The sequence below is a fragment of the Pseudophryne corroboree genome, chromosome 12 (assembly GCF_028390025.1).
Source record: "Pseudophryne corroboree isolate aPseCor3 chromosome 12, aPseCor3.hap2, whole genome shotgun sequence".
In the NCBI taxonomy this organism is placed as follows: Eukaryota; Metazoa; Chordata; class Amphibia; order Anura; family Myobatrachidae; genus Pseudophryne; species Pseudophryne corroboree.
The window spans coordinates 28,434,330-28,506,418 of NC_086455.1; the positions used below are offsets into that span (position 1 = coordinate 28,434,330).

General features: G+C 46.8%; 1 long non-coding RNA gene across 1 annotated transcript; it reads left to right on the plus strand.

The window, feature by feature from the left end:
• Positions 1-4,566: 4,566 nt before the first annotated feature.
• LOC134981334 (uncharacterized) lies at positions 4,567-57,900 on the plus strand. The gene is made up of 3 exons (XR_010190541.1): positions 4,567-4,676; positions 25,292-25,334; positions 57,593-57,900. It is a non-coding gene; the product is annotated as an uncharacterized LOC134981334 (long non-coding RNA).
• The last annotated feature ends 14,189 nt before the right edge of the window (positions 57,901-72,089 follow it).

Genomic DNA, 72,089 nt, shown 5'->3' on the forward strand with positions numbered 1-72,089 from the left:
TATTATTCTCAATACCTTGGGTATGAGAGGAAGAGGAGGAAACACATAAACCGACTGGAACACCCACGGTGTCACTAGGGCGTCTACAGCTACTGCCTGAGGATCTTTTGATCTGGCGCAATACCTCTGTAGCTTTTTGTTGAGACGGGATGCCATCATGTCTATCTGGGGCAGTCCCCACCGACTTGCAATCTATGCGAAGACTTCCCGATGAAGTCCCCACTCCCCTGAATGCAGGTCGTGTCTGCTGAGGAAGTCTGCTTCCCAGTTGTCCACTCCTGGAATGAACACCGCTGACAGTGCGCGCACATGATTTTCCGCCCAGCGAAGAATCTTGGTGGCTTCCGCCATTGCCACTCTGCTCCTTGTGCCGCCTTGGCGGTTTACATGAGCCACTGCGGTGATGTTGTCTGACTGGATCAGAACTCTGGTTGGTCGCGAAGTAAGTTCTCCGCCTGACGTAGGGCGTTGTATATGGCCCTCAGTTCCAGGATGTTGATGTGAAGACAAGTCTCTTGACTTGTCCAGAGTCCTTGGAAGTTTCTTCCCCTTGTGACTGCTCCCCACCCTCTGAGGCTCGCGTCCGTGGTCACCAGGATCCAATCCTGAATGCCGAACCTGCGTCCTTCCAAAAGGTGAGCATTTTGCAGCCACCACAGGAGAGATACCCTGTCTAATAGGAAAGTCCTTGTATGGAACCTGCCGAAGGGAATGGCCTCGTACGATGCCACCATTTTTCCCAGGACTTGAGTGCAATGATGCACAGACACTTGTTTTGGCTTCAATAGGTCCTTGACTAGAGTCATGAGTTCCTGAGCCTTTTCTATCGGGAGAAAAACCTTTTTCTGGTCTGTGTCCAGAACCATGCCCAAGAAGCTCAGACGAGTCGTAGGAACCAGCTGCGACTTCGGGATGTTGAGAATCCAGCCGTGTTGTCGTAACACCTTCACTGAAAGTGACGCACTGTTCAGTATCTTCTCTCGTGATCTCGCTTTTATGAGGAGATCGTCCAAGTACGGGATAATTGTGACACCCTGCTTGCGCAGTAGCACCATCATTTCCGCCATTACCTTTGTGAAAATCCTCGGGGCCGTGGAAAGCCCAAACGGCAACGTCTGAAATTGGTTATGACAATCCTGTACCGCAAATCTCAGGTACGCCTGATGAGGTGGATATATGGGAACATGAAGGTATGCATCCTTTATGTCCAGGGATACCATAAAATCCCCCCCTTCCAGGCTGGCGATGACCGCTCTGAGCGATTCCATTTTGAACTTGAACCGTTTTAAGTATAGGTTCAGTGATTTTAAATTCAATATGGGTCTGACCGAACCGTCCGGTTTCGGAACTACAAACAGGGTGGAGTAGTATCCCTTCCCTCTCTGAAGCAGGGGAACTTCGACCACCACCTGTTGAAGACACAATTTGTGAATAGCATTTAACACTATTTCCCTTTCTAGGGGAGCAGTCGGTAGAGCCGATTTGAAAAACTGGCGAGGAGGCACTTCTTCGAATTCCAGCTTGTATCCCTGAGAAACAATTTCTATTGCCCAGGGATCCACCTGTGAGTGAACTCAGATGTGGCTGAAAAGTCGAAGACGTGCCCCCACTGGGGCGGACTCCCCCAGCGGAGCCCCAGCGTCATGCGGTGGATTTTGCAGAAGCCGGGGAGGATTTCTGTTCCTGGGAACTAGCTGTGCTATGCAGCTTTTTACCTCTGCCCTTACCTCTGGTGAGAAAGGACGATCCACGCACTCTTCTGTTTTTATTTGAACGAAAGGACTGCATTTGGTAATGTGGCGCTTTCTTAGGTTGTGAGGGAACATAAGGCAAAAAATTCGATTTACCTGCCGTAGCTGTGGAGACCAGGTCCGAGAGACCTTCCCCAAACAATTCCTCCCCCTTGTAAGGTAAAACCTCCATATGTCTTTTTGAGTCGGCATCACCGGTCCACTGCCGGGTCCAGAGGACTCGTCTAGCAGAGATTGACATAGCGTTTATTCTGGAACCCAGTAAACTAATGTCTCGTTGAGCATCCCTCATATATAAGACCGCATCCTTTATATGGCCTAGGGTCAATAAAATGGTATCCTTATCTAGGGTCTCAATCTCCGCCGATAAGGAATCTGTCCATGCTGCTACCGCGCTACAAACCCAGGCCGACGCAATTGCCGGTCTGAGTAATGTACCAGAATGTGTGTAAATGGATTTCAAGGTAATCTCCTGCTTGCGGTCTGCAGGATCCTTGAGGGTAGCCGTATCTTGTGACGGCAGCGCTATCTTTTTTGACAAGCGTGTCAAGGCTTTGTCCACCTTAGGGGAGGATTCCCACCGTACCCTGTCCGTTGGCGGGAAAGGATACGCCATAAGAATCCTTTTGGGAATCTGCAGTTTTTTGTCTGGAGATTCCCAAGCTTTTTCACATAATTTGTTCAACTCATGCGAGGAGGGAAAAGTTACCTCGGGCTTTTTTCCCTTATACATGTGTACCCTCGTGTCAGGGACAGGGGGTTCCTCTGTGATATGCAACACTTCTTTTATTGCAATAATCATATATCGAATACATTTTGCCACTTTCGGCTGTAACTTTACATCATCGTAGTCGACACTGGAGTCCGAATCCGTGTCGGTATCAGTGTCTGCTATTTGGGATAGTGGGCGCTTCTGAGACTTTGAAGGTCCCGGCGACATAGGGACAGACACGGGTTCACTCCCTGACTGTTCCTTAGCCTCAGCTTTGTCTAATCTCTTGTGCAATAAGTTCATACTAGCACTTAAAACATTCCACATATCCACCCAGTCAGGTGTCGGCACCGCCGACAGAGACCTCACATTCATACGCTCCCCCTCCTCCCTAGGTGAGCCTTCTACCTCAGACATGTCGACACACACGTAACGACACAACACACACACAGGGAACCTCTTATCTGAAGACAGTTTCCCCACCAGGCCCTTTGGAGAGACAGAAAGAGAGTATGCCAGCACACACCCCAGCGCTGTATGACCCAGGACAAAAACACAAATAATATTATGTTTACCCAGACAGCGCTATTTACATATACAATATGCACCAAATTTGTGCCCCCCCCTCCTCTTTAAAATCCTCTGTCTACCGTGGTATAAGCAGGGGAGAGTCCGGGGAGCTTTCTCTCAGCGGTGCTGTGGAGAAAAAATGGCGCTGGTGAGTGCTGAGGGAGAAGCCCCGCCCCCTCGGCGGCGGGATTCTGTCCCGCTGAAAATTTCAAAACTTGGCGGGGGCTCTTTTACAGTGCCCAGCTGTACATATACTTATTTTTGCCAAAAGAGGTCTATATGCTGCCCAGGGCGCCCCCCCTGCGCCCTGCACCCTTACAGTGACTGCCGCGTGTGAGGTGTATGGGAGCAATGGCGCACAGCTGCAGTGCTGTGCGTTACCTCAGTGAAGATCAATGAAGTCTTCTGCCGCCTCTGAAGTCTTCTTTTCTTCTCATATTCACCCGGCCTCTATCTTCCAGCTCTGCGAGGGGGACGGCGGCGCGGCTCTGGGACGGACGGCGAGGGTGAGACCTGCGTACCAATCCCTCTGGAGCTAATGGTGTCCAGTAGCCTTAGAAACAGAGCCTTGAAACTCAGAGAAGTGGGTCTGTTTCGCTCTCCTCAGTCCCTCGATGCAGGGAGTCTGTTGCCAGCAGAGCTCCCTGAAAATAAAAAACCTAACAAAATATACTTTCTGACAGGAAACTCAGGAGAGCTCCCTGAAGTGCACCCATCTCCTCTGGGCACAGTATCAAACTGAGGTTTGGAGGAGGGGCATAGAGGGAGGAGCCAGTGCACACCCAGACCAAAAGTCTTTCTTAAAGTGCCCATGTCTCCTGCGAAGCCCGTCTATCCCCATGGTCCTTACGGAGTCCCCAGCATCCTCTAGGACGTTAGGGAAAGAGGGTTTATAATAAATAATCTAGTTCCTCTTCAGTTACTGAAACAGAGGGGGATCTAGTCTCCACTTTAATAGTGTCTAGTTCCACTTCCATAAAAACGTACATAAACAGAAGAGGAAATAGAAGGCTCATACTAAATAGTCTAGTTCCTCTTCAGTTACTGAAACAGAGGGGGATCTAGGGGGTAATTCCAAGTTGATCGCAGCAGGAAATTTTTTAGCAGTTGGGCAAAACCATGTGCACTGAGGGGAGGCAGATATAACATTTGCAGAGAGAGTTAGATTTGGGTGGGTTATTTTATTTCTGTGCAGGGTAAATACTGGCTGCTTCATTTTTACACTGCAATTTAGATTGCAGATTGAATACACCACACCCAAATCTAACTCTCTCTGCACATGTTATATCTGCCTCCCCTGCAGTGCACATGGTTTTGCCCAATTGCAAACAGAATTCCTGCTGTGATCAACTTGGAATTACCCCCCTAGTCTCTACACAGCAGCCGCCGCGGAGCTTACTGGCTTGCTGAAGATTCCGAGCACAACCTCACAGCTGCCATGGTGATGATGAGACCGTGGGGGTCAGAGGAGCATGTGCTGAGCCTGGATTGGTGAAGCCCAGCACATGCTCCTCTGACCTGAACAGTGGGCGGGGCTACAACGGGCTGCTCAAGTTCTGTCCTGTCTGGCTGCAACCAATGTCCATCTAAGATGAGGGAGCCAATGTCCATCTAAGATGAGGGAGCTGCTGCAGGAGTGAGAGGTACAGTAGCACAGTCTGCCTTTATACAGGTGTATATGTGTCTTGCCTGTTTGTGTGACCCTGCCTGCATGTATATATGTATGTATGTATGTATGTATGTATGTATATGTGTGTGTGACCCTGTCTATATGTATGTATCTATGTGACTGTGTGTGTGTGTATGAGACCCTGCCTGTATATACAGTATCTGTCCGTGTGACTAAATGCTACCATATATATGTAGGAGAGGTGACAGATTAGGAGATTCCACAGGGACAGGTGGCAGTTTAGGTTTATGTCCCCTTCACTTAATTATATAAATGTGTGTGTGTGTGTGTGTGTGTGTGTGTGTGTGTGTGTGTGTGTGTGTGTGTATATATATTACAGATCTCTTTCCCCTTTTAAATCCTCCATTCATCAGTGTATTACTGTATGTAAAAAATTATTTATATATATATATATATATATATATATATACACATGTGTGTATGCACTGATAAGCAGAGGAAATAAAAGGGCGTAAGTGTGTAACAACTATCTGTCTGTCTGTCTGTCTGTCTATCTATCTAAAGGGGAGTACACACTACACGATTTTATCCTAAAACATAAAAAAATTCGTTAATCAGTGTGTATAGGGTACTATTGGTGTAGGATGAATGATGCGCACTTCCGCATGTTGTTCATCGGTCACCAATATTGAGCTGACACGCAGCTCAACACGTCAATGTCGGGCTGAGCTGCATGTTCGGGGATGCCGGCGGTGACGTCACTGAACATTATCGTTGAACGATAATTTTCAGCGTGTACGCACTATATCGTTGAATGCTATATCCTAGTGTGTACCCGCTCTATCTATCTATCTATCTATCTATCTATCTATCTATCTATCTATCTATCTATCTATCTATCTATCTATCTATCTCAGTATACACTTTAATTGTATTGATAGGGGCCCCCACATGTTTGTTGCCCAGGGACCCCCTCACACCTTAATCCGGCCCTGCACAAGCTTGGCACACCTATCTTTGGGCAGTTTTGCCCATTCCTCTTTGCAGCACTTCTCAAGCTCCATCAGGTTGGATGGCAAGCGTCGGTGCACAGCCATTTTCAAATCTCTCCAGAGATGTTCAATCGGATTCAAGTCTGGGCTCTGGCTGGGCCACTCAAAGACATTCACAGAGTTGTCCTGAAGCCACTCCTTTGATATCTTGGCTGTGTGCTTAGGGTCGTTGTCCTGCTGAAAGATGAACCGACGCCCCAGTCTGAGGTCAAGAGCGCTCTGGAGTTCCTGCCGCTGAAAAACATCCCCACAGCATGATGCTGCCACCATCATGCTTCACAGTAGGGATGGTATTGGCCTGGTGATGAGTGGTGCCTGGTTTCCTCCAAACATGACACCTGGCATTCACGCCAAAGAGTTCAATCTTTGTCTCATCAGACCAGAGACTTTTGTTTCTCATGGTCTGAGAGTCCTTCAGGTGAATTTTGGCAAACTCCAGGTGGGCTGCCATGTGCTATGTACTAAGGAGTGGCTTCCGTCTGGCCACTCTACCATACAGGCCTGATTGGTGGATTGCTGCAGAGATGGTTGTCCTTGAAGGTTCTCCTCTCTCCACAGAGGAATGCTGTAGCTCTGACAGAGTGACCATCGGGTTCTTGGTCACCTCCCTGACTAGGGCCCTTCTCCCACGATTGCTCAGTTTAGATGGCCGGCCAGCTCTAGGCAGAGTCCTGGTGGTTCCGACCTCCTTCCATTTACGGATGATGGAGGCCACTGTGCTTCAAAGCAGCAGATATTTTTCTGTACCCTTCCCCAGATTTGTGCCTCAAGACAATCCTGTCTCAGAGGTCTTCAGACAATTTCTTTGACTTCATGCTTGGTTTGTGCTCAGACATGCACTGTCAAGTGTGGGAACGTATATAGACAGGTGTGAGCCTTTCCAAATCATGTCCAATCAACTGAATTTACCACAGGTGGACTCCAATTAAGTTGTAGGAACATCTCAAGGATGATCAGTGGAAACAGGATGCACCTGAGCTCAATTTTGAGCTTCATGGATATACCCTGTGCAAAACTGCATCGTTCGTTGTGCCCGTACGTTGCGCGTGCGCATTGCGCCGCATGCGCAGAACTGCCATTTTTTAGCCTGATCGCTGCGGTGCGAACAAATGCAGCTACCGATCAACTCTTAATGACCACCATGGGCTCCAGTGTGTACTGTAACCAGACTGATTAAATCTTGATGGGTGCGTTATACTCGTCTATGCAAATTTCTTTATCTAAGTGATTGCATCATGTCGGGATGCGATCGCATTGTGATGGGTCTCGCGTGTGCAGACGGCCAAAAATCCCATTTGCAATTTTTGCAACATTGCATCCACCTCTAACTACCCCCCTATGGCCTTATATATAAACATAAGGTAGGAAGATACACATTAAGAAGAGATTAGATTTATTTGGAAATGTAATCTTTATATTTTTTATGTCCTAGTGACAGCATATCTGTGAATACATTCTACTGGCAACCCTTACGTATTTCTCCGATCCACTACCTGCTTCATCATAAAGGGAGTAGGGGGTACAGCTGCTACAGGGCCCCCGAGGCGAGGGGTCAATCAATACATAGTGGGTAGGTACAGAATATGAAATGCTACCATATAGAGATATAAATATAACAAATATCGAATGTTCAAAACACTGTCATCTGATAAGGCTTCTTATTAGTGTTATTAGATGGGGATTTCACTGGGACTAAGCTGGTGTATAGTTTCTTTGCACATAAAAATATTTCATATCCAATTAACTTATTTACTCTGTCAGCAAAAAAACAAAAAAACAAAACACATATGAAGTCTTCAACCTTCTTTTCCAGTCTCTGCTAATGATTACATGCACAGCACCAGGGCTGCCATCAGAAATTATGGGGCCCGGGACTGACAAAGTAGACAGGGCCCCTCCCACCCATGACAAAGTAGACAGGGCCCCTCCCACCCATGACAAAGTAGACAGGGCCCCTCCCACCCATGACAAAGTAGACAGGGCCCCTCCCAACAAAAAAAAAAAAAAAATTCTGCTGCACTGTTCCATCCCTATGTGATGACATACATTGTGACGTTACATATACAGGTAGGTGGAGTGTTGCGGACCTACAGGAATGGTTTACAGAAAGCTGATGCGCAGATAATGCTTGTTTTAAGAAGTCCTCCTTGCGCACCAGACTGGTGCAGCTCTATAGATATTGGCGGTAGGAACCAGGGGTGGGCCTTCCTCTCTGTAAGGGCCCGGGACGGCAGTCCCCACAGTCCCCCCCTGGTGGCTGCCCTGCACAGCACTGATGTGCTGTCATTGTTCTATCTCTGTCCATTTATTCAGGTACATACATGTTGAAGAAGCTTTTCCTGTTGAGAAAACCTGAATGGATAGGATTGTTTGTGGTTTATATGTGCTATTTGTCGTTACTGTGCTGAAATGCATTGCAAATAGTTTGATTGTAGGGATGAAAATTGCAAATTTGAGGGAGTGTTCCTAGCTCAGGGGATTGCCACAGAGTAACTAATATTTAGACAATGACCATTCCTCATTTTTACTTTCTCTGACGTCCTAGTGGATGCTGGGGACTCCGTCAGGACCATGGGGATTAGCGGCTCCGCAGGAGACAGGGCACAAAATTTAAAAGTTTGACCACTAGGTGGTGTGCACTGGCTCCTCCCCCTATGACCCTCCTCCAAGCCTCAGTTAGGTTTTTGTGCCCGTCCGAGCAGGGTGCAATCTAGGTGGCTCTCCTAAAGAGCTGCTTAGAAAAAGTTTTATTAGGTTTTTTATTTTCAGTGAGTCCTGCTGGCAACAGGCTCACTGCAACGAGGGACTTAGGGGAGAAGAAGTGAACTCACCTGCGTGCAGGATGGATTGGCTTCTTAGGCTACTGGACACTAGCTCCAGAGGGACGATCACAGGTACAGCCTGGATGGGTCACCGGAGCCGCGCCGCCGACCCCCTTGCAGATGCCGAAAAGAGAAGAGGTCCAGAAACCGGCGGCTGAAGACTTTTCAGTCTTCATGAGGTAGCGCACAGCACTGCAGCTGTGCGCCATTGCTCTCGGCACACTTCACACCAACGGTCACTGAGGGTGCAGGGCGCTGGGGGGGGCGCCCTGGGCAGCAATGAGAAATACCTATTCTGGCTAAAATACATCACATATAGCCCCTGGGGCTATATGGATATATTTAACCCCTGCCAGGTTTTCAGAAAAACCGGGAGAAGAAGCCCGCCGAAAAGGGGGCGGGGCCTATTCTCCTCAGCACACAGCGCCATTTTCCTACACAGCTCCGCTGCTAGGAAGGCTCCCAGGCTCTCCCCTGCACTGCACTACAGAAACAGGGTAAAAACAGAGAGGGGGGGCACTTATTTGGCGATATTAACAATATTTGAGCTGCTATAAGGGGAACACACTTATTTAAGGTTGTCCCTATATATTTATAGCGCTTGGGTGTGTGCTGGCAAACTCTCCCTCTGTCTCCCCAAAGGGCTAGTGGGGTCCTGTCTTCTATCAGAGCATTCCCTGTGTGTCTGCTGTGTGTCGGTACGCGTGTGTCGACATGTATGAGGACGATGTTGGTGTGGAGGCGGAGCAATTGCCTGTAATGGTGATGTCACCCCCTAGGGAGTCGACACCAGAATGGATGGCTTTATTTATGGAATTACGTGATACTGTCAGCACGCTGCAAAGGTCGGTGGACGACATGAGACGGCCGGCAAACCAGTTAGTACCTGTCCAGGCGTCTCAAACACCGTCAGGGGCTGTAAAACGCCCTTTACCTCAGTCGGTCGACACAGACCCAGACACGGACACCGAATCCAGTGTCGACGGTGAAGAAACAAACGTATTTTCCAGTAGGGCCACACGTTATATGATCACGGCAATGAAGGAGGTTTTGCATATCTCTGATACTGCAAGTACCACAAAAAGGGGTATTATGTGGGGTGTGAAAAAACTACCGGTAGTTTTTCCTGAATCGGAGGAATTGAATGAAGTGTGTGATGAAGCGTGGGTTACCCCCGATAGAAAACTGCTAATTTCAAAGAAGTTATTGGCATTATACCCTTTCCCGCCAGAGGTTAGGGCGCGCTGGGAAACACCCCCTAGGGTAGATAAGGCGCTCACACGCTTATCAAAGCAAGTGGCGTTACCGTCGCCAGAGAGGCCGCCCTCAAGGATCCAGCTGATAGGAGGCTGGAGAATACACTAAAAAGTATATACACACATACGGGTGTTATACTGCGACCAGCAATCGCCTCAGCCTGGATGTGCAGTGCTGGGGTGGCTTGGTCGGAGTCACTGACTGAAAATATTGATACCCTGGATAGGGACAGTATTTTACTGACTATAGAGCATTTAAAGGATGCATTTCTATATATGCGAGATGCACAGAGAGATATTTGCACTCTGGCATCAAGAGTAAGTGCGATGTCCATATCTGCCAGAAGAAGTTTATGGACGCGACAGTGGTCAGGTGATGCGGATTCCAAACGGCATATGGAAGTATTGCCGTATAAGGGGGAGGAATTATTTGGGGTCGGTCTATCGGATCTGGTGGCCACGGCAACAGCCGGGAAATCCACCTTTTTACCTCAGGTCACCTCCCAGCAGAAAAAGACGCAGTCTTTTCAGCCGCAGTCCTTTCGTTCCTATAAGAACAAGCGAGCAAAAGGACATTCATATTTGCCCCGAGGCAAAGGAAAGGGTAAGAGACTGCAGCAAGCAGCTCCTTCCCAGGAGCAGAAGTCCTCCCCGGCTTCTGCAAAGGCCTCAGCATGACGCTGGGACCTTACAAGCGGACTCAGGGGCGGTGGGGGGTCGCCTCAAGAATTTCAGCGCACAGTGGGCTCACTCTCAGGTGGACCCCTGGATCCTGCAGGTAGTATCTCAGGGTTACAGGTTGGAATTCGAGAAGTCTCCCCCTCGCCGGTTCCTAAAGTCTGCTTTGCCAACGTCACCCTCCGACAGGGCGACAGTATTGGAAGCCATTCACAAGCTGTATTCTCAGCAGGTGATAGTCAAGGTACCCCTTCTACAACAGGGAAAGGGGTATTACTCCACGCTATTTGTGGTACCGAAGCCGGACGGCTCGGTAAGACCTATTCTAAATCTGAAATCTCTGAACCTGTACATACAAAAATTCAAGTTCAAGATGGAGTCACTCAGAGCAGTGATAGCGAATCTGGAAGAAGGGGACTTTATGTTGTCCTTGGACATCAAGGATGCTTACCTTCATGTCCCAATTTGCCCTTCACACCAAGGGTACCTCAGGTTCGTGGTACAAAACTGTCATTATCAGTTTCAGACGCTGCCGTTTGGATTGTCCACGGCACCCCGGGTCTTTACCAAGGTAATGGCCGAAATGATGATCCTTCTTCGAAGAAAAGGCGTATTAATTATCCCTTACTTGGACGATCTCCTGATAAGGGCAAGATCCAGAGAACAGCTAGAGGTCGGAGTAGCACTAACCCAAGTAGTGCTCCAACAGCACGGGTGGATTCTGAATTTTCCAAAATCCCAACTGATCCCGACGACACGTCTGCTGTTCCTAGGGATGATTCTGGAGACTGTTCAGAAAAAGGTATTTCTTCCGGAGGAGAAAGCCAGGGAGTTATCCAAACTCGTCAGGAACCTCCTAAAACCAGGGAGAGTGTCTGTGCATCAATGCACAAGAGTCCTGGGAAAAATGGTGGCTTCTTACGAAGCGATTCCATTCGGCAGATTCCATGCACAAATTTTTCAGTGGGATCTGCTGGACAAATGGTCCGGATCGCATCTGCAGATGCATCAGCGGATAAAATTGTCGACAAGGACAAGGGTGTCTCTGCTATGGTGGTTGCAGAGTGCTCATCTGTTAGAGGGCCGCAGATTCGGCATACAGAACTGGGTCCTAGTGACCACGGATGCCAGCCTGAGAGGCTGGGGAGCGGTCACACAGGGAAGAAACTTCCAGGGCGTGTGGTCAAACCTGGAAACGTCTCTTCACATAAATATACTGGAACTAAGAGCAATCTACAATGCTCTAAGTCTGGCAAAACCTCTGCTTCAGGGTCAGCCGGTGTTGATCCAGTCGGACAACATCACGGCAGTCGCCCACGTAAACAGACAGGGCGGCACAAGAAGCAGGAGGGCAATGGCAGAAGCTGCAAGGATTCTTCGCTGGGCAGAAAATCATGTGATAGCACTGTCAGCAGTGTTCATCCCGGGAGTGGACAACTGGGAAGCAGACTTCCTCAGCAGACACGATCTTCACCCGGGAGAGTGGGGACTTCATCCAGAAGTCTTCCACATGATTGTGGTCCATTGGGAAAGACCAATGGTGGACATGATGGCGTCCCGCCTCAACAAAAAACTGGACAGGTATCGCGCCAGGTCAAGAGACCCTCAGGCAATAGCTGTGGACGCTCTGGTAACACCATGGGTGTACCAGTCAGTGTATGTGTTCCCTCCTCTGCCTCTCATACCCAAGGTACTGAGAATTATACGGCAAAGGGGAGTAAGAACGATACTAGTGGCTCCGGACTGGCCAAGAAGGACTTGGTACCCGGAACTTCAGGAGATGCTCACGGAAGATCCGTGGCCTCTACCTCTAAGAAGGGATCTGCTTCAGCAGGGACCGTGTCTATTCCAAGACTTACCGCGGCTGCGTTTGACGGCATGGCGGTTGAACGCCGGATCCTAAGGGAAAAAGGCATTCCGGAAGAGGTCATCCCTACCCTGGTCAAAGCCAGGAAGGAGGTGACTGCACAACATTATCACCGCATTTGGAGAAAATATGTTGCGTGGTGTGAGGCCAGGAGGGCCCCGACGGAGGAATTTCAACTGGGTCGATTCCTACATTTCCTGCAAACAGGATTGTCTATGGGCCTCAAATTAGGGTCCATTAAGGTTCAAATTTCGGCCCTGTCGATTTTCTTCCAAAAAGAATTGGCTTCAGTTCCTGAAGTCCAGACTTTTGTAAAAGGAGTACTACATATACAGCCCCCGGTTGTGCCCCCAGTGGCACCGTGGGATCTCAATGTAGTTTTGGATTTTCTCAAATCCCATTGGTTTGAGCCACTCAAATCGGTGGATTTGAAATATCTTACATGGAAAGTAACCATGCTACTGGCCCTGGCTTCAGCCAGGAGAGTGTCGGAATTGGCGGCTTTATCGTATAAAAGCCCATATCTGATTTTCCATTCGGACAGGGCAGAATTGAGGACGCGTCCTCAGTTTCTTCCTAAGGTGGTATCAGCGTTTCACCTGAACCAGCCTATTGTGGTGCCTGCGGCTACTAGCGATTTGGAGAATTCCAAGTTGCTGGACGTTGTCAGAGCATTGAAAATATATATTTCAAGGACGGCTGGAGTCAGAAAATCTGACTCGCTGTTTATACTGTATGCACCCAACAAGCTGGGTGCTCCTGCTTCTAAGCAGACGATTGCTCGTTGGATTTGTAGCACAATTCAACTGGCACATTCTGTGGCAGGCCTGCCACAGCCTAAATCTGTCAATGCCCACTCCACAAGGAAGGTGGGCTCATCTTGGGCGGCTGCCCGAGGGGTCTCGGCATTACAACTCTGCCGAGCAGCTACGTGGTCAGGGGAGAACACGTTTGTAAAATTCTACAAATTTGATACCCTGGCTAAGGAGGACCTGGAGTTCTCTCATTCGGTGCTGCAGAGTCATCCGCACTCTCCCGCCCGTTTGGGAGCTTTGGTATAATCCCCATGGTCCTGACGGAGTCCCCAGCATCCACTAGGACGTCAGAGAAAATAAGAATTTACTCACCGGTAATTCTATTTCTCGTAGTCCGTAGTGGATGCTGGGCGCCCATCCCAAGTGCGGATTGTCTGCAATACTTGTACATAGTTATTGTTACAAAAAAATCGGGTTGTTTATTGTTGTGAGCAATCTTTTCAGAGGCTCCTACGTTTATCATACTGTTAACTGGGTTCAGATCACAAGTTGTACGGTGTGATTGGTGTGGCTGGTATGAGTCTTACCCGGGATTCAAAATCCTTCCTTATTGTGTACGCTCGTCCGGGCACAGTATCCTAACTGAGGCTTGGAGGAGGGTCATAGGGGGAGGAGCCAGTGCACACCACCTAGTGGTCAAACTTTTAAATTTTGTGCCCTGTCTCCTGCGGAGCCGCTAATCCCCATGGTCCTGACGGAGTCCCCAGCATCCACTACGGACTACGAGAAATAGAATTACCGGTGAGTAAATTCTTATTTTTGCCGGCATGTTCATCCTAATGCAGACAAAAATCCTGCAAACAGATGGGACATCATTTGTTAGTGAGCTTGGTGTTGGCACTAGCAGGGGCGTCTCTAGAGAGGAGGGGACCCATGTGGAGACTCGATTGTGTGGGCCCCCTCCTCTCCCGTAGCCGTCACGCCGCTGCTAGCGCTCTCAGTGCTGAGACCCTGGCACAGTGCAGGACTATGAAAAATGGGTGCCGCACCATTTTTCCGGAGTCCTGCGCATGTGTTGTAGACTCTGGCACAGTGCCAGAGTCTCTAGTAGTCAGAGCGCTAGCAGCGGCGCGACGGCTACGGGAGAGGAGGGGGCCCACACACGGTCAGCGATGGACTCCGGAAAAGTAAGTATAGGAGAAATAGGTGCAGTGTGTGCGGTGTGCGGTGTGCCCCCCCCCTCAGGACTCAGGGGCACTAGGCTTTGAGTCTAATGTACATCCCAATCTTCTCAAGGAACTGCTACAAAGTGGTATGGGTACAGGGCCAGGTCCGCAGACACTCTAAATGCCCCCAAATGTGATGGAGGTCCGGGATATATACGATCTGATTCACAGCAGTGGATCTGAGAAGATATATAAATGCCACAGCCACCAGGATTTGTGTTGAAATGCCCGCCGCCAGCTTTTCAGATCCACCACTTGCGTTACAACTTCAGACGCACCAGTGGTAAGGTAATGCAGGTGAGGTAATGGGACTGGAACCACTGCGTCTGAAGACGTAGCCACTAGCTCCAACACTTCCCCAAAACAGTTGCTACAAGTTTGCGTTTTAGTAACCACCTCTCACAAATGGTCATTGCCTGTCAATCACTCTGATCCACAATACGACCGCTGTTGCTGGACCATCGCAACACATGTGCAGTGCAACCAAGATGCATGTGCGGTATAAAAAACATCGGTCAACTGCCAAAATATTGGAATTGCATCCACCTCTGAATCGGGGCCCATAGTCACAGATTTGTAAACAGTTTAGCAGACTAAAGGTCCGTTTTACAGGCTCAGGTTTGTAAATGGTTAAATAAGCAGAGGGCAGGCTAACAGAATAAGGAGGTTGAAAGGATATCAGCCTCTTCTTGTACCCCTCGATTTGATGGCCACTGACGTCAGTGAGAGCAATCCTTAAAATTACAGATTATACACGACACCATGTAATTAAGAATCACTCTGCGTTTATTGTTCATAACAATGGTATATAAGGCATCATTGTCTAGGGAGGGATTGGAATGTCCAGGGAGGGGTAGGCAAAAGTAAATACTTTATTGGTTTAACTTTACTGCATAGGAGGGATAAAACAGGCTACATGGGGGGGGATGTAGGATACAGCCTAGTACTTCATCTAGGGGTGGTGATTTCACACAGTTCCCAACAAACTATGGGTGGAGCTATATTCATTTTATGCAATGCAAGCTAAATCCAAGGCAAAAGAAAAAGAAACAATATTTACACAATGCACACTGACAGAGGAGATTTAACCCTTCAATCCCCTCTTAGAATCATGATTGTTATATGACATGATTCTTAAGTGAGGCTCCTTTCTTGTTCCTCCAGTTCTTGAGATATTGGGCATAATCGTCGGGTCCCTTACTATCAGAGGAGGTGACAGGACTGGTGGTTATATCATAGTACATCAGGGCCTTATCAATGCCTTTGGAGGTAAGTTTCTTTCCACAGGGAATTACACAATAAACTATAATGCCTAAAAGAATTAAAGTTACAAGTATGAATATGCTTATTTGCACAAGAGCCTGTTTCCAATTTTCAAACCACCCAAAATATTGGCTCCATGGGTTATCAATACCTGAATTTTTCTTAAGTTCTATGGATAAGGTTTCTAACTTGTTTATGGCTAAAGTAACCTTACCGTTGGGACCAGTGTTGTCAGGAATATATGTACAACAGCCTTCCACCTTACTAATGTAAACACATGTACCGCCTTTTTCTGCTAGAATCATGTCAAGGGCCATTCTATTTTGGAAGGTCATTTGGGAAGTGGCTTCTAGCTGTTCAGCTATACCTTTAAGAGCATCTTTGGTATCATTAACAAATCTTTGTTGATTATAATATATATAATTAATCCAGGCTACGTTTTTATTTACAGTTACTATAGGGAACAATGATTCAAAACCCGCAGCCACCTCATCTCTAGCTTTGAACTCATTTGGAACACCTCTTGGGACCCCTATAGCATCAATGTATACGTGGGGGTCAAAGCTACCTCCTGGGAGTGCTCTTTTCTTTCGATTAGCAGGAGTATTAGAGGGAGGAGTGGGGTCATCGGTGATCATTAGGAGTGGCATTATGACTTTGGCCAGGGCACACTCACCATACCATGGTGTGTCTAATTTACTTCTAAGTTTCATATCCCCACATATGTAATAAATGTCGCCTAATGATCTAGTTTGGTTGACTAAAACAGTTGTTCTTTTATTTGCACAATACCCTGGTGGGAAGGTTTTTAAATTTCTCCCTGTGGTGGTGTTAGATGTATAACAGGTATAGTTTCCAGGATATATGGTTATGGTGCTTCCTGGGTTGGGATTTTTTGACAATATGGGATATTCCCTTTTCCACATTTCGCACTGACTGTCATTTGTTTTGGTGTCATTAAAAAGGCTGAAAAAACAATTTTCCTGTTCTAGGGGTATATTAAGGGGCACTGTACCTAGGTGGGGCCTAGATTTGCCACAGACATAACAGTTACTTTTATTATGTTTGCTAGCACTATACTTCATCCATTCTAACCAGAAATTGATGTCAGAGAAACCAGTTTCAATAGCTAGGGTGTCTTTAAAGGTGGGATTGTTAACGGCCATCATATCCTTGAAGGTGGTTATATGAGGTTTCAAGAGGTTGGGGCGTGGTTTAGGGGGCTTGAGCTGGGCATACTTTTCATTGTTAAACATATCCTGTAACAAGAATGGTGTAAGGGATGGGTTTAAAAAAAAGGATTCACCTAGGACATAGGTGCCTGCATCAGTAGACTGGGGATGTTTTATGCTTAATATGAATTTACTATCACATCTGTTTTGTCTATGAAGGGTAAGACGGGTAAGCAGGGACTCACCATATTTGTCTTTTCTTGAGAGAGCCTCTTTGGGCTGGTATCCATAACTATGGCCAGAATTCCATCCCACTGATCCCCAATACGCACATTTATTTCCCCAATATTTACTAGTAACACAAATATAGGCTTCAGTGGGGGTATTACGTGTACCATACTGATCACACTGCCAGGCATAATGTTTGTTAAGACAGGGAGCAATGGTACAGAAATCTATTTTATAGGCGGCAACCTCAGTATTGGAGGAGTTATACCAAAATGTGTAGGTGCCGGATTTTTGTGTAATGTCTACTTCAGCTGTAGCTTGGCAAGTGAGGACCATTAGGATTATCAACATAGTCCCCAGGATAGAGGTAGGGGACAGGTTCCTCATCCTCCTCTGTTCTTCTGTCTTCGCTAGGTGGGAGGTCAGGGCTGTCTGCCCCCGTTTGTACCTCGCTGGAATCACTTGCTTCCCTCTCTAGGTCTGGTCTAGGAACCTTTTTCACTCGGGATGCATGGATCCAGGTGGGGCTTTCCTCTGTCAGGACTGCTGTTCTGGTTACTGCTACGACCTCTGTCTCTGGACCGTAGGTAAAGTCTCCTGGGCTCTTGTTCCTGGGGAGCACCTTCACCACGACTCTGTCTCCGACTTTAAAGGGGTGTGTAGGTTCCTGTGGATTCAAAGGGTTTTTACAAACAACCTCATGTTCAATTTCATTCAGTTTTATTATCAGGGACCTGACATACTCTTCTCTGATAAGTTCTAGATCTCCCTCCTGTATTACTAATGGTTTCTTAGCCCAAGGTGTAGGGAAGGGCCTACCCATTAATATTTCAAAGGGGGAGTAACCCAAAGTCTTTTGTGGTGTCATTCTGATCTCTGCTAGGATAATAGGAAGGACCTTCTTCCATTTATGGAAGGTACCCCCTGTGGCCTTCCTAAGCTTGTCTTTGAGGGTCCTATTCATGCGTTCTACGACCCCTGAACTCTGCGGGTGATACGGGATGTGGAACTTCCATTCCACCTGCAGGGCCTTTACCAAGGCCTGTGTAATTTTTGCTGTAAAGGCGGAGCCTTTATCACTATTGATTTGCAATGGGCACCCCCATCTGGGGATGATTTCCTGAGTTAGGATCCTAGCAACTGTCTTTGCATCCTCAGATTTAGTGGGGAATACCTCTGGCCATCGAGAGAACATGTCTACAATGACCAGGGCATATTCCTGTTTACCAGTACCTGGGATATGGGTGAAGTCAATTTGCAGGTGTGTAAAGGGTGTGGTGGGGTATTCAAGATGCTGATGTTTTGCCTTGTCAGGGTTGTTGGGGTTGTTTCGCAGGCAAGTGATGCATCTACTGACATACTGATCTACTAATGACTTGGCATCCGTGACATAGAAATCATTACGTAAGAGTAAGGTAGTTGTTGCCTTACTGTGGTGTCCTATGCCATGGTAGTGGGCAATAAACAAGGGTGCACTGGACTGGGGTATACAAGGTTTCCCCTCTTTGCAGATTAATCCTGTTTTAGGATTCTTCTGCAAAACTGGGTAAGTCCAGTCAGCTAGGTCGGCATTGGAGGCTGAGGCCTGTAACTGGGTGATCAGGTAATGGTTGTCGAGAGCTGGGGGGGTCATGATGGTCATGTGGGCCTGAGTGATGGGCTGTGAGGCTGCATGTTTGGCAGCAGAGTCAGCAAGGGCATTTCCAAGGGAGACTGCATCCTTCCCCCCGGTGTGTGCCCTGCAATGGAGGATTGCAATGTCAGAGGGTAAGGTTATGGCATGCAGAAGGTCAGAGATGAGTTGGGCATGTGATATGCCTTTTCCATCAGCTCCAAGGAAACCACGGCGTTGCCAAATGACCCCATGGTCATGCACGACGCCGTACCCGTATTTGGAGTCAGTGTAGATGGTGACTGGTTTATTCCGGTAAAGGTGACAAGCCCTTGTGAGAGCAATGAGCTCTGCAGCCTGTGCTGACTGGTAAGGAATGGGCTGTGCTTCCAGAATAATGTCAGGGAGAGTGACAATAGCATAACCCGCTTGGTACGTGGTGTCATTGGGTCTGCTACAGGAACCATCTACAAAAATGACATCCGCGTCGGGGACAGGGACAGGGGACATGTCCAGTCTGGGGGATGTTTCTGACTCAATGGAGGCTGAGCAGTCATGGGGTTCAGGAGGGTGGTCTTCAGGACCTTTGAGCCCCAGGAGAGCGTTGAGAATGGGTGCAGGACCTGAAGAGTTGGTGGCATACTTAATGGTGAGGGAGGGGTTGTTCAAAAGGAGAACCTCATATCCACTAAGGCGCTGAGCTGACATGTGTTGTGTGTGTAACCCTTTTAAAATGGTTAGAACATCATGAGTGGTGTGAAGTATTGTTGTGTGGCCTAGGGTGAGTGTGGTGGCCATTTCAGTTACCATTGCACAGGCTGCAAGTGCCCTGAGGCAAGCAGGCATACCTTGCACAGTGACAGGCATTACTTTGGAAAAAAATGCCACTGGGCGCAACTTTCCTCCATGAAACTGTGTGAGCACCCCCGCCATGGTTTTACAATTGTCCCTTGCAAACAAATGAAAAGGTAGTACATAGTTGGGGAGGCCAAGTGCCGGACTTTTCATTAACATACACTTTAAGCTTTCATATGCAGTTAACATTTCTTGTGACCATTGTACAATATTAGGTTTGTCTTTCAGTGTGGCTTGTCTCAAAATGTTATCATAATAGGAACAATCAGATATCCACTGTCTGCAGTAATTTACCATACCCAGAAAAGACAGCAGTTCTCTCTGGGTAGTTGGGGTGACCAGGCCCAATACAGACTGAATGCGCTGTGGACTGACTTTCCTTTCCCCCTGAGTGAGCACAAAACCTAAGTAATCCACATGCTTCTTACACCATTGCATTTTTGTTTTGGACACCTTGTGTCCACATTCACAGAGCCAGTTTAACAGTGATATACCATCCTCCCGGCAGGCCTCCTCAGTTTGACTACAGAGCAGCAGATCATCTGCATACTGTAGCAGGACTGAACCATGGTGAGGTTGCCAGGGCCCCAATGTGGCCTGGAGTACAATGCTATAGACAACGGGTGCGTCAATATAGCCCTGGGGTAAACGACACCAGGTGAGTTGCTTGCCCTCAAAAGAAAATGCAAAAAGTAACTGTGTCTGTGCATCCACTGGAATGCTAAAAAATGCATTTTTTAAATCAATCACAGAAAAAATTGCAGCATCTGCAGGGATAGCTGAAATGAGTGAGTTAATGTCAGGTACAATGGGTGCTATGGGCACAATGAGTTGGTTAATTGCCCTGAGGTCTTGTACAAACCTTACACTACCATCTGACTTAGCAACAGGGTTGACTGGTGTGCAGTAAGGTGAGATTATGTGTCTGAGAATGCCTTGTTGGAGAAACTGTTGTATCATTGGTCTAAGACCTTCAACCTTCTCTTGTGACAAGGGGTATTGCTTTTGATAGACAGGTTGTGTGTCAGGTTTCAGGGTTGCTCTATATGGTGTGCAAGGAATGAGGCCAGTGTCATAGGGACCCTCCGACCATAGAGCAGGGTTCACTTTGTCAAAATCAGGTGTAATGTCTGTTGCCTCCCACACCGGTAGGTGTGGGGACTCGACCTCCAGGCCACTGCTAGTGGGTGAAGGGAGAATGGAGATTTCGAGTTTGCTAAGAAGATCCCTTCCCAGAAGATTAATTGGACATTCAGGTATTACAGTGAAATTGTGTTTACCCATATACGTGCCTCCCGTGGTTCTGACACTAAGGGCATCTGTCAGGTAAGCATCTGTGGGTATCCCATTGATTCCCATTGAAGGAGCAGTCTTTTCCAAATGACCATCGTACAGGTCGACACACAAAACACTAGTAGTTGCCCCGCTATCTACCAGGAAAGGGATTGCTCTCTTTCCTATAATCAAGGTTAGTAGCGGTGGGTCCTTCCAGTGTCTGGTGAGTTGGGCATAGGCTGGGATACCCTCCTCCGGGCCCCGTCAGTGGGAGGGGTCCTGCCAGTCAACTCGGAATCGGACATGATCCTGAAAGGGGTTGTTGTGTGACTGTCGGGGATGATCCCGGGAGGGAGCCGGAGCTTGGGGCTGTCGGTGGTTTTGTGGGGGACAAGGGCAATCCCTTGCCCAGTGATCGTCCCTTCCACAGTTGAAGCAGGAGGTTTGTTTCCTGCTGGCAGAGTCAGGGGGGTGGGGTGGCCTGGCTTGTGGGTTTTGATATCGGGCTGGATTGCGGGGTGGGCCAGTAAAGTGCTGCTGGCGTCTATCTCCCCGGTTTCTGTGATTTTGGTAATTATGAGTTGGGGCATTCTGCAAGGGTTTTTTAACATCAAAGCATCCTGCAGCTTCCTTTTCATATAAGTGCTTTTCAAATTCCTTAATATTATCAGAGGTCCAGGAAGAAACACCTTGCTTAACAGGGACCATAACAGATGGCAACAAGTTATTTACAAAGGTAGAAATTAGTAAATGGTCTGTATCTACAAGAGTAAGACCTGCATCTTCAGACCAACACTTTTTAAACCTCTTCCAAAACTCAGTGACAGTTTCAGTGGGCTTTTGTTTACATGCTACGGCAATGGGAAGAGAAGCTCGGGTTTTAAAAATCTCTTTCATATGGGTCTCAATTTCCTTCCACATCTCCGTTACACCGTCCCCAGTATTGAGAGGGTAGCGAACGGCATCGTTAAGGGTGGTAGGAGTGTTTATGGTGGGAATCTTTTTCCAATCCCACCCGTTGTAATGGTCTATAACCCCATCTATGATCAGCTTCATATCTTCTTGAGTATAGCTGCGTCCTGTGCAAGCCTTTTTCAAGTAAGCTATGCAGCCGTCAGGTGCAACAGTGGGTTTGGGACAGTTCTTAACAATTCTGTCTAAATCCTCTATTTCAATGGGTTTCTTTAACAACTGATCCCCTACTGTCATGAAGGGCAGGTGCTGGGTGGCGACACTGCTGGCATCAGCACTGTTTTCAAGGAAACCAGTGCCGGATCGCGTTATGGAGGGGGTAAGAGGGTGGTGAATGATAACAGTTGAGTCAGCGTTACGGCGGGAGGTGATTTGTTTGTTAGGAGTAGGGGCACTAGGGGCGGGGGTGGTTACGTCTATGTGGAGGGTACTGTCAGGGGGGGCTATTCCTCCTGAGCCTCCTTCTCCTTCCCCTTCCCCTCCTCCCCCTCCCCTTTGCATCGGCATTCGTGACAAAGCAACTGAGCTTCCTTCTCCTTCCCCTTCCCCTCCTCCCCCTCCCCTTTGCATCGGAATTCGTGACAAAGCAACTGCAGCTAACAGATCTGTGTCTTTTAAGGAGGGGTATAGGGGATTGTAAGGCGGGGGAGAAGAATTTTTCAGAAACTTGTTGCTTCTAAATTCCTCAGCTTTATGCAGTCTGGAAGTTACAGATTTTATTCTACGCTGTTTCTGCTTGATATTCTTGTCATACCAATGAGGTGCTATCGTGAGCCATTGCTCTCCTCCAGCACGCATATATGTCATGTCCCATTGTGGGTCATGATCGTACCATGGCCAGGCTTCCTTGTCTTCCAGACAAAGACCTTTGACCATGTCCATATAAAAGGGATAATTAATACCGTCACGGGGGAATGGACTGGGGCTGCCAACTTTCTCTGTCCATCCTGCTAAGTTATCCACCCAAGGGTTAACTAAATAATAATCTGTGGTGGAGTTACGGGCAACATATTCCTTACATGTTTCTCCTGGTAAAGGTGGGGGGTAAATGACTGTCTTACTCTGACCCCCTCCCATAGTAAAGAATACAATCTACACCAGCTTTCTACGCAATTTCTACAACAACTTATAACAACTGTCTATGCAATATCACAACAAAAATGCAGTTTAAAAAAAAACCTTCTATACAACTTCACAACAAAAAGACTTTCTATGCAATTTACAAAAACTTTCTATGCATGCATTAGTTAACACCAGTTAATTAGTCATTGACAATATCACAATATTATCTGTATAATGAGAACATGAAATCTTTTGACGGGTACGCTTACCTTCGTACAAGATGTCAGAAAAAATACAGCGTTTTAAACAGGAAGCAAGAAAAGTGTTTTGAGTAAAGATATCTGGCAGACGAAAACTTACCAGCCGTCTGGACCAAACATAAGAACTTATCACACTACAAACATACAAGAATATAGGCGATCAAATCGGGGTATTTTCTACGTTACGTATAGACCCCAGGTCTATTTTTTAAGTATCCCAGATACTAACGTCTTTGGAGAATTGCGCTTTTCTCAGACGTATCTTTAAGTCCCAGACATTAAAGATTATATGGTATCCCTGATACCTGTTTTATGGCTTTACATAAAACTACGTAATATTAAGTCCCGGACTTAAATATTACCTTGTCACGTGTTCCCGGAACACGGAGCGAGTTCAAATTCAGTGTTTGAACGCAATCCCTTACGGAAAAGACAGACAATGAATTCTCTATCTTACCGATTCGGGGGCGATCAACTGAATCCAGGACTGAGCCCCCACTTGAAAGGATATCAGCCTCTTCTTGTACCCCTCGATTTGATGGCCACTGACGTCAGTGAGAGCAATCCTTAAAATTACAGATTATACACGACACCATGTAATTAAGAATCACTCTGCGTTTATTGTTCATAACAATGGTATATAAGGCATCATTGTCTAGGGAGGGATTGGAATGTCCAGGGAGGGGTAGGCAAAAGTAAATACTTTATTGGTTTAACTTTACTGCATAGGAGGGATAAAACAGGCTACATGGGGGGGGATGTAGGATACAGCCTAGTACTTCATCTAGGGGTGGTGATTTCACACAGTTCCCAACAAACTATGGGTGGAGCTATATTCATTTTATGCAATGCAAGCTAAATCCAAGGCAAAAGAAAAAGAAACAATATTTACACAATGCACACTGACAGAGGAGATTTAACCCTTCAGAGGTCAGGATATTTGTAGGAGGTCAAAGAAGTGGAGTCTGGTATACATAATAAAGAAGAACTTCATGAATTCTGGAGCAAGGTCTGGGAACTAATACTCTGACACTAGATGGTGTGCCTTCTGGGATTCAAAAAGTATTCATAGATCAAAAACTGTCAGTAGGGTGATAACAGGATTGTATGGCTGTCTCTTAAATCTCAGTTATAGGCCCTACACACTGGGCGATACCATTCATTAATGAACGAGATAACGTTCATATCTTTGAGTGTGGAAGCACCAGCGATGAACGATGCGCGCCCCCCCGCTCGTTCATCGCTGGTGCCCCGTCGGCTGTGCATGCAGGCCAATATGGACGATCTCGTCCATATTTGCCTGCACTTCTATGGAGCCGTGTGACGGGGTGAATAAAGAAACCTCTCACCCGTCTCTACCCCCACCCGCTACCGGGTCGCCCATCGGCCGTATCCGCCATCGGGCAGCTCGGCGGCAGATCGTTAAATGTGTAGGGCCCTTAAGACTCATACGCCTACCCCTATGAGACACAATAGGTAAGCTTTATCAAAACTTGGAGAGAGATAAAGTAGAGAGAGAGAGATAAAGCACTAAGCAATCAGCTCCTAACTGCCATTTTACAGGATGTGGGCCTGATTCAGAGTGGTATGTAAACCTGATGTTCTGTCTACCACACCGATGGTGGGTAGTCTGCGCACATAATGGCTCTTGCAGTGTCTTAAGCCCCATACACATTAGACGAGAAAATAAAAGATATCACTCAGAAGGACCATTTTGAGCGCGATCTTTTACAATCTCGTCTAGTGTGTACATTCAATATCGTTAACGACCCTCTCCCTCGTCTGCACATGTACAGACGAGGCAGGTCCTCGTTAATGACAGTCATGATGCAGCTGCAGCATGGCGTCATTCCCCCCGCCGTTGCTCCCTTCCCAGCTGACATCGCCAAGTGTGTATGCACTTGCAGATGCCGGCCCCACCAGCCGGGTCCCCGCCGATGCCATTATCGATGTCGGTGCGGCTCGTCTAGTGTGTATAGGCCTTTATGCAGTTTCCCCAAGCCACAGTATGATTGTTATGATGCAACCACTTGGGGGACACAATGGGGGGCTCTATGTAAGCTTTGATAAATCTCCCCATTTGTCCCATGGTTAAGAGCAGACAGGGAGAGAAATTCCTGGGACCGGACATGCTTGGCATATTTGTGACAGCTCCACATAAGACACTTTGAAAAGCTCTATCTTACTCTCATCTTACCACAAATGCATGTTTGGCAAACTCCTTATCACCTTGTAAGCCTTAGAACTTTTAAAAGTTGCTATTTACCTTTCAGGAACTTGCCTCACTGTCTTGTTGCTTGGATGCAGAGTTTTAAGGTATGATTTTCTATTTCTTAATTAGTGAACTAAGGTGGTCATTTCTGAGTTGATCGCTCGCTAGCAGTTTTTAGCAGCCGTGCAAACGCTATACCTCCCCTCCCACTGTGAGTGTATTTTAGCTTAGCAGAAGTGCGAACGAAAGGATCGCAGAGCGGTGGCAACGTTTTTTTGTGCAGTTTTAGAGTAGCTGAATACCTACTCAGCGCTTGCGATCACTTCAGACCATTCAGTTCCTGATTTGACGTCACAGACACGCCCTGCGTTCGCCCAGCCATGCCTGTGTTTTTCCTGGCACGCCTGCGTTTTTACGAACACTCCCTGAAAACGGTCAGTTGACACCCAGAAACGCCTACTTCATGTCAGTCACTCTGCGGTCAGCAGTGCGACTGAAAAGCTTCGCTAGACCCTGTATGAAACTACATCGGCCGTTGTAATAGCACGCCGCGCGCGCGCATTGCGCTGCATACACATGCGCAGAAGTGCCATTTTTTTGCCTCATCGCTGCACAGCGAACGAATGCAGCTAGCGATCAACTCGGAATGACCCCCCAACAGCGCTCACTGTGATAAACTGGCACATTATTTTTGCTTTCGTTTTCCAAAGGAATACATTTTTCTAAGTTCCGTAGAATGCTAGATTACCATTCAAAGGCCAGCATTCTGCCGAATTTCTAATCCTGCCAGTTCATGAAGATGGCCTTATTGGGCAGAACCATCTACGGTAATTTGTTCCTCATTAGCGTGGTTGGCTGATGAATGCACAAACATAGCTGTCACCATCTGACTGTACTTCTAGCCAGGAACAATATGAATCATTCAGTCTGGAGCTCAACAAAATGCAGTCATTTAGGCCCAATTGCTTCAATATGGCAAAAGAGTAAAATTGGTTAAAAAAACCCCTCAGAACATTTTCACACGTGATAAACTAAAATCTTCAGTTATGTAACTTTTCTTTAGTCACTATCATGCAAAGGTTTATGAAGTAATCTTTTTATTTCCCAAGTCAATAGGACAGTCAATCACTTCAATGATGCAACAACAGAGGTCAATAGTAATTGTAGTTCCTTCACCTGTGTAAATTGGAAATACCAGGTGTGAATATTAATGCAGACATCGTTTGTCTGATTTCTACCCTATAGCTAAGCAACACACTATACAATTATTGGTCCATCGCCAATAACTGGGTCATAGTTTGTTCTGTTGGGTATTGTAAAGGCAAGAGCGTTTTGGCATTTTGGTGATAAAACGGTAGAAAATTAGGCAGAAATGGTCGTTACGATTATCCGATCATTTAGACTTGCCAGTAGATTACAGTATATACCCTATACTTGTCCTATATTGTATTGAACTGTAAGTCGCTGTCTTCATGTTTTGCTAATTTGTTTACTCTGTAATTGGGCGCTGCGGATCCTATGTGGCGCCATATAAATAAAAGATAATAATAATAATAATGATAATAATAAGCATAATTCAGTTCAGAAACAATAAAGTACAGAAAAGCTTTTCATAAAATATAGAGTGCATGGAGATACTAAGGGGTATATTCAATAACTGTCGGAAGCTGCCGTCTTGTCGGAAAGACGGCAGCTTCCGACAGATTTCGGTCGGAAGGGGTTCTGACCTATTCAAAAAATGCATTTTTTTTCCGACAAGTCGGGAATTCTCGACTTGTCGGAAAACACGTGGATTGGCGGAATAGCCGCCGATCCGCGTGCTTCTGTCGGAAATGGGGCCAAATCCAACAGGGTTTGGCCCCCTTTCCGACAAACTCAATCCGACTTGAAAACAAGTCGGATTGAGGTGAGGAGACGGGGAGCGCTGCGGCACGCTACGGGGATGTAAGGTACCTTGCCTGGCCGTCCCCCGGCCAGGCACCTCTCTCCGTGCAGCGCCTCCCCCCGCCGCAGACATCACTCTCCTCAGGCACTGGCAGCTCCCCACGCCGCCCCTATGCCGTCCAGTTCCAGACGCCGTCACCTCACGCCCGCCGCCGTCACCTACCCCCCACCAGCCGGCTCTGTCTGCTCCCCCGGCCGCCGCTGTCAGCGCACCCGGCAGCTGACAGCAGCGGCAGAACAGCACCTCGGGTAATTTGGCTGCCCATTGAATAGGGGTTTTCGGTTCCATTCCAACAAATGCATGTCGGAATGGATCCGACTTTTATTGAATATACCCCAAAAGGGAGATTACAGAAATGCTTAAGTAAACAGGAAAGTTTGTCTGATTTTGAAGGATTCTAGAGATTTATGATTTCTGTTGACAAATTACTCTTTTTTATTTTAACCCATTGAAGAAAGGAGACTGTTTTTACCTCTATGATTACATTAGTCCTCATGGTTTGCTGCTGTATTTGTTTGAATTGGAAGTACTTTGTATTTTTTAAATCTGTCCATGCAAATTAAAAACAAAAATTGAGACAAACATGGTCATTATGATAACCGGATGAAATAGCTTTCTATTTTACATTGACTAAAGATAAAAAACTAAATTCACGAAAAGTTACTTTTCCACAATTATTCCCTTGGGAACTTTTCCATACTTAGATCAGTCCCCAAAAAGCTAAACAGAAATGCATTTTTTTAAAATTCTTCTGAGTATGGGCGTTTTCTGTTAGATATGTGAGTACAATATTAAAACTGATTGTAACAGTATGGGGTATATTCAATAACTGTCGGAAGTGACAAGACGGCAGCATCCGACAATTTTAGGTCAGAAGGGTTTCCAACCTATTCATTACGGCCCCGTTTGTTCCGGCAAGTCGGGAAACCCGACTTGTCGGAATGCTGTCGGAATGCACGCTGATCGGCTCCCCCCCGGACACCACAGACGTCTTCCTACGGCAGCCGCAGACAGCTCCCCCCTTACCCCCGGCACCGCTGCCAGCTCGCCCCGCTGCCACTGTCAGCGCCCCCGGCAGCCGCTGTCAGCAGCAGCAGGACAGGACATCGGGAAACTGACAAATCTGACAGTCGGATTTGGCCACTCTTTGAATAGGGGTTGTCGGGGTCCATTATGACAACTGCATGTCGGAACGGACCCGACTCTTATTGAATATACCCCTATATGTAAATATGATAATAATGATGATGATGATGATGATAATGACGACTAGTACCAACATAGGCATATTTATGTTGAAATTACTTTTAACATAAATGAATAAAAAATAAAATTATAGACTTATTTAACCTGCAGCCTTGGTAACCAACTTGTGTAATTTACTCATGGTCAGGTGACATTATTGTGTGACAGTATGCAGGAGGGAAGAGCTCTGGGTCACTCTACCTCCTCTGGCTACCGGATCTCTAGCAAGCACTTGGCTGGCTAACACTCTTCCTTCTGAGTTTCTTGCTTCAGGTTGAAATTTAGTCTAAAAGTCCCTAAATAATGTGTCTCCATAATATGTTAATGTTGACCTAAGATGAATTTGTTGTTATTAACTTCATGATAAGTATATATCATTATTCTATTCAGGATATTACAGATTCAATTAATTTCATCATTTTATACAGCTTTATTAGCTATATTGGATGCCAAAATCGACTGAGAATTGGTGCCAGGCTGTGAATATTTAAAATTGCATTGTAATAAGACAACTCTTAAGGTCAAGGGGAATTTTCTACCAATTGCCAAATAGAAAATAATAAATAGCTGCCAACATGAAATCAATTACAGTTGGCAGCCAATTAAAAATCTTAGCGTGAGAATAAATGAAAAGATTAATTCCATTATGAAATCACAAAATATTTATTTTAACTAGCAGAAGGCATTTTTTTTCCTTCATTTAATACAATATATGAGCTATATATATATATATATATATATATATATATATATATCATACACTAGGTGCTTCATTGCGCCCTACGGGCGCTCTTCACACCGTCGCAAGGGGCTACGCCCCTTTAACCCTTGCATGCCTATATGGGGTTCAATATTTGTATTATATGGAATATTACCTGCATTCCTTTGTTAGTAGTTAAATATTGCACAATGAAAGGGCGTGCGATGGTGAAGGAGGCGCAGCCCCTTGCGGCGGTGTGAACAGCACCTGCAGGGCACGATGTACAGAATGAGCGGGTGCGGGGGGGACTGCGGATGGGGGAGGGTGTCTGTAGATGCTGCAGGTGGAGGGGGGGCAGATGCGGGGGGGCCCGGATGGGGAAGGGTTGGGACATGCTGCGGGTGGGGGAGAGACAGAAGAGTGGGGGCTGTAGATGGGGGAGGGGTTCGGAGGCACTGCAGGTGGGGGAGGGGCAGGGGTGCCACGGGGGAGGGGCAGGTGCAGGGATGTTGCGGATGGGTGAAGGGTTCCGGAGGTGCTGTGGGATGGGAAGGGGTGGGGGTGCTGGGGGTGGGGTAGGGGGTCCGGAGGTACCGCGGTGGGGGAGAGGCAGGTGCGGCAGACGGGGAAGGGGGTCCGGAGGCGCTGGAGCAGGTGCGGAGGTGCCGTGGGTGGGTGAGGGGGGGGCTGCGAATGGAGGAGGGTGTCTGCAGTTGCTGTGGGTGGAGGGGGGCAGGTGTGGGGGGAGACATATATGGGGGGTGGATGGTGGAGGGGGTCTGGAGGTGCTGTGGGTGGTGGGGGAGTGGGAGCCGCTGGTGGTGCAGGGGGTCTGGAGGCACAGCGTGTGGGGGAAGGGTGGAGTGTCGAATGTGGTGGAGGGGAAGGTGCGGAGGTGTGGTGCATTGGGGAGGGGTCTGGAGGCGCTGCGGGTACTGTACCTGCCAAAAAGGTAGTTGGAGGGTATGCAGTAACAGGGCCAGGACAGGGGTGACGGGGCCAGGACAGGGGTGACGGGGCCAGGACAGGGGCATCGGGGCCAGGACAGGGGCGACGGGGCCAGGATAGGGGCGACGGGGCCAGGAGCGACGGGGCCAGGGTAGGGGTGGCAGGACCAGGATTTGGTTGACAGGGCCAGGATAGGGGTGACAGGGACATGACAGAACACAGGGCACGGGAGAGATTGGTATTAGGGACAAAACAGTGGTGACAGACAGATGTGCCTTACTGGAGTCACTGCTGCTGGCTGCTGCTGTTCCACTCCAACCTGTTGGGATCTGCTGCTGGTGGAGACTTGGCATGGTTGACTCTCTCAGGCTGGAGTCCTGCTTCCTCTGCCCGTCCGCATCCCTCTCCCCCACTCCTCAGTCACACACCGCGGACCTCGCGCGGCTGCCGGGCACTGTGGTAAGGGGAGACTGGGAGTGACTGGTTAGCCCCCAGGAGACGCTGCGGCTGGAGGGAGGAGGGGGTCATAGCATGCACGCGGCGCGGACCTCGCGGCTGCCGGGCACTGTGGTAAGGGGAGACTGGGAGTGACTGGTTAGCCCCCAGGAGACGCTGCGGCTGGAGGGAGGAGGGGGTCGGAGCCTGCAAGCAGCGCGGACTTCTGCAGCGCTGCCCGCCGGCTAAAGTGTGTGAAGGAGCTGGGCACACCTCACTGCGGGCGGCAGCACTGCAGCTAGCGGTGGGGTTGCCGGGGCTGGAGATAACAGGCAGTACGGAACCTGCACAGCCGCAGGTGCCCCACAAAACTGCAGCTAAGAAGCGTGGAGTGTGCCAGAAAGTGACGCTCCTCCGCGTCAGAGAGATCCTGCTGAGTATGCTGATGTGGGGGATCAAGTACACAGTGAGCCGGTGCCCGTCTGTCTGTATGGCATACCCCCTCACACACCCACATACCTCCCAACTGTCCCGATTTTTGCGGGACAGTCCTATTTTTTGGGGTCTGTCCCACTGTCCCACCCGCGGGCCGCAGTGTCCCGCGGTGGGGGGGGGGGGCAGTTGGGAAGCTCCTGTACTTGCTGTTCTGCTTAGCATGCACACAGCGTCTATTTAGTGGAGACAGAGTGAGAGGGGGCATCAGGGGGTACAGATTAAGGGTGGGCCCAGGGGGTACGTACCCCGGGCCTCACAGTTTTAGGAACCCCCCCGGCTGGAGTAGCTCTGCCCCAGCTCTGAAGCTCCCCCGTCCTGCCAGCAACAGCAGCAGCATTGTGCTATAGTCAGCACACGCTGCTGCGTGTTGGCAGCTCTGTGGTGTTGCAGGGAGGCAGCAGCCTCCCTGCTGTCTTCTGCCTGTGCGGGTGTGTAGGGGGGAGCAACCACCCCCTCTGGATTTACCCCTAGCTGAGGGGCCAAAATCCCATTAAAAAAAAAAAAATCCCGGAATTTGCATAAGGGGGCGTGGCCACAAGGGCCACAATTAGGCCACGCCCCCAACCCACAGCAGGCACAGCAATGAGATAGGGTTCCTGTCTCAAGTGCCCTGGGCCACCCGGACTCATAATCCGCCGCTGGGGGCATGCCAGCAGCTCACAGAGCTCTGGGCATGCCCCCTCACTGACGAAAACAGGGGCGTGGCTCGTGAACGCGGGTCCACCAGCGAAGCCACGCCCCCTTTTTGCTGTGCGTGTGTCCCTCCTGCCTGAAGAAAGTTGGGAGGTATGCACCCCTGACTGTGCCATGCCCATACCATCTGCTCCTGCTCCAAGTCTCCTATAGATTTGCCCAGATCTGTGACTCATTTGACTAACTCCGCCCAGTGTTTTGACTCCGCCCAGCGTTAGCAAATGAAGCACAAAGTCACAGATCTGGGCAATTATATAGGAGATTGGGTATTACATAAAAATAAAAAATACAAAACCGGAACATTATCATTTTTTATTAAAATTACACACTTTTTTCTTTCAATTCACTGAACAATATTACAATTTCTTAGTAAATAGATACAATGCTTTGTGTTAGTTAGAATATGTTTAATAATTTTTTTTCCATTTTGTTGAATCGGTTGATGCCCTGGAATTTCAACAATTCCAGTGCACGTTGTCAGGTCTGTATTTGTGTCTGTTTCCAGAGGGGGCACTAGTGGGTCAGTGATGGTGCGATGGAGAAAGCGAGGAGGCTGGAGTAGATTCCTGCGCATGTGCGCAAATGATATTTATTAATAATACACGCACAGAAAATGATAAACTGGAACACCTATGGTATGTGTACATAAATCAGCGTGGGAGCTGATAGAATCTCTGGTAACAAAAAAGTCTCTTGGGAGCCGATGGTAAACTGAAACAAATGATAATTGGCCTGGAAACCGATAGTGAACTGGAGCAAATGATAGTTGGCCTGAGAACCGATGGTCAACAGGAACAATCGATGGTCGGCCTGTGAGCCGCTGGTGAACTTGAACTATGGACCTGGGAACCAATGATGGACTGGAGTTAACAATTATCGGCCTGGTAACCGATGGTGAACAGGAACAGACGATGGTCGGCCTGGGAGCCAATAGTGACCAGGAGCAGATGATAAATCGGCCTTGGAACCGATAGTGAACAGGAGCAATCGATGGTCGGTCTAGGGACCAATGGTGAGCAAGAGCAATTGATGGTCGGCCTGGAAACCGATGGTGAACAGGAACTTCATGACTATCGGCCTGGAAACCAATAGTGAACTGGAGCAAATGATAATTGGCCTGAGAACCGATGGTCAACAGGAACAATCGATGGTCGGCCTGTGAGCCGCTGGTGAACTTAAACTATGGGTATTGCCCTGGGAACCAATGATGGACTGGAGTTAACAATTATCAGCCTGGTAACCGATGGTGAACAGGAACAGACGATGGTCGGCCTGGGAGCCGATAGTGACCAGGAGCAGATGATAATCGGCCTGGGAACCGATATTGAACAGGAGCAATCGATGGTCGGTCTAGGGACCAATGGTGAGCAGGAGCAATTGATGGTCGGCCTGGAAACCGATGGTGAACAGGAACTTTATGACTATCGGCCTGGGAACCGATGGCAAACTGAAACAATCGATGATCGGGCTGGTGCTGGAACTACACAGGCAGTTGGTACACTTGGCAGCAATGGAACCAGGTTTGGCTAAGCAGTAGATAGCTGAGGAATAGAGCAGGATTCCTAATGCAGATAGAATGGCACTGATACTGCCACAGGCAGCTACAAACAGGTGTGAGTAATAATGAAGCACCTGGAGAGACTCGCTGACTGTTAGTGAATGCTGGAGCAGAATGCAGATGGAGCTGCAACCAAACTGGATGGCTGGTGCTTGTAGTTCCAGGGAGCACTGACACAGGAGAGTCTTATAAGACTGCTGGTGAATGCTGGAGCAGAATGCAGATGGAGCTGCAACCAAACTGGATGGCTGGTGCCTGTAGTTCCACAGAGCACTGACAGAACAGTCTTAGGAAACTGCTAGTGAATGCTGCAGTAGAATGCAGATAGAGCTGCAACCAAACTGGATGGCTGGTGCCTGTAGTCCCATGGAAGACTGGACACAGGAGAGTCTCAGGAGACACTGTGCATAGGATGCAATGCGTTGTTCAAGGCACTGGAGTGTAGTCTGAGCTTCCCCTATAACCCTCTTAGTTAGTCAGCAGAGATTGAAGAATCAAGTCATGTGAGTGCTCCAGTGCTCAGGAGTGGATAGCACCAAGTCAGCTGACTGCAGGTGTCATGGCGGCGCCCATGCTCCAGAGATGGTGGGAATACATTGGGGTACACGCCGTATGGCAAGCAGGGTACACACTGGATAGAGTCTCTGCAGGCAATCATAGCACATGCTGCCAGGCTGAGGATGTGACCGCTGGAAGCCAGCACATCAGGGCACCGGTAAGTGACGTGATGCAAAATGCAGATTCCTATATTTTTTTGTTACATTTTCACAATGTTGAGCTGCAACACCAAGGAATGCCATCATTAAGTGTAATAGATAAGTGATAGCCTTGGCTATACTACCCCCAGTTGATCTTGCAGAAAGTGTTCTTCTTGCCCAGCAACTTTGTTAAGATTAGTAGCCTGATCTAGGCAGTGTGGCTGTAGGTTCCTAATTCATCCACTACATTGAGCTCTGAGGGATATAATTATCCTTTACCTGATTTGTGCCTCTCTATAATCAAATTCTGACTTGTTTGTAATGCTGTAACATATTTGCAGCTCTGTAATAACACATGGATTGGTGGAGGTTGATTCATGTGAGTGTGGTGCATGCAGTGAATGAATAATTCAGCTATTAATTAAAATCCTGGAACAAACATGTACCGTACAAGTGGTGACCTTTCACCTTTGCATTTTATCTTCCTGGGACCTTAGGTCTGGTAGCCAAGAAAGCACTTACACAATTTTGCTGTGTTTGTTGATACGAAGAAGTGACCAAACTTTGTGAGTTGCGTTCGCTCCACACACTGTCATATATAAGTGCGGCTTGGCTTGATGTGAGTAGTAAAAGTAAAACCAGTACGAATATGGGGCCAGTTTGCATAGTGTTTCTTGTTTAATTCAGTCTGTACAAGTTATACCTGTGAGCCTATGCATACTTGTGTAGTTCTGCCATTTTTGCTTGTCCTTATGTAGGCTAAGAATGGTAATGATGTGTTTACACAAATGCGTCTCATGCAGACCCACGGAAACACACATACGGCACACGCCAGTTAGTAGGAGGTGTGTTTTTGGGTTCCGGTATGAATGGTCGACCATGTTATGGTTGACAGTCATTAGGTCGACATTGACATGGTCGACATGGACACATGGTCGACACATGAAAATGGTCGACACATGAAAAGGTCAACATGAGTTTTTTTACTTTTTTTTTTGTGTCGTTTTTTGCGTAAAGTGACTGGGAACCCCAATTAGTGCACCGCTTCGCTCGCCATGCTTCGGGCATGGTGCCTTCGCTCCGCTACCGCTTCGCTCGGCACAGATTACCGTTCCAATCGTAGTCCACGTGGATCGTAAAGTATGGAAAAGTTACCCAAAAGAAAAAAAAGTTAAAAAACTCAAGTCGACCTTTTCATGTGTCGACCTTTCATGTGTCGACCAGGTCGACCATGTCAATGTCGACCAATAGTGGTCGACCTAATGACTGTCGACCATAACATGGTCGACCATGTGAACGGATACCGTGTTTTTGCATCTACTATAGGGAAGGAACAAAACATACTGCTGGTGATGATGTGTAGTAAACAAATAACATATGTGCTGTTGCACACATGTATGTGTCTCGAGATGCACACGGCTCTACATATGGGAGAAAACATTTCTCTTTTATTTATGCCTATTTTGTGCCCCACTTTGCGTCAGTCCCTATGTGCCAAGCACATATGGAATGTCTAATGTGTGTAACAGTCTTGCCAGACTGTTCCCTATACAGAGATTAGTTTATTAAAAGTAAAAGATTTAAATTGCATGTATGCAGTGTTAGAACGCTTTTTTGCTGTATTTTCCATGAATATGTTTCCTTGCCAGCAGGGGTCGCCAGAGGGTTGATTCTATATCTGAGTGGGAGAAGGGACCTTCTTACGTACCTAGAGGAGGAGACATGTCACCAGGGGGAGGAGCTACGGCCGAACAGGGTACCCGAAAAGTACCCTCGCGGGCTCGCTTCGCTCGCCACACTTCGGGCTCGGTGGCTCGCTTTGCTCGCCACCTGATTACTAAAGGTAATACTTGGTGGCGTGGATAGTAGAGTAACTATCCCGCTGGCCTAGCTCCTCCCCCTTGTGTCGTGGCTCCTCCCCCTGACGGAAAAGGTCCCTTAGGCCACTTGGATCTAGGATCAACCTCTTTCATTTGTGTTTTCTAATGCTTCAGCAGTCAGGGGCGGGCAGGGATGGACAAATGCAGGCCATGTATAGCCCGGGTTAACCTCTTTGATTGTAAGCTCTGTTGGAAGGGCCATCTTCACGTTTTGTTTCAAGTCATAGGGGTATATGCAATTGCGGTCGAATTTCGGGTCATTTTCGACCAAAAAAAAAATTCGCCTATGCAATTCAGTGCTTTCCGACCAAAAAACGGACTTTCAAAATTCGACTTTTTGAAATTCGAATTTTTGCAAATTCGACTTTTCTGCAATGATATAAGTGCTGCAATTCGACCAAAGCATATTCAATTCAAGTTTGGAAATTCGACAGCAGTGCTTTTAGACAGCAAATTCGTCATTTTCAATCCGCCACACTTTGGAGGGTGAAAACAAATAAAAAAATTTTAAACATGTTTTTTTTGTGTTTTTTTTTTTGGGAATAGCAGATCTATTTATATTAGAAGGGATTAGGTACTTTTTTTTTTTTTTTTTTGGAGGCACAAATATTATTTATATATTTTTTAAAATATTATTTTTTTTAAATTTTTTTTTTTATTGCTGGAACGGTAAAATCCTAAAAAAAAAATGGCGTGGGGTCCCCCCTCCAAAGCATAACCAGCCTCGGGCTCTTCGAGCTGGTCCTGGTTCTAAAAATGCGGGGTAAAAATTGACAGGGGATCCCCCGTATTTTTAAAACCAGCACCGGGCTCTGCGCCTGGTGCCAAAAATACGGGGGACAAAAAGCGTAGGGGTGCCCCGTATTTTTAACACCAGCATCGGGCTCCACTAGCTGGACAGATAATGCCACAGCCGGGGGTCACTTTTATGCCGTGCCCTGCGGCCGTGGCATTAAATATCCAACTAGTCACCCCTGGCCGGGGTACCCTGGGGGAGTGGGGACCCCTTCAATCAAGGGGTCCCCCCCCCCCCAGCCACCCAAGGGCCAGGGGTGAAGCCCGAGGCTGTCCCCCCCCATCCAATGGGCTGCGGATGGGGGGGCTGATAGCCTTTTGTGATCATGAAAAGAATATTGTTTTTTCCAGTAGTACTACAAGTCCCAGCAAGCCTCCCCCGCAAGCCAGATTTTTCAGTGGACAAGGGGTATGAGTTTACTGTACTGGTTTTCAATGCTTAATTGTGGCTAAATATATTGCAATCCAATGGAATATGTAGGCAAAATGAACACATACCTGAAGGATAACTTTGGTTTCTACACATGCGTCTCACCCACCTAATGGTTGCTAGGTAACATCACATACGTGGATCACTGACCAATCTGGTTTCTATATTTCAGAATCAAATCCAAACTAAGGGGCGTATTCATTTAGTGCCGTTTTCTTCAGGTAGCCGAAAAAACTGCACTATTTCAACGTCAGTGTATTCAATTGCGGGCGTTTTCGGCCATTTTTGAGTCACTTTTCGCCCATGCCTTTTCAACTTTTTTTTTTTTTTTTTGGTGGACGAATCGTCATGGGCGAAAATGGACCTAAAAACGGGCGAAAACACCCGCAAATTCGCCAAAACACCTGGATCAGCGGCAAATTCGCCAATCCACGTGGTTTTTGCCTGTGACATTTTTTCCAACCAGTCGAAAAAACGTCACCGCCATTAAATAGGTTGAATGTAAATTCGACCTATAAATATCCGAAAAGTGACGATTTTCGCCCGGACGAAAGAACCGGCACTAAATGAATACACCCCTAATTATAATTTTTGGATCATTCAGACCTGGCCATGTCCTCATTGATGTCATACTACCCCATTTGGGTCAGACTTTCGCCCTGCCTCTCAGCCATGTCCAATTTAATCAGGTGCAGGATCTGACTATGACTGGGTAAAAGGACCATGACTGTAGTTTATATTTCCTGGAGAACATAAATTCAAATACATCCAACATGGTAACAATTTGCATATTTATGCCACATCCATTCTGCCCTTATTTAAACAAGTTTAATATTTCATTGCCGGTGGATGAATCCAAGTTCTCCCCGGTAATCCAACAATGTGGGAAATTTATGACATGTCAGAATATAATTTGCAAGATGTAACTCAACAAATACAGAAACTGCAGTTGCTGTTCAATATTAATCAAAATATTGAGTTCCTTATTATATCATGCTACTGGAATTGTTCAATATGTCTAACTCAATCAAAGTTGGAAAACTTTTTAAATATATTCTTAGTGGTTTTAACACATCAATGTGAAACCTGAGAGTACAGCAATTTAGACTTGCATAATGTGGCTTCCAGTCAGTGATGGGAGCAGTTATTTCACATAAGCCTTGGCATGCATGGTTAGCAAAAAGAACTACTGCTTCTGTAAGAGCACCTTACAATTCTAATAGCCATATTGTCTCTGTAAATTTTTTTTACAGTATGTTAGCAAGGAAAGACAATTTAAAATGTTTGCTATATTACAGTATGTAGCAGTATCTCCATATTATATTAATAGATGAGCTAATTTGGGGTCAATTCGATTTGCTAACAGTTGAATAGCACCAGGAATTAGCTCCCGTCGCTATTCAATTCTGCTCATGTTAAGTCGGCGAATGCCCGTTCTCCCGAACTTAACAGATTGATTTGTCAGGAGAACGGGCATTCTCCGACTTAACTCCCCGGTGCGATGCTGATTCCCGACAGAATCAGCCTCGCGCCAGCACTTTTGTTGGATTTCCTCTCGCACCCCCCGGGGGTGCGAGAGGAAATCCCGACAATTAAGTATTGAATAGCGCCGGGAGCTAATTCCCGGCGCTATTCAACTGTTGGCAAATTGAATTGACCCCCTGAGTGTATTATGAAGGTTTAGTCTTTACAGTCTGTATATCCAACTCTAGAACTCAAGTTTTTATAAACTCAGCATAATAATTATACTTTATGAATATTGTTTTAAAAAGTTTTGCGAGCCATAAAAAAAAGACTATATACAGTAAGTAAATGTGTAAGTTGGTATCGTATACATCAGGGATTCCCAACCACGGTCCTCAAGGCACACTAAAGGGCCCTACACACTGGCCGACCCGCCGCCGAGCTGCCCGACGGCGGATACGGCCGACGAGCGACCAGGCGGCGGGGGGGGGGGGGGGGGGGCAGTGACGGGTGGAGTGAAGTTTCTTCACTCCCCCCGTCACGCGGCTCCATTGAAGTGCAGGCAAATATGGACGAGATCGTTCATATTGGCCTGCATGCACAGCCGACGGGGGACCAGCGATGAACGAGCGCGGGGCCGCGCATCGTTCATCGCTGGTGACTCCACACTGAAAGATATGAACGAGCTCTCGTTCATTTATGAACGAGATTGTTCATATCTTTCAAAAAATCGGCATGTGTGTAGGGCCTATAACAGTGCAGGTTTTAGTGATATCCAGGCTTCAGCACAGGTGACTTATAGTAGCTCAGTTATTTTGATTTAACCATCTGTGCTGCAGCCTGGATATCACTAAAACCTGCACTGTTGGTGTGCCTTGAGGACCGTGGTTGGGAATGCCTGATATACATAATGAGAAATTACACTCTAAATAGGCACTCTGTATCACAACAAAATGCACATACACACCAATACAGTATACATATACAAATGTATTAAAACATTTTTTTTTTAGGGCCACTTTTTTAGGCAGCACTGTACAGAGAATGTTCATCATACGGAATACATACAAAATACCGGTAGTCGGAATGCCGGCTGTCAGTATACCGATAGCGGCATACCATCTGCCGGAATCCTGGCAGCTAGGCAGCGAGTCCCCTCGAGGCCTCACTGTGCTTGCCCCGCATCGGGCCCGGTGGCGACCTTTGCCCGCCACAGTTTCTATTCCCACTCGGTTGGTGGCGTGGACATACCAAATGAGTGGGACATTCAGGCAGGTGTCGGGATTCTGGGTGTCGGCATAGCACCGGCTGTCAGGATTCTTGTGTCAGTCTCCTGTATGTCGGTATCCCGACAGCCGGCAAATTGACTGCATCCCCATCATTCATATCAGTCTCTGCCCCATTGGGGCTGAAAGTCTACCTTTCCCAACACACAACCATGTGCACACACAAGCTGGTGTTACATTTAAAACATTGAGCACAATATGGTTCTGGCTTCGTATTGGCGCAGAAACATGGACGGGCGATATCCGTGGTGTATTGTGTAAGCAAATTTCAACAAAAATCCATTAAGTACCACGGTGGTGATCCCCACAGTTCTAAGGTTAAAACATCGATTTTGGTTGTTTAAAGCCAGCATTGTGCCGGCCAAGGCCATTATTGAGATCTGCTAAAGTTATATTCGTTTTCCAGTGAACACAGCACAGCGCAAAATGCATTTTGTTGCTAAATCTTTAGTACTGTAGACTTGGTTTAGTATTATTGGTAAGATCATTGTATGAGGACACTAAAGGGGTGTGGTTCAATAAATCTTCAGTAAAAAAGATAGACAGTCAATTATTCGAATGTACTTAGCCTTGGAGAGAGCTAAAGTGGACGGAGATACCGGTCAGTCAGCTCCTAACTGCCATGTCACAGGCTGTGTTTGAAAAATGACAGTTAGGAGCTGATTGGCTGATACTTTATCTCCCTACACTTTATCTCTCTCCAAAGCTTAGTACATAGACCCCATATTAATATTCTATTGAATCTGTTTGATTTGGACGATGGATTATGGGTTGCAAATGGCCAGTTGTAAGAGTTCTCCTCCATTTCTTTATAGGATAGTTCATTTTTAATTTTGACCCATTCAAGTAACACAGAAGGAGCCTGATCTTTAAAGAATACATAAAATTACTTAAACAAAACTGAATAAATATTTTGGCTTTCTCTAACGTCCTAGAGGCTGCTGGGGACTCCGTAAGGACCATGGGGATAGACTGGCTCCGCAGGAGACATGGGCACTTTAAGAAAAAACTTTAGGTATGGGTGTGCACTGGCTCCTCCCTCTATGCCCCTCCTCCAGACCTCAGTTAACTACTGTGCCCAGAGGAGACTGGGTGCATTACAGGGAGCTCTCCTGAGTTTCCTGATAAGAAAGTATATTTGTTAGGTTTTTTATTTTCAGGGAGCCTGCTGGTAATAGACTCCCTGCATCGAGGGACTGAGGGGAGAGAAACAGACCTACTTTAATGTTAGGCTCTGTTTCTTAGGTTACTGGACACCATTAGCTCCAGAGGGATCGGTACGCAGGTATCACCCTCGCCGTCCGTCCCAGAGCCGCGCCGCCGTCCTCCACGCAGAGCCGGAAGATAGAAGCCGGGTGAGTATGAGAAGAAAAGAAGACTTCAAAGGCGGCAGAAGACTTCAGATCTTCACTGAGGTAACGCACAGCAGTAAAGCTGTGCGCCATTGCTCCCACACACCTCACACACGGCAGTCACTGTAAGGGTGCAGGGCATAGAGGGGGGCGCCCTGGGCAGCAATATATCCTCATTTTCTGGCAAAAAGCAGTATATACAGCTAGGCACTGTATATATAAAGAGCTCCCGCCAGTTTTTTCAATATTTGCGCGGGACCGAAGCCCGCCGCTGAGGGGGCGGGGTTTGTTCCTCAGCGCCATTTTCTCCACAGCACAGCGCTGAGAGGAAGCTCCCCGAACTCTCCCCTGCTTATCCACGGTGAAAGAGGGTGTTAAAGAAGGGGGGGGGGGCACATAATTTGGCGCAAAAAATATACATAACAGCGCTACTGGGTAAACATATTGTGTGTTTTTTCCTGGGTCATTGGCGCTGGGTGTGTGCTGGCATACTCTCTCTCTGTCTCTCCAAAGGGCCTTGTGGGGGAACAGTCTTCAGATTAGAGGATTCCCTGAGTGTGTGGTGTGTCGGTACGCGTGTGTCGACATGTCTGAGGTAGAAGTCTCTCCTAGGGAGGAGGTGGAGCAAATGAGTGTGGTGTCTCCGTCGACAACGCCGACACCTGACTGGGTGGATATGTGGAATTATTTAAGTGCTAATGTGAATTTATTGCACAAAAGATTAGACAAAGCTGAAGCTAGGGAACAGCCAGGAAATCAACCTGTGTCTGTCCCTGTGTCGCAGGGACCTTCGGGGTCTCAAAAGCTGATACCGACACGGATTCTGACTCCAGTGTCGACTACGATGATGCGAAGTTACAGCCCAAATTGGCTAAAACTATCCGATATATGATTATTGCAATAAAAGATGTTTTGCATATCACTGATGACCCCTCTGTCCCCGACACGAGGGTACACATGTTTAAGGGAAAGAAAGCTGAGGTAACCTTTTCCCCCCTCTCATGAACTGAATGAGTTGTGTGAAAAAGCGTGGGAATCTCCAGACAAGAAACTGCAGATTCCCAAAAGCATTCTTATGGCATATCCTTTCCCGCCAAAGGACAGGATACGCTGGGAATCCTTCCCTAGGGTGGATAAAGCGTTGACACGCTTATCCAAAAAGGTAGCGCTGCCATCCCAGGGTACGGCTACCCTCAAGGATCCTGCGGATCGCAAGCAGGAGGGTACCTTGAAGTCCATTTACACACATTCGGGTACCTTACTCAGACCGGCGATTGCGTCGGCATGGGTTTGTAGCGCTGTAGCAGTGTGGACAGATACCTTATCAGCGGAAATTGAGACCCTGGATAAGGATACCATTTTATTGACCCTAGGACATATAAAAGATGCTGTCTTATATATGAGAGATGCTCAGAGAGACATTGGTCTACTGGGTTCTAGAGTCAATGCTATGTCGATTTCTGCTAGACGTGTCCTATGGACCCGGCAATGGACAGGTGATGCCGACTCAAAGAGGCATATGGAGGTTTTACCTTACAGGAGTGAGGAATTGTTTGGAGAAGGTCTCTCGGACCTGGTCTCCACAGCTACAGCTGGTAAATCGAATTTTTTGCCTTACATTCCCTCACAGCCTAAGAAAGCACCACATTATCAAATGCAGTCCTTTCGGTCACAAAGAAACAAGAGAGTACGAGGATCGTCCTTTCTTGCCAGAGGTAAGGGCAGAGGGAAAAAGCTGCACAACACAACTAGTTCCCAGGAACAGAAGTCCTCTCCGGCCTTTACAAAATCCAACGCATGACGCTGGGGCTCCGCTAAGGGAGTCTGCCTCAGTGGGGGCACGTCTTCGAATTTTCTGCCACATCTGGGTTCACTCACAGGTGGATCCCTGGGCAACAGAAATTGTTTCCCAGGGTTACAAGCTGGAATTCGAAGAGGTACCTCCTCGCCGGTTTTTAAAATCGGCCCTACCGGCTTCTCCCCCAGAGAGGGAGATAGTGTTGAATGTAATTCAAAAATTGTATATTCAACAGGTGATAGTCAAGGTACCCCTGCTTCAACAAGGAAGGGGATATTACTCGACCCTATTTGTAGTCCTGAAACCGGACGGTTCGGTCGGACCCATTTTAAATTTAAAATCCCTGAATCTATACTTGAAAAGGTTCAATATGAAATCGCTCAGAGCGGTCATCGCCAGCCTAGAAGCGGGGGATTTTATGGTGTCTCTGGACATAAAGTATGTATACCTTCATGTTCCCATATTTCCACCTCATCAGGCATACCTGAGATTTGCGGTACAGGATTGTCATTACCAATTTCAGACGTTGCCGTTTGGGCTTTCCACGGCACCGAGGATTTTCACCAAGGTAATGGCGGAAATGATGGTACTCCTGCGCAAGCAGGGTGTCACAATTATCCCGTACTTGGACGATCTCCTCATAAAAGCGAGATCACGGGAGCAGTTGTTGAACAGCGTTGCACTTTCACTCAAGGTGTTACAGCAACACGGCTGGATTCTCAATATCCCGAAGTCACAGTTGGTTCCTACGACTCGTCTGCACTTCTTGGGCATGATTCTGGATACGGACCAGAAAAGGGTTTATCTTCCGATAGAAAAGGCCCAGGAACTCATAACTCTGGTCAGGAACCTATTAAAGCCAAAACAGGTGTCAGTGCATCACTGCACTCGAGTCCTGGGAAAGATGGTGGCATCTTACGAGGCCATTCCCTTCGGCAGGTTCCATGCGAGGACCTTCCAATGGGATCTACTGGACAAATGGTCCAGGTCACATCTGCAGATGCATCAGTTAATCACCCTGTCCCCCAGGGCCAGGGTGTCTCTACGCATGGCGGTTCAACGCCGGATCCTAGCGGAAAAGGGCATCCCGGATGAGGTCATTCCTACTCTGATAAAGGCTAGGAAGGCCGTGACAGCTAAACATTATCACCGAATATGGCGAAAATATGTTTCTTGGTGTGAGGTCAGGAAAGCTCCTACGGAAGAATTCCATCTGGGCCGTTTCCTTCACTTCCTACAAACTGGAGTGAACTTGTGCCTAAAATTAGGCTCCATTAAAGTTCAGATTTCGGCCTTATCCATTTTCTTTCAAAAGGAGTTGGCTTCTCTCCCTGAAGTACAGACTTTTGTGAAGGGAGTGCTGCATATTCAGCCTCCTTTTATACCTCCGGTGGCGCCTTGGGACCTTAACGTGGTGTTGAGTTTCCTGACGCACTGGTTTGAACCACTTAAAACGGTGGAGTTAAAATATCTTACTTGGAAGGTGGTCATGTTGTTAGCCTTTACTTCGGCTAGGCGAGTGTCGGAATTGGCGGCTTTGTCTCATAAAAGCCCCTATCTGGTTTTCCATATGGATAGAGCGGAATTGCGGACTCATCCTCAATTCTTGCCTAAAGTGGTGTCATCTTTTCATATGAACCAACCTAACGTGGTGCGTGTGGCTACGCGAGACTTGGAGGATTCCGAGTCTCTTGATGTAGTCAGGGCTTTGAAAATTTACGTGGCCAGAACGGCTAGGATCAGAAAAACAGAAGCACTGTTTGTCCTGTATGCAGCCAACAAGGTTGGCGCTCCTGCTTCAAAACAGACGATTGCTCGCTGGATCTGTAACACTATTCAGCAGGCTTATTCTACGGCTGGATTGCCATTACCAAAATCGGTTAAGGCCCATTCCACTAGGAAGGTGGGCTCTTCTTGGGCGGCTGCCCGAGAGGTCTCGGCACTCCAACTGTGCCGAGCAGCTACTTGGTCGGGGTCAAACACCTTTGCAAAGTTTTAGAAGTTTGATACCCTGGCTGAGGAGGACTTCCTGTTTGCTCAATCGGTGCTGCAGAGTCATTCGCACTTTCCCGCCCATTTGGGAGCTTTGGTATAATCCCCATGGTCCTTACGGAGTCCCCAGCATCCTCTAGGATGTTAGAGAAAATAAGATCTTAAACCTACCGGTAAATGTTTTTCTCGTAGTCCGTAGAGGATGCTGGGCGCCCGTCCCAAGTGCGGACTATTTCTGCAAGACTTGTATATAGTTCTGCTTACATAAGGGTTATGTTATAGTTTTCATCGGTCTCGAACTGATGCTATGTTGTTTCATACTGTTAACTGGTTCGTTTATCACAAGTTATACGGTGTGAATGGTGTGGACTGGTATGAATCTTGCCCTTGGATTAACAAAAATCCTTTCCTCGTACTGTCCGTCTCCTCTGGGCACAGTTTCTTTAACTGAGGTCTGGAGGAGGGGCATAGAGGGAGGAGCCAGTGCACACCCATACCTAAAGTTTTTTCTTAAAGTGCCCATGTCTCCTGCGGAGCCCGTCTATCCCCATGGTCCTTACGGAGTCCCCAGCATCCTCTACGGACTACGAGAAAAAGATTTACCGGTAGGTTTAAAATCTTATTTTTTGTCGCACCACTAATGTTAAAAAACAAACAAAAAAAAAACAGGTAAGCCTTATATATAAACTTTATTTCAATTGTTTTAGTAGAAACCACATTCAAAGCACGACAATAAACCAATGTTCCCAGTAAAACATAAGGCTAGGGCCACACGTAGCAGCCAAGCGGGTCCCGCTGAACGGCACCCACTTGGCTGGGAGGGGGGTTTTGTGTTCACACGGATCCTGTTCTGCGGGATGCCAACACACAGGATTTCATAGAACAAGGGGGGTCATTCCAAGTTGATCGCTAGCTGCCGTTGTTTGCTGCGTAGCGATCATTTAAAAAAACAGCAAAACTGCGTGTGCACCGCAATGCGCATGCGCGGTGTACGGCTACAAAGAGCATCGTGGCTTTGCACAGGTTCTAGCGACGCTATCAGTCGCACAGACAATCACAAGGAGATTGACAGGAAGTGGGAGGTTCTCGGTGGCAACTGACCGTTTTCTGTGAGTGTTTGGAAAAACGCAGTCGTAGCCGGGCATTTGAGGGCGGGTATCTAACGTCATTACTGTGTCATTCGTCGCAGCAATCATTGCACAGAATAAGTATCTAGTCTTGTTCTGCACAAAATGTAATGCAAAGCGAAAATACACTCCCCCGTGGGCGGCGACTATGCGTTTGCACTGCTGCTAAAAGTAGCTAGCGAGCGATCAACTCGGAATGACAACAGAGCATTTTGTCCCTCCTGGAGAGGGTCATGTTGGGACGTATGTGTATATAAGATTGTGCATAACTGCAGTGGCGCGCACAGGGGGGCTCCACCAAAAAAAAAAAGATTTTTTTTTTTTTTTGCTGCATGAGTATAATTAATGGCTGTCTAGCGTCCTCTGCAGCCTTCTGTCTTCCTGGTGGCACTTGTAAGTGCTTAATAAAAGTTTACTTTATTTTAATTATAGTACATATATATCCTTGTGCATACATATATACACATATAAATAAACACACACACACACACACACACACACACACACACACACACGATATATATACATGTGTATATATACGTGTAGTGTATGTATGTGTACATATATATATGTATGTATGTATGCATGTTTAATATGCTATGTATATGTGTATGTATGTACATATATGTGTGTGTGTGTGTGTGTGTGTGTGTGTGTGTGTGTGTATATATATATATATGTGTGTAGATATATAGTTTTACGGACCTAGCATATACTGGGTCAGCTCAGTCTCCAACCCTGTGATTGGCCCCACCCAGTTCTGGACCCCCCCCCGCCCCCCCCCCCCCCTCATGCAAATCCTGCGTTTACCACTGACCTCCCAACATGACCCATTCTAGGAGGGTCAAAATGCTCTTTACATGGACTTCCCTCTTAGTATATGATTGTAGTCACCTGTGTTGAACTAGAGGTTGAGTATCCCATATCCAAATATTCCGAAATATGCCCTGCATCCCCCTCTTAATCTGGCTATGGTGGGGTGTGTTCAAACTGAAATCTAAATTGCAGTGTAAAAATAAAGCAGCCAGTATTTACTCTGCACAGAAACAAAATAACCCACCCAAATCTAACTCTCTCTGCAAATGATATATCGCCCCCCCTTCCTTCCTGCAGTGCACATAATTTTGCCCAACTGCTAACAAATTTGCTGCTGCGATCAACTCTGTATTAACCCCCTAAATCCGGTCCGGGTTTCACTGAATCTCGGCACTGCACGAGAACATCACAGCGCACAACCTGGCCCCCTGTCATTGAGGAGCAGGCAGCAGTACAGGGTGAGTATCTGGGGGCAGTCCAGCATCTCCCGGAAATAGGGGATATGTTGAGAGACCATGCCCATTGCACACAAGACCACCACTTTTTGGAATCCAGCGGTGTGCTCAGGGAGCATTTAGTGCACTGGGTTACACCAATGATCCTAGTGACAACATTAAAGATTGGCAGCTGAGATCTGCTGTTTGCTGGACCTGGACCTTTTTGTTTTTTAGGTCCCCCCATATTTCACCAGCACAGCAGAGACCTACTTGTGTAACACTAATGTTTCGAGCACTGATGTATAGGATATAGTTACTTGTAGTATTTTAAACAATATGGAAAAACTAAGATAATATATTGAGTGTATAGCAAAATATCTGTGTCCTTGTCACTGGAGGGATGTAAAGAAATGAACAGTGTTGTGACAGCAAACGTACAATATTCTCTGTAACTCATATTTTTGCTGTCAAGTAAATAAACCATTTCAAAACACTGTTATCCACTTTAAATAATAGTTACAGCTGTATATGATGAATACTTTACCTAACAAAAAATCTTAGCTCTCGGCTGTGTTATATTATCTTCAGGAGAGGTAGGAAGTAGTGAGGAAGCTGCTGGGGTTTTTTTCTGTTAAGCACCAAAAAATGCATCAGTATAAATCTGTGGGTTTGAGAGACAAAATAGGGGAGGGAAGGGGCAGTCAGACATTGGCTGAGCCAGTAAGGCCGGGAGGGAATGGGCAGTCAGGCATTGGCTGAGCCAGTCAAGCCGAGAGGGAATGGGCAATCAGGCATTGGATGAGCCAGTAAGGCCGATATGGAATGGGCAATCAGGCATTGGCTTAGGCAGTAAGGTCGGGAGGGAAGTGGCAGTCAGACATTGGCTGAGTCAGTAAGTTTGGGAGGGAAGGGGCAGTCAGACATTGGCTGAGTCAGTAAGTTCTGGAGGGAAGGGGCAGTCAGGCTTTGGCTGAGTCAGTAAGTTCGGGAGGGAAGGGGCAGTCAGACATTGGCTGAGTCAGTAAGTTCGGGAGGGAAGAGGCAGTCAGACATTGGCTGAGTCAGTAAGTTCGGGAGGGAAGGGGCAGTCAGACATTGGCTGAGTCAGTAAGTTCGGGAGGGAAGGGGCAGTCAGGCTTTGGCTGAGTCAGTAAGTTCGGGAGGGAAGGGGCAGTCAGACATTGGCTGAGTCAGTAAGTTCGGGAGGGAAGGGGCAGTCAGACATTGGCTGAGTCAGTAAGTTCGGGAGGGAAGGGGCAGTCAGACATTGGCTGAGTCAGTAAGTTCGGGAGGGAAGGGGCAGTCAGGCTTTGGCTGAGTCAGTAAGTTCGGGATGGAAGGGGCAGTCAGACATTGGCTGAGCACAGTAATTCAGAAGTGCAACTCCATTAGACACGGACACACACAGCCATGTCTATGACAGTTTTGTATAAATAGCGTAATGTGACTTTCACATCTACCACTAACACTGTCAAGCCACATCTCTGTTGTCCTTATGTAGTGTAATGTCACTGGTTTTGAGCGGAATCCCACGGAACGTATATACATAAATGACAATATACAGTACTTGCACATTTTTTCTGGAAAGAGTAGGTTATTCTTCCTTCGTGGATGGGCAACAGTCCCTTGTATTCACAGTAGTGGCACCTTTTTCATAGAGAAATATATATACACACAATGCACAGCACTCGAATGTTCAGGAAACACCAAAGTGTCTTCCTAGTCTCTCCCTGTCTGTCTCTCTCCCTCATATCTCTCTCTCTCTCTCTCTCTCTCTCTTTCTGTTCTCTCCCTGTCTCTCTCCCCCTATCCATGTGTCCCTGTCTCCCTTTTCCTTGCTTTCTCCCCATCTCTCTCTCTCCCTACTGTCTTTCCTTGTCTCTCTCACTCCCGTGTCTCTCTCTCTCTTCCTGTCTCTCTCCCCCACTCCCTGTGTCTAGCTCCCTTTCCCTGTCTCTCTCCCTGTCTCTGTGTCTCCCTCACTCTCTCTCCTCTCTCCCCATGTCTCTCTCTCGTCTCTGCATCTCTTCCCTCTGTCTCCCTGTCTCTGCGTCTCTCTCCCTTGCTACTCTCTCTCCACATCTGTCTCTCTCCCTGTCTGTCTCTCTCCCTGTCTCTTTTCCTCGCTTCTCTCTCTCCCCATCTGTCTTTCCGTCTCTCTCTCTCTCCCTGTCTCTCTCCCCCTCTCCCTGTCTCTATCTCTCTATCTCCCTTTCCCTGTCTGTGTCCCTGTCTCTCTTCCCCTCCCTGTTTCTTTGTCTCTCTCCCTCTCCCTTCTTTCTCCCCATCTCTCTCTCTCATCTCTCTCTCTCTCCCTGACTCTTTCCCTACTGTCTTTCCCTCTCTCTCTCCATATCTCTATCTCCCTATCTCTGTCTGCCTGTCTCTATCTCCCTTTCCCTATCTGTGTCCCTGTCTCTCTCTCCCCCTCCCTGTCTCTCTCCCTTTCTTTGTCTCTCTCCCTCTCCCTTGCTTCTCTCCCCATCTGTCTCTCTCTCATCTCTTTCTCTCCCTGACTCTCTCCCTACTGTCTTTCCCTGTGTGTGTGTGTGTGTGTGTGTGTGTGTGTGTGTGTGTGTCTCTCTCTCGCTCTCTCTCTCTCTCTCTCTCCCTCTCCCTGTCTCTATCTCCCTATCTATGTGTCCGTCTCTCTCTCCTTCTCCCTTGCTTCTCTCTTCCCATCGCTGTCACTCTCCCTGACTCTCTCCCTAATGTCTCTCTCTCTCCCTTTCTCTTTCTATCTCTACCAGTCTCTGTCTCTCTCCTTCTTCCTTGCTTCTCTCTCTCCCCATCTCTGTCACTCTCTCTCTCTGTCTCTCACACAGGGGAAAGGGGGCATGGCTCAGAAAAGGAGAAAGAGGGTGATGTATCTCACACAGAAGAAGGGGGGGTGCATGGCTCACACAGGGGAAAGGGGGCATGGCTCACATGGGGAAGGGGGATATCGCTCACACAGGACGAGGAGTCAGTTAAAATACAAATAATTTACTGTAAGGTGCGGGGAGGGGCACAACATTTATCTTGCCTTCAAGTAATTTGGATGAAGTTACGTATTTACTAAGGTGTGAGTTTGTCAAAAAGGGGAGATGTTGCCCATAGCAATCAAGCAGATTCCACTTAAAATGTATCTAGCTGCTTCTAGAAGATAATAGCTAGATTCTGGTTGCTATGGACAACATCTCCACTTCTAAAAAAAAACCTCACGCCTCAGTAAATATACCCCATTGAGTTCGTCTGGGACTTCATGGGATTACATGAAGAGATGACATTCATTTCCAGTCATTTTCACTCAATTTTGATCACCTCACAGCTGACAATATTCTACATCGCTGGTCTCTATACTGACGCCGAAATCCTGATCTATGGCCAGAACGAAGTCGGTATGCCACTAACAGGGACTATTTTTACTCTCTATTGTGTCCATGACACCCATAGAGTGGGAAGAGAACCTGTGGTGAGCGCAGCCTCCCCCCCCCCCACCCACCAGCAATCCCGAGGGTCGGTATGGTGACCTCGGGGATCTCAAACGCTAGTCTCCCGATACCAACCCTCTACACCAACATAGGCCAAAGGCTAAACTAAGCAACAGAGGTCAGCTCTTTCCATAACAGCTGTACTTTGCAGGTGTGAGGACTTCTGGGTTTATGACCGGCTATTTGGTGCTAGTTCATAATGGCAAAATCAAACAGGACACCATTATCACAGTCAAATAATGACCCCATACTGTACACGCTGAATTTTCTATTCGTTCTGATTGACATCTGACAGCTTCCAGTAGACATTGGCATCAGCTGTGTCCTTTTTGACTACACACTGCAGTACACTTTGAGAATAAGTTGAGCAAAAATTTACACAGAAATGCATACATTTTTTCAAGAGATCATGGGGGTAATTCAGAGTTGATCGCAGCAGCAAGTTTGTTAGCAGTTGGGCAAAACCATGTGCACTGCAGATATAACATGTGCAGAGAGAGTAAGATTTGGGCGGGTTATTTTGTTTCTGTGCACGGTAAATACTGGCTGCTTTATTTTTACACTGCAATTTAGATTTCAGTTTGAACACATCCCACCCAAATCTAACTCTCTGCACGTTACATCTGCCCCCCTGCAGTGCACATGGTTTTGCCCAACTGCTAACAAATTTGCTGCTGCGATCAGGTCTGAATTATCCCCATATCACTTTTTACAGAGCATCATTTGTGAGTCCTTGTTTGTGCTATGTACAGTATTTGTAATACAGGTTGAGTATCCCATATCCAAATATTCCAAAATACGGAATATTCCGAAATACAGACTTTTTGGAGTGGGAGTGAGATAGTGAAACCTTTGTTTTCTGATGGCTCAATGTACACACACTTTGTTTAATGCACAAAGTTATTATAAATATTGGCTAAAATTACCTTCAGGCTGTGTGTATAAGGTATATATGAAACATAAATGCATTCTGTGCTTAGATTTAAGTCCCATCACCATGATATCTCATTATGGTATGCAATTATTCCAAAATACGGAAAAATCCCATATCCAAAATACCTCTGGTCCCAAGCATTTTGGATAAGGGATACTCAACCTGTAATAACAATAATGATAATATCTAATTGTGAAGACCCCTCCTATCTCTTTATCTCCCACCCAACTGTCATTTACACAAACACATCCTCCACCACCTTAGGGGGTATCCAATTAGCCCCGATGCCATTTTGGCGGATGAAAACGGCCAGATATCGCAATTAATGACTGATGGTCATTATCAAGGTATCCAATTAGAGGCCATTTCTATTAGCTGAAAACGGACCCGTGCTCCCACGAAAACACACAGGATCGGGGTTAAGTGCCCAATCCCATGTGTTATCGCGGCACCGGCATGCCATTTATCGGGGATTATGCATAAATCCCGATAAGTGCTGGCATCTGGGGGAGGAGCGTGCTGCATCGGAGCTAATAGGATAGCCCCTGTTGATACATTTACCCGCGGTCATTGACCATGGGTAATTGGATACCCCCTTAGTCTGCAATCTATGAGCGGGTTCACTACGGCTGGCCGGCGGTCGGGCTCCCGGCGACCAGCATCCCGGCGCCGGGAGCCCGACCGCCGGCTTACCGACAGCTTGGCGAGCGCAAATGAGCCCCTTGCGGGCTCGCTGCGCTCGCCACGCTACGGGCACGGTGGCGCGCTACGCGCGCCACACTATTTTATTCTCCCTCTATGGGGGTCGTGGACCCCCACGAGGGAAAATAAGTGTCGGTATGCCGGCTGTCGGGCTCCCGGCGCCGGTATACTGAGCGCCGGGAGCCCGACCGCCGGCAAATAGAAGACCACCCCTATGAGCATCCCTGTACAACTGTTTACACTTCTGTACTTTATTCCAGTGGCAGAGGCATGATTTCTAGAGGGGGGGTTTCCAAATGCAATCCTCATCTCCTGCTGAACATAGGAGTAAGTGCGGGAGTCTGGGGGAACGGTAGAAGAACCTAGTACCGACCCTGGACATTAATGTACACATTGGTCATTTTATACATTGGATACTGTATGGAATACAGTATTAATATTTAACACTATAGTCTATACTATAGGCTGTATCAAACTCAGAGTCGGCCCTAGACAATTTGATGCCCTAGGCAAAATTTTGGCTGGTGCCCCCTAGCACCGCCGCTAGTTCTGCATCTGACCCAGCAACACTCAGGCAGTGGGGCCCACCGGGGGGTTACCCTGTGCCCCTGTGGGCCAGTTCCACCCTGCGTAATGCCCATAATACACATAATTCCACACAGTAATGCACCTTACACATATGCCCCACATTAGTAATGCCCATAATACATATAATGCCACACAGTAATGCACCTTACACATATGCCCCACATTAGTAATGCCCATAATACACATAATGCCACACAGTAATGCACCTTACACATATGCCCCACATTAGTAATGCTAGTAGCTTATTTTTAAAATAAAACATACTTTTGCTTGCTGGTGTGCTTGCAGTCAGTGTGTGCGCCCATGCAGCTCCCTAAATCCGTGACTGCGTTTTGTGAGATGGGGGCGGCAGAAAGGGTGAGTGCTTGCGCTCGCAGCCGTTAAAGGGGCACCCGTACAAGGGATTTGACCTCACAGGGTATGCCGTCCTTTGCAAGCCTCATCCTTTATTTTAGCTTGCTGGTTGGACACAGATGGCAGCAATGTCCAGATACTGCCATACTTGCTGGTTATACAAAAAGACCAGTATCAAACATGCAACTGTCCATTCTCTTCACTGTTCAGTGTGTTTGCTGGTGTCTGTTACTCCCAGCAACTGTATGCCCTTTATTTTATACTGCGGGAGCAATATGCTCTGCTCTCCAGTCTGACGCATCTGAAAGTCACGCTGCACTGACCTTTCATATAGAAATAGCGCAACGCAACTTACTGACCACGTTACAGTGCTGGATGGCAAGGGAATTTTATGGCATGGACTGACTGAGAAAAAGTGTGGGGAGAACACTGCCCATGTTATACCCCTGCAGACACCTGGGGTTTGCACAGGGATAAGGGACACAGGATACCAGGGTCCCCTCCCCCATGTGCACAGGCAGTATAGGTTATGTCAGATTTATATGGAGCAGTCTTCCACAATACACATGTGATATCATAAGGAGTCATCCAGTAATAACCTTATATAGTCAGTGAAAATGTCACAGGTCCAGGAATTGCCGTTACTGGGCTTCTGCTGTCTAAGGTCTCACAAGTCCAGGGCATTCAAACATGTCGGAGGGAGTTCAAGAGACAGTGTGCACTCTACTTGACAAATGTAAACAGCAGTGTATACAGGTACTGATTGGATACATTTAGAAATACACATGTGGTATCATAAGGAATGCACATTTAGTGTGCATTCTATTTGACCAATGTAAACAGCAGTGTATACAAATACTGATTGAATACATTTAGAAAGTAACAGATAGTTTGCAGACTGTCCCTCCCAGCAAGAGATACTGCAGGGACATGCTTGGATGCCCTAGACATGCTTGGATGCCCTAAGCAAATACCTAGCCTGCCTATAGCTAAGGCCGGCTCTGATCAAACATGCTTAACTAATATAAATAAAATAAGCGGTCAGGAAAAGGTTAATCCCATAATAAATAAATATGCAAACAAAATAGAACCAGTACTGCATTTTCTAAGCACACAGTCTCCCACCTCATGGTAAGGCTCCTGTCTCCTCTTCCTGTCAGCTACTCTCTAGTCCAGTGCACTGATAGAAGGAGCTGCTACCTCTGGGCATGTGCAACAACTCAGCTATGTCCCTTACACTGCATGTTGTATACTATTGCTGCACTGCACTGTATTATATACTATTGCTGTCATAATTTGTGCTGGCCAAGAGAAGGGGGGTTTCTGGGCAACTGGAACCCCCTCCCCCCCACTGCGTTTGCTTTTGTACACATCACTGTTACTGACAGTTTCGGGGGAAAGGAAAAGCACCGACTCCAAGGTTCTGCTTTGTTTTTATATAGATTAACTATACTTGTTCTATGTTGCATCATTTAGATTCTCTTTATCACTCTACACTTTGTAGTATTCATTTCATATTCATTTTTATTTCGTAATTTGGCTGCCAATACTATTTCTATAAATGTATTGTTGTAATATCCACTAGCGTTCATTCTCTGTCACTTCTAAAACTATTGGCAAACTTAATAACTGCAGAGTCTGTCATATTATGCCTCAAGGCCTTTGGCAGAGTTCATTATAACAGTACATGATAAATGTTTAATGAAGTAGAATAAACATCGTGACACTTATGCTGCGCTCAGCTAATTCCAGGTAATGCTAGATAATAAATATTTTTGGCAAGACCTCCATATTGCAAATTACTTATTTTCTTAAATCCTTCAAGTTTGTTCTAATTTGTTGAAAAGTGGTTGTCAAACACTCTTCATTACTGTGTGTACTGAATGCAGAAAGCAGTGACTATTGTTAATTGGAAGTGGCGATAGTTCAAACAATTCATACACAAGTGCAGTACATCTATTGCAAAATGCAGACTAATAGCAAGATTATTGGTGTAAAGTATAATCAGATGTGAATCGCTACCATATGTGTTTATATAGTGGTCTATCCGTTTTGATGGAAGTGCAGCCCCATTAAAAAAAACATGGTTCATTAGTTCTGCTGGGGAGATGTACTTCTGTGGAGTATTCATTAGTGTGTACCTGTCATCTTGGCTCAATGGAAGAAGCCATTGGACACAGCTTGAGAATGTGACCTACTGATTCATTAGTTAGCAGTGCTGCCACAATGAGGGAGAGATATCAAATCTTGGAGGCAGATAAAGTGGAGAAGTTGCCCACACCAACCGATCAACTTCTGTCATTTTATACTGTGCTAGATACAGGGCCAAATTAACAATGGGGCAGATGGAGCTCCAGCTCCAGGCCACCACATAAATATAGGCCCATCATCATGGCAGCATGATGATGACCAGACACCAGCTGGCAACACGGTCGGTCATAAATCAGAAGTATTAAAATTGCATTTCTATTTTCCACACAAAATTATGCAATTTTTGCACTTTTATATATCTAGGGAGACATTGGGCTGATAGTGTATGGGGTATACATGCCTACATGGCACTGGTGTCACCAGGATGTAGTTATTTGACCGGCGGTTAGGAGACCGATGGTCACATAACCTCCCCCTACATCCCTACCCCTCACAATGTGTTTGTGTAAATCCCGACGGGTGGGTAGGAATAGATCCCATACGCAAGGGGCTTGCTGCACTCGCCACCCCCTGCCGGGATTCCTCTGCTGCGATCCTGGCGTCGGTATGCTGACCGGCGGTCTTCTGACCGCCGGTCACGCATGCCACACCCCGCCTCACCTCCTCCACTTCTCATAATAGGTCCGTGAACATTTTCAGCTCCAATCCCATGAGGCCCTTAATCTGGCCCTGGCTAGATAAATTATAGCTAGAAGCTGATTGGTTGATGACAACTCACTTTTTTTTCTCTCTACAAAGTTTGATATATCTCCACTGTATCTCATTTGTGTTACTACGAATTAGTGGACTGATCTAGAAATGACCAATATTCAGGTTGCCTATCATTTACTGCCATGAGTCTTGTACCACATACATTTATTTACAAGTTAAAGAGAGAAGATGCATTTATTACTTATCTATCAGTTATTCATGTAGCATATTGCGAAAGACTTTGCAGAGACATCTGACCGTTCACATCAGTCCCTGCCCCCAGTGCCAGATTATGGGGCGGAAAATATTCAAGGGTCTATTAAGAGAAGCGGAGGAGGTGAGGTCAATGCTATGTAGGCAAGTAGACACCGTACACTATAAGCCCCAATGAATCCCTAAATATATAAAAGTACAAACATGCCATCATTTTGTGTGGAAAATAGAAATGCAATTTTAACCCTTATGATTTGAGGAAGATAAATGTATTTAGCTTAAGCAGTGTCAGCCATTTTGTTAAGTAGCAGCCATGATGTAGAGAAGCAGAAGTATGCTTCTCTGAGTAAATCATAATAATGCTGACATTTCACTGTTAGTACGTTCTGTGCGAAGCAAGGTCGTATCAATAAGTCTTGAAAACATGTTATTAGACAGTTTCTTTGTGTTTAGACTTCTGGTGAAAGACACGTAGGAGGGTGTCAGCCTGAGAGGAGTTATGAGAAGAGATGCATTATTGTTTTTAAATGTGACGTGTTTCAAGTATTCATGCAAGTACCTCTTTCTATATAACGCCCTGCTGAATAAAGTGGAGCCAGTCTCATTTTGGTGGACATAACTGGCGTGTGGTGTCTGCTTTCTGGGATTCACAATCGATTGGTAAACAAAGGGTAACGAACAGACAATTGAAGGGGATTGATAGTAGGAGGCTTATCTCCGACAGATTTATGGGTGACCGTGTGGGTAGCCACGTGGCTGGTCCTCACATTGATGTTATTTTAAAAATATATTATTCTTATCCTTTATTTTTTTTTATATTAATTTATTTTATATTAAAGCTGAAAGACAAAATCTAGGCTTTCGGTTTCCCTACCCTGCACGTGCAGTTTGTGGTGGTGAAACAGTAAGTTTACAATATACTGTTACCACATAGCGATATATTTGTCATAAATGCAGGGGATAATTGATTGTGAGTGACAATGAAAAATAATACTTATCACCACAATGGGGGCACTGTTAAGTTATAGAACGCACACTTCTACACTACTACTAGGTATAACAAAATAATATTTCTGGATACACATGCTACTTTTATTATACAGAAAGAGCAATTGTAATCTCTGCAAACATCAACCTGCCTCAAGATGCAATGCAACAAAAGCGCTTTGAACCTTGAAGGAAGTACTGCTTGCCTGGCGATGGTGTATTATTCTGAGTGATGTGTCATAACAGTGCGATGATGATGATGTTGCCACTTACACAGCGTACAAAAACAGATGCCTGCCATGATACGTGAAGACAATACACCACACAGATTCCTGTTAATGAGGTAACCTGTCAGGAATTCTTGAAGCATAACAATAGAACAAAAAACTTTTCCTTTATGCATATGTGCATGGCAATAAAATAAAATGGCAGTTTATAAATAAAGAACACATTGAACGGTTTGGAATAGTTTATAAAAAAAAAAAAAGTTATCAATTGTAAAGTTTAAATGGAGCGTGGAAAAGACGTACCGTATATACTCGAGTATAAGCCGACTTTTTCAGCACTTTTTTTTTGTGCTGAAAAAGCCACCTCGGCTTATACTCGAGTCAGTGGCAGTGCAGTGTGACAGGCAGAGCAGTGTGAAGGAGGGACACGGAACGCACAGCGCGCGCCTCTCCTGTGTCCCTCCTGCATCTCCGGCGGCAGCGGCGGGTCTATTAAAGGAAGTACCCGTTCGTGACCTCTAATCACGAACCGGCACTTCCTTTAATAGACCCGCCACGGCCGCCGGAGATGCAGGAGGGACACAGGAGAGGCGCGCGCTGTGCGCTCCGTGACCCTCCTTCAGAAGACAGCGCGGGATCGACGGAGGGGTAAGTAACAGGCACTGGGGGAGGGGGCATATGTGGCAGCATGAGGGGCATATGTGGCAGCATGAGGGGCATATCTGGCACATCTGGCACTGTGGGGCATATTTGGCAGCATGAGGGCATATCTGGCACATCAGGCACTGTGGGGCATATCTGGCACTGTGGGGTCATATCTGGCAGTATGAGGGCATATCTGGCACTGTGGGGGCATATCTGGCAGTATGAGGGCATATCTGGCAGTGTGAGGGCTGTGTACGGCTAGAGCTGCATTTCCCACCCTAGGCTTATACTCGAGTCAATAAGTTTTCCCAGGTTTTTGTGGTAGAATTAGGTGCCTCAGCTTATATTCGGGTCGACTTATACTCGAGTATATACGGTATGTACATATTTTTAATCCTTTGTAAAGTATAATGGCAATTCCAGTCAGAAAATCTCTTAGCTGAGAGATTTATGACCTCCATGACTGTTAAAATTAAAATTTGTGTTCACTTAGTCAGACGGAGCTAAAACGAAAACTCTGGACATCCTCACAATGGGGGTCATTCCGACCCATTCGCACGCTGCAGTTTGTCGCAGCGGTGCGAACGGGTCGGAACTGCGCACAGCGGCAGCTGCATTGTGTACATGCGTCGTTGCCCGCAGCGACGACGCCAGCGGAAAAAGTGATCGCAGCGGCGATCGCAAGAAGACTGACAGGTGGGAGGCGTTCCGGGGGGTGTCAACTGACCGTTTTCAAGGCGTGGTGAGGTGAATGCAGGCGTGTCCAGGTGTTTGGAGGGCGGATGTCTGACGTCAATTCCGGGACCTTCGTCGCTGGATCCGTCGCACAGGGTAAGTAAGTCTGACCCTGGTCTTCTTATGATCAAAACTTTTTTTCCATAGCAGGGCTGCACAAGCGACCGCAGCCTTGCTATGCAAAAAATCCCACCCCATAGGCGGCGTCTAGTTGATCGCACGGGCTGCAAAAAGTAGCTTTGTGCGATCGTCTCAGAATGACCCCCAATGCTCTGTCACAGTATACAAGATGTCTGCATCTAGCCTACGCTGAGGTTACTATCGATAAGTACACCGCTATTTAGTTAAATTTAGGTGGTGTTATTGCTCAATGCTCATTTGGGGTAAGGTCTATGGTACAAATTAGATGACATCTGGATTACTCTTGAAAACTGTCATTATTTTACATCCCTGGTACATATGGCGCTTGTTTAAATTAGATATTTGTTGCAATACGGCGACCTTCAAAGGATGTGCTGTCCTTCCAACTTAATGAAACATATATGTGCTTCATCTAGACCAAAGTGATAAGTAATTGGTCCTAACCTTAATGCACAGCTTACAGTGCCAGGTGAGATGCACATGCAGTATTATTCATTATCCCTTTACCTTTACCTCTGTGCTTCTTTATGTGCTGCATCATCATTAAAAACAAAAAAAAAGAACACACGGCATTGAGTTTTTACGACCTCTCAAGTTCTCCATTAGTGACATCACCTTGGCAAGGTTTTTCTGTGCAAGCGGCCTGGTAACCAGCCTAGCACAGTGGCAGTAAGCCGCTAATACAGTCAGGATTTATCTTCCCCTCACTTACAAACACATATCCGCCTGGGTCTCCCATCCTTCTTCATCTCCTATCTGACACTGGATCAATGAAGGATTCCTGCTGATTCCCATGTGGAGTGAGTGTTCAGTTTCAGGTGTCCTTAGGGTGAATAAAGAACATTGTTCTGTATGTGTGGGCAGCAATGTAACAGCTCATTAGCAATAGTGTGTTTGATGAAGCGCAAAAAAAGTTTTAGATGGAAACTTTTTTTCTTGCATTTATACTGTACATAAAATGCCCTCTCTCTTCTTTCTTTTCACCGTGACTGTTCCATTATAATAATAATGACAATATAGAAGAATAATGCAAAGAATAACATATTATTTATAGTGCATTGGGCCTGATTCAGAAATGTATGTAAACCCAATCTCTAATGTCTTTAGCTCTGAGAATGCGCATATCTTGGGCTGTGATGTCGCTCGAGGGCCCCAAATGATTTGACATGCTGTTGGTGTTTGGGGGCGGTGATGGGGTGACAACGGGCAGTGGGGGTAATTCTGACTTGATCGCAGCAGGAATTCTGTTAGCAGTTGGGCAAAACCATGTGCACTGCAGGGGAGGCAGATGTAACATGTGCAGAGAGAGTTAGATTTGGGTGTGGTGTGTTCAATCTGCAATCTAAATTGCAGTGTAAAAATAAAGCAGCCAGTATTTACCCTGCACAAAAACAAAATAACTTACCCAAATCTAACTCTCTCTGCACATGTTATATCTACCTCCCCTGCAGTGCACATGGTTTTGCCCAACTGCTAACAAAATTCCTGCTGCGATCAACTCAGAATTACCCCCAATGTTCCAGAAAATGGGAGCATGCCGGCCCTGTATTCTGAGTGTGCTGAAGCCAGTGGCTGTGTAACGGACGAAGCTTCGGGGGGGGGGGGGGGGGGGGCGCCCTGAGCAGCAATATTAACACCTTGGCTGGCGAACTGACACCATATATAGCCCCAGGGGCTATATAGGTGTTTATTAACCCCTGCCAGAACTTTTACAATAGCGGGAGAAAGCCCACCGAAAAATGGGCGGAGCCATCTCCCTCAGCACACTGGCGCCATTTTCCCTCACAGCTCCGCTGGAGGGATCGCTCCCTGGCTCTCCCCTGCAGTCCTGCACTACAGAAAAGGTTTAAAAAGAGAGGGGGGGGGGGGCACAAATTAGGCGCAGTATAAATATATTATGCAGCTATAAGGGAAAAACACTCTGTATAGTGATATCCCTGTGGTATATAGCGCTCTGGTGTGTGCTGGCATACTCTCCCTCTGTCTCCCCAAAGGGCTTTGTGGGGTCCTGTCCTCTGTCAGAGGATTCCCTGTGTGTGTGCTGTGTGTCGACATGTATGATGAGGATAATGATGTGGAGGCGGAGCAAATGCCTGTGAATGGGATGTCACCCCCTTGCGGGGTCGACACCGGTGTGGATGGACTTATGGAAGGAATTACGTGACAGTGTCAACTCCTTACATAAAAGGTTTGACGACATAGGATAGCCGGCTGCTCAGCTTGTGCCTGTCCAAGCGTCTCAAATGTCATCAGGGGCTCTAAAACGGCCGCTACCTCAGATGGCAGACACAGATGTTGACACGGATACCGACTCCAGTGTCGACGACGATGAGACTAGTGTACCTTCCAATAGGGCCACCCGCTACATGATTGAGGCAATGAAAAATATATTACACATTTCTGATAATACCCCAGGTACCACAAAAAAGGGTACCAGTAGTTTTCCTGCATCTGAGGAATTGATATGAGGTGTGTGAGGAAGCGTCGACTTCCCCCGATAAGAAATTGATCATTTCTAAGCAGCGTACCCTTTTCCGCCAGGGTAGATAAAGCGGTTACACGCTTATTAAAAAAGGTGGCACTACCGTCTCCGGATACGGCCGCCCTGAAGTACCTGCTGATAGAAAGCAGAAAACTACCCTTAAAGCTATATACACACACACGGGCATTATATTGAGACCTGCTATTGCCTCGGCATGGATGTGCAGTGCGGCAGCTGCGTGGTCAGATTCCCTGTCGGATAATATTTATACTATAGATAGGGACAATATTTTGCTGAAAATAGAGCATATAAAAGACGCTGTCTTATACATGCGTGATGCACAGAGGGATATTTGCCGACTGGCATCACTAATAAGCGATATTTAAAACCATTGCCGCCAGACGGGGGTTATGGACTCGGCAATGGTCGGGCGATGCCGATTCAAAACGGCACATGGCAGTTTGCCCTATAAGGGGGTGGAACTGTTTGGGGGATGGTCTTTCAGACCTCGTTTCCACAGCTACGGCTGGGAAATCAAAACTTTTGCCACAAGCTACCCCACAGCAAAAGTAAGCACTGTATTATCAGGTACAGTCCCTTCGGCCCCAGAAAAGTAGAGGGCTAGAGGCTCATCTTTTCTGCCAAGAGGAAAAGGTAGAGGGGAAAAAGCTGCAGCACACAGCTAGTTCCCAAGAGCAGAAGTCCTCCCCTGCGTCCGGTAAGTCCACAGCATGACGCTGGGGCTGCTCAGGCGGATCCGGGTACGGTGGGGGCCCGTCTCAGAAATTTCAGCGCACAGTGGGCTCTCTCACAGGTGGATCCCTGGGTTCTTCAAACAGTATCTCAGGAGTACAGGCTAGAATTCGAGACGTCTCCCCCCCGCCGTTTCCTAAAATCTGCCTTACCGGCAACTCCCTCTGCCAGGGAGGCAGCGTTGGTGGCTATCCAAAAACTGTATTCACAGCAAGTGATTATCAAGGTACCCCTCCTTCAACAGGAAAAGGGTTACTTTTCCACAATGTTTGTGGTGCCGAAACCGGACGGTTCGGTGAGACCCATCTTAAATTTAAAATCCTTGAACACATATAACAAAAGATTCAAGTTCAAGATGGAATCGCTCAGGGCGATTATTGCGAACCTGGACGAGGGGGATTACAGGGTCTCTCTGGACATCAAGGATACTTACCTGCATGTCCCCATTTGCCCTCCTCACCAGGAGTACCTCAAGGTTGTGGTACAGGACTGTCACTATCAGTTCCAGACGCTGCCGTTTGGATTATCCACGGAACCGAGGGTCTTTACCAGGGTAATGACCGAAATGATGATACTCCTTCGCAAGAAGGGAGTTTTAATTATCCCGTACTTGGACGATCTCCTGATAAAGGCGAGGTCCAAGGAACAGTTGGTAAGGGGGTAGCACTTTCTCGGGAAGTGCTGCAACAGCAGGGCTGGATTCTCAATTCCAAAGTCACAGCTGGTCCCGACGACACGTCTTCTGTTCCTGGGAATGATTCTGGAAACAGACCAGAAAAATGTGTTTCTTCCAATGGAAAAAGCCGAGGAGTTGTCATCTCTAGTCAGAAACCACCTAAGACCGGGACAGGTGTCGGTACATCAATGCACACGAGTCCTGGGAAAAATGGTAGCTTAGTACGAAGCAATTCCATTCGGAAAGTTCCACGCAAGGAATTTCCAGTGGGACCTGTTGGACAAATGGTCCGGGTCCCATCTCCAGATACAGCAGCGGATAACCCGGTCGGCAAGAACCAGGGTGTCGCTGCGGTGGTGGCTGCAGAGGGCTCATCTACTAGAGAGCCGCAGATTCGGAATACAGGACTGGGTCCTGGTGACCACGGATGCCAGCCTTCGGGGCTGGGGTGCAGTCACACAGGGAGTGAAATTCCAAGGACTGTGGTCCAAACAGGAGATTTCACTTAACATACATTTTCTGGAGCTAAGAGCCATTTACAAGGCCCTAACCCAAACAAGGCCCCTGCTTCAAAACCAGCCGTACTGATCTAATCAGACAACATCACGGTGCTCGCCCATGTAAACAGGCAGGGCGGCACAAGAAGCAGGAGGGCAATGGCAGAAGCCACAAGGATTCCCCGTTGGGCGGAAAATCATGTGGTAGCACTGGCAGCAGTGTTCATTCCGGGAGTGGACAACTGGGAAGCAGACTTCCGCAGCAGACTCCACCCGGGAGAATAGGGACTTCATCCAGAAGTCTTCCAAATGCTGGTAAACCGTTGGGAAAGACCACAGGTGGACATGATGGCGTCCCGCCTCAATAAAAAAGATATTGTGCCAGGTCAAGGGAACCTCAGGCGCTCGCTGTGGACGCTCTAGTGACACCACGGGTGTACCAGTCGGTTTATGTGTTCCCTCCTCTCCCTCTCATACCCAAGGTACTGAGGATAATAAGAAAAAGAGGAGTATGAACTATACTCATTGTTCCGGATTGGCCAAGAAGGGCTTGGTACCCGGAACTTCAAGAGATGATCTCAGAGGACCCATGGCCTCTGCCACTCAGACAGGATCTGTTCAAAGACTTACCGCGGCTGCGTTGACGGCATGGCGGTTGAACGCTGGATCCTGAGTGAAAAAGGCATTCCGGAGGAAGTCATTCTTATCCTGATCAAAGCCAGGAAGGATGTCAGCCTGAAGTTCAGACGTTGTAAGGGAGTGCTGCATATTCAGCCCCTTTTTGTGCCCCAGTGGCACCTTGGGATCTCAATGTGGTTTTGGAGTTCCTGGAATCACATTGGTTGAGCCACTTAAAACCGTGGATTTGAAATATCTCACATGAAAAGTGGTCATGTGTTGGCTCTGGCTTCGGCCAGGCATGTGTCAGAATTGGCGGCTTTGTCATAAAAAAAGCCCTTACCTGACTTTCCATATGGATAGGGCAGAGTTGAGGACTCGTCCTCACTTTCTCCCGAAGGTGGTATCAGGTTTTCACTTGAACCAACCTATTGTGGTGCCTGCGGCTACTAGGGACCTGGAGGATTCCAAGTTACTGGACGTAGTCAGGGCCCTGAAAAATTATATTTCCAGGATGGCTGGAGTCAGGAAAACTGAAGCGCTGTTTATCCTGGATGCACCCAACAAGCTGGGTGCTCCTGCTTCTAAGCAGACTGTAGCACGCTGGATTTGTAGCACTATTCAGCTTGCGCATTCTGCGGTGGGACTACCGCAGCCTAAATCTGTAAAAGCCCATTCCACAAGGAAGGGGGCTAATCTTGGGCGGCTGCCCGAGGGGTCTCGACTTTACAACTTGGCCGAGCTGCTACTTGGTCAGGGGCAAACACGTTGCAAAATTCTACAAATTTGATACCCTGGCTGAGAAGGACCTTGAGTTCTCTCATTCGGTGCTGCAGAGTCATCCGCACTCTCCCGCCCGTTTGGGAGCTTTGGTATAATCCCCATGGTCCTTACGGAGTCCCCAGCATCCACTAGGACGTCAGAGAAAATAAGATTTTACTCACCGGTAAATCTATTTCTCGTAGTCCGTAGTGGATGCTGGGCGCCCATCCCAAGTGCGGATTGTCTGCAATACTTGTAAATAGTTATTGTTACTTAAATCGGGTTGTTATTGCGAACCATCTATTCAGAGGTTCCATTGTTATCATACTGTTAACCGGGGTTCCTATCACGAGTTATATGGTGTGATTGGTGTGGCTGGTATGAGTCTTACCCGGGATTCAAAATCCTTCCTTATTGTGTCAGCTCTTCCGGGCACAGTATCCTAACTGAGGCTTGGAGGAGGGTCATAGGGGGAGGAGCCAGTGCACACCAGATAGTCCTAAATCTTTCTTTAGATGTGCCCAGTCTCCTGCGGAGCCGTCTATTCCCCATGGTCCTTACGGAGTCCCCAGCATCCACTACGGACTACGAGAAATAGATTTACCGGTGAGTAAAATCTTATTTTTTTTTCTTGCTCAGAAATACCCATCCCTTGCAAGCCCCTGAGTGATATCACTAAGCTAATTGAGCATCTACCACTATATATGTCTGTTGTGAGAGGCAGATAGGACCCTGCATTAAGAGGAGGTGCAGGTCCTGATACATACTTGCCTACTTTTGAAAACTAAAATCAGAGAGATTACAGTAGCATGTGCCGTGCAAAGCGCGGCGTGCCACCATGGGGGCGTGTCAAACTCTACCCAAAGGGCGTGTCTAGTTCCACAAATAGGCGTGCCTATGCTTAAATGCTTGTTGTTGCAAGATATTTCTATATAACATTAGTAACAATATATTTTGGGAAGTTTTGCAAGTATTGATACTAACATTACTGCCTGAAATACAGGGTTTCTTATTTGCAATATGTTTTCGTTGTGATATTTCTTTTCTTCTCACTCAGCACAATATGCATGGAAAATGTAATGCCTACTGTATGCAATAAATTCCAAATGCAAGTTGACCGTGTGTGAATTCATCCCTAAATATATACGTAAATGATTATTTTGGTGTTGTAGATGTTATTTTTATTGGGAACACTGGATTGTCTGCATCTTGTAGGCATTACTTATATTTATTGGATGTGCTATTTTCCATTCCATTGCAGCATTAACCAAATCATTACAGATACCAGCTACTCTAATTAAACAAATGTGTTTAACTACAGAAAGATTACTAACAACAATTCTTACACCAGCAGCAGCAGCAGCAGCAGCAGAGGCATGCTATGGGTCAGTGCACACCAGCACAGATAAGAGGAGTGTGTGATCAGGTACTGCTATCTCTCTCTCTCTCTCTCTCAGGGGATACACAAGGGGGATAATGAGAGCCGTCAGCAGTGATTCCTGAGCAACTACAGCAACTCACTGTTCTTGCAAAGAAACTCCTTAGTGTCACCCCTGACAGAATCTGAAGAATCCGGGAGAATTGACGTATAAAGCAGGGGATCAGGAGATTTATGGCTGAAACGGGAGGCTCCCGCAGGATGCGGGAGGGTAGGCAACTATGTCCTGATATGCCATATGGAGCTTTATGGGGTTGCTCCTTGGTAGGTAGCTCTTAGCTTAGATATACTAAATAAGGTTCCATTATCATGTGGCTCCTTGCTGGTTAATCATAGACCCAGATTGGGGCAATGGAGGTGTGGGGTGTGGTGCCTCTGGACTGGCTGGGCTTGATGGCTGTAGTGTGGCATAACTTTACGTTCTATTAACACTTATCACTTTACTAATTTCTTCACTAACACTTATTTCTTTATTTTAATTACACCTCATTATTTTTGTATCACTTTCTGTATATAGTTTTGGCTTCCTAAAACTAATTTATTAACACTATAGTTTTTTCACCGGTATGCTGCCCTAGGCTTTCTGGCTTATGCTGATTTTTTTGGGGTGCCGCACCCTGCACCTAAATATAACGCTAGGGACCCCCAATATACAGAGAGGCCTTGACGCGGCTTGGGGGCTTATTCATACATTTGCGCAAATATATGTAACCAAGATCTCTGAATTCTAATATTGTGTAGGATTTAAACCTGGTTACTGGTCTCTTTCAGGGTGCTGGGGGAAACAAAATGCTTCTTTTTTTTCTGGTTTATGAATCTTGTCAGGTTGCCAGCCTTGGCATTCCGAGCAGTGTTGGGATTCCGGCATTGGCATTTCAACTGCCGGGATCTCGACAGCCGGGATCCTGACCATATCTTGTGTGTGTGTGTGTGTGTGTGTGTGTGTGTGTGTGTGTATGTATATATATATATATATATATATATATATATATATATATATGTATATATATATGTATATATATATATAAATAAATAAATTGTTTCTATGAGGTGGACCTGCTAAGGTACCTAGGAGGGCATCGGAGTATAATCTATTCGGAGTGCTGCCCCAACGCCATTCTCTCTCTCTCTCTCTCTCTCTCTCTCTCTCTCTCTCTCTCTCTCTCTCTCTCTATATATATATATATATATATATATATATATATATATATATATAGTAATTTACAGTAGTGATTGCATAGTACACCTGCACCCATTCCTTCTTGTGTAGTACCATAAATCTCAGCAGATAGCACCTCTCATTACAGCCACTAGGGTGTGCACTGTGCAGTCTAGACCCATTCCTCCTGCATAGTCCATACTATGTGTATAGAGTGGCCAATCCCGGATATTTGGGCCAAAAATTGCCCGGGATTGGGATTTCCAATCCTGGGGATTTCTGGATTAGAAAACCCCTTTGTTTTTTCAATGCCGGGCAGCGTTGAGCGTCCTCAGGAGACTCCTATGCTGCCCAGCCCTTACTGCTCACCTCCCCCTACTCCCGGCTGTGCGCAGCGGTGGGTGGTGTGCAGTTGTCTGTGCAGCGTGACCTCTGATTTCACGTCAGTCTGCGCAGTCAGCCGCACACAGGCAGGCGATCAGACCTCAACACCGGCACCCAACGCTGCAGTAGATGGACCCATCCTCCCACCCTATCAGATGAGGGTATATTATAATGTGGACTGGGCAGGACGGGGGAGTACAGGACACCGGCAGCGGACATTGCAAGAGAACCAGTCCCGGGAATGCCGGGATTGGTCATTTTTCCATCCTGATTCCCGAGATTGAAAAAATGGCCTGGGATTGGCCTCCCTATATGTGTATAAATACACACCTGAAGTCTGAGATTACTTCATTGTTGATTAGCACCCCTCCCCCACTTTCCCAGCTGGCTTTAAGCAGGGACCTACATCTGTCTCCACGCCAATGATTCAGGCATAATACAAAGGGACGGTCTTCACTTTGCCGGTGGTCGGGCTCCCGGTGACCAGCATACCGGCGCAGGCATACCGACACTTCTTCTCCCTCTTGGGGTTCCACGACCCCCCTGGAGGGAGAATAGATAGTGTAGCGCGCCACAGTGCCCGCAGCTCATTTGCGCTCGTCCCGCTGTCGGTATGCCAGTGGTCAGGATTCCGGCGTCGGTATGCTGGTCGCCGTGAGCCCGACCGCCGGCATACCATACTACACCCAATACAAAGTAAGTCCTATTATTTTCATATAGTGACAGTTTTTTTGGGGCGTGGGGTCCCCTGAGCTGTTCTGTTTGGGCCACTCCAGGGTATCACACCTTAACACTTATATTCACTATTTTTTCACTAACTCTGTGTGTGTGTTTTTTTTAAATCTATGTAAAGTATTTTTTTTTCACATATCTATATCTACTTTTATAACACTTTCTACATTCAGTAACTACCTCTACTTTTCCTATACTGGCCTGGTTTGGGGGGTTCCCTGCACCCCAATGTGAACCCCAAAGTGTTAGGGACATGCTCGGTAGAGGTGACCTCGATGGGGTGGGCAAGCCCATGTCATTGGGCAATTCTATTCTAACAACCTCTTGTTATATATTGTAATTTACAATAATGATTGCATAGTGCATCTGCACCCATTCCTTCTCGCATATCCCGTATAGAAACAAACCAAGGATCCCAAACACGCTCAAATTTGTCAAAAATGCAAAGTGTGGGTGAATCTCTCCATATTGCCAATGGGGGTCATTCCGAGTTGTTCGCTGGCAGATTTCGGTCGCAGCGATCGGGCAAAAAAACGGCACTTCTGCGTATGTGGCGCAATGCGCACGCGCGTCGTACTATTACAACGATCGATGTAGTTTCACACAAGGTCTAGCGAAGCTTTTCAGTCGCACTGCTGGCCACAGAGTGATTGACAGGAAGTGAGCGTTTCTGGGTGTCAACTGACCGTTTTCAGGGAGTAAGCGGAAAAACGCAGGCGTGGCTGGGGAAACGTAGGTGTGGCTGGGCGAACGCAGGGCGTGTTCGTGATGTCAAAACAGGAACTAAACAGTCTGAAGTGATCGCAAGCGCTGAGTAGGTCTGGAGCTACTCTGAAACTGCACAAAATAATTTTGTTGCCGCTCTGCGATTCTTTCGTTCGCACTTCTGCTAAGCTAAGATACACTCCCAGTGGGAGGCGGCATAGCGTTTGCACGGCTGCTAAAAGCAGCTAGCGAGCGATCAACTCGGAATGACCACCTATAAACCATAATCTGGATCCCCTGGGCCAGGCTCTGGGAGAAATTCAGACCTGATCGCTAGGGTGCATTTTTTGCATCCCTGTGATCAGGTGGTCGCCGCCCACAGGGGGAAGTTATGGAGTGTGTGCAGGTGTGCAATCACATTTGTAGCAGAACTGCACAAACATCACTATACACTCTTTCATTGCACTTGGAGAACAGTTTAAAATTACTCCTTGAATCCAGTCCGTGTTTTGGGGTCTACTTATCCATTGGATGTGAATTCCTATTTTTTGTGTGGTCGTGCAACCAGTCAATTTTCCTATTTGGGTTTATTACTATGAATGACCTATGAACGGTTTCCAGTACATCAGTTATGACATTGCATTATAATTTTTTATTTCTTACCCCTGATGAAGTCCATTTATGGACAAAACGAGTACAATTCCTGGTGCCGTGTCCATATACTAAGAGGGAGGATCCTGCTAATTGAGCTCACACCCGTAAGGGTGGTGGAAGGAATATACCATTACCTCAACTCTATAGTGATTGTGATACTTTGTCACTTTCTTTATGCTGTAAGCAATTTTTATGAATTATGTATTATTATTTTTTTTACCAAATATAAAAAAATTGCCAATTATCTACTGATCAGCCATTGAGCCTTTTTCTTGCTTGATGAGAGGGTATTTTTAGGAGCATCGCTGATATACAGTATCAGCCTTTACAATTCTGCTCCTAGTGTAAAGGACTTATAGACACAGTAAAGACTAATCTTATTGTAGGATTTTATTGCTCATGTAGCGCCCAAGGTCGGACTGGCCCACAGGGGAAACCACCGGTGGGCCCCACTGCCTGTGGGCCCACCTCCTCCGCTAAGGATTAGGTTACATGCTGTATCCTAGTGCACTTTAAGTATACACTATACATATGTTACTTTATACGGCACAGGACTATGGGACCAGCCCATGCACACTCTTACGGTTAGGTGGGCCTCTGTGGTGGTTGGCCACACCTCCACTATTGCCTGGCCACATCCTTAAAAATGCGCCCCTCCCACTGCATTTCCCCGGTGGGCCCTTCTTGACCCAGTCCGACACTGGTAGCGCCCCCTGTTTTCTATCTATCTATCTATCTATCTATCTATCTATCTATCTATCTATCTATCTATCTATCTATCTATCTATCTATTTATACATGGTTAGTCAATAAATATAATTGTTGTTGGGTAATATAAAAACTTATTCTTTCCAAGGACTTGGCAGAGAGTATACGCATATTACTTGTCTGATGCATTACAAAGCCCTTTGAAAGAAAAGGGTGATTTTAGCCTGTTATAAGTAGACTGCAATCAACACAAATCCTTACTCCCACCTGTGCATGAAATGATAATATATGGTTTCTGCAGATGTACACAGATATTTTCTATCATCCCACTTCAGTACCACCTGGGTTCCATTTGCTTAATCTCTTTCACTCATTTTTTTCTTCAGCTTGGTGGGTGATCTTATAATCGCCTTTTGTAAGCGTCTCCTTCACACTAGTTTATTTTTCATTTCACACCTCTTTCTGTTATGACTGTTTGGTCTTTTTGTTTTGTTTGTTTTGTGTTTTTTTTTTAACAAGAGCACATTGCAAATGAAAAAGCTCACACGGATAACATCGATTTCAGATGTGATACGTATGTTATTTTATCTACATTATAGTTAAAGTAAAATATATAGTTTTGTTTAACACAATTATTATTACCTTCCTAGAATTGATGGGTATACCACACATACTGTAGGGACCTCATTAATGAAGCACATAACGAGCGAGACACTGCACAAAACTCTCTGTTAATATGATGCACTTCAAATTTACCAAGATTATGAAAATGATGTACAGAAGGAGGCCATTATTAGGGGGTTTTGTCGCTTTGCAATAAGGATGCACGGGTTCAGTATGATTTGTCGATGGCGGGGATACTGGCTGTCGGTATACCGACAGCGGCATCCCATTTATCAGAATCCCGACAGCCCACCATTAATCCCCTTAACTCTCACCTTTTCCCTACCGTAACACTCATTTGTGGGTGCCTAACCCTCCCTTCCCTTCCCCGCTGCCTAAACCTAACCCTCCCCGCTTTGTGAATAACTCTAACCCTCCCTTCCCCGCTGCCTAAACCTAACCCTCCCCGCTTTGTGAATAACTCTAACCCTCCCTTCCCCGCTGCCTAAACCTAAGCCTCCCCGCTTTGTGAATAACTCTAACCCTCCCTTCCCCGCTGCCTAAACCTAAGCCTCCTTGTTTGATGCCTGACCCTAACCTCCCCTACTAATTGCTTAAACCTAACCCTCCCTCACCGATCCCTACACCCTAACCTTCCCGGCCCTGCACCCTAACCCCTCCAACCCCTGCGTGG